We start from the raw sequence: 63437 nt of genomic DNA on the forward strand, positions 1-63437 counted from the left end.
ATATAAATTTAAATATTTTCAACTTACTATATATTTATATACACAATAAAAACGTTACAATAATAATATATGTATATATGTATATTTAGATATACCTATATATAAATAATTATATATATCAAGTAAAAATTTTTGTTCACATTTATTGTTATTTAATTACAAAATTAACAGAGCCTAAAAAATATATTATGAATTATAGTAATTATAATTATACAATACTATTATTATTAATTTGTTTTCAAGAAAATATGTTAATTTCGATCTGTTAATTAAGCTTTCTAATACTGAGTATAATAAAAGTATTTAAGTAGAACAAAGTTTAAATGAAAATTTGTCTATCATTTGATATGTGTAAATATTAAAAAGCTGTTAAAAAGGCAGATAATAAATTTATTTACATAATAATGAATGAGCTATAGATTCCCATCATGAAAAGAATTAGTACTGTTACTGCGTGCTAAACTAAGCATACTCCCAGATAAGCTATCTTGTTCCAAAGTTGATGCCTCAGAAATTGCTAGAGCACTAGAATTAATAATTGAAATATTAATAAAAATAACACAACATTCAATAGTAACTAAATAAAAAGTAACTCACCTAAATCCGAAGTGAGCTGATTCTTCATCAAACTGTTCTAGTTCTCTTTCTTGTTTTTCACGGAGAAGACGAATCCGTTCTCCACGCTCTTGAAGAAATTGGGAGGTTTCCATTTCCATCTGAAAAAAGTGGAACAATAGCAGTTTTAATATATAAATATTTATAAAAATTATAATTAATGAATAATAAATTGAGAAATAATAAGATAACCAAGTGACTTTCACAATTATGCAAAAGTAGATGTTAGATATTTGTTTGAAGAGGACACCATATACACATGTGTTGACATACAATACAATATCATTAGTAAACCAATTTTATGTTTTTAGCTTTAATATTAGAGTAAACTGACCTATTATCAAAATTAAAAATAAGAAGATTATTCACTATCACCATTTTTTAATGAGATTTCAATTTTTAAGTTATAATTATTTAAAATACTATAATTTAAAAAAGCTTATGACTTGCTTAAAAATGATGGAAACAACACATGCAAATGCAACATCCTTTAAATAATTAATATTTATAAAAGCATGATCTAAAATTAGACATACAAGTAGAATTTGTCTAAAAATTTATAAATTTTATTACTATTTCATTTTGTACAATTGTTTATTTTTTTATTTTTTTCACACATAAAGTTATAATACTACGTAATAAATAAATACTAAATTACATATATATATTTGTTAAAATTATTTTTTTTTAAATTTTGATATAACCAACATTTTTCTCTAACAACTAATTTTACTCTTATATCAATATACATCCTCAGCCCAGTTCATCTTAACAATACAGTTGATATAAATTTACATTTTTTGGGGAGTAGTATTATATACATAAGTATAGCGTTCAACCATTCACTAACCTTTCATGGCCATATTGAAAATTCTACATGTAAAGTTCTGAAAATGCTTGATTTCATTAAAAGAATATCATTCGCATTTAAAATATATAATTCTCTGTAAACATATTGTGCGTTATATTTGTTCGCTCCCCTTTAGAGTATGGTGTTGTGATTTGGGTACACTCACATTGTGAAATTCCTGCCATTTAAATTTTTGAATTATGCATCTTTCATCTTGAACGCCCTATAGCACTATACACCGGTATTAAATTGTCTATACTTATATATATATATATATTGAATAATAGAAGAATCTAAGTTCATTTAATATTTTTATATAAACTTTATAGGATGCTTTGGAGATATAAGCTTAAGTCAATTTAAGGTATCTAGGGCAAACTCATAAACACTTTTTCTATTCAATAACTCAATGTGTGCAACAAATTCTTTATATAATTAACGCATTCTGTTATTGATAAAATTAGATAAAGGGACCCAACTTACTCATTTCTACTATAAATATGCTTATGCTTTTAATTACATTTATTTTTATTAATTGTATTTACTTTATATGAATATTGTATATTTTACAATGAATAAGAAAGGTCTATCATGTAAATACAAAATAAGTAAATCTAAAAATATAAATTTCTATCAATATTTAAAAATTAGATATTTTTAAAGACATTAGTAATAATTTTAATTACTGAATTCAATAATAGTTGTTAACATTAACAATGGATTGCTTAATATATAAAGGTGTAAACATCAAATAATTATGAGGAAATAAACAACAATATTTAAAATTCAAAGAGTTGCATTACCTATAAATTTAATGAGTATAACATTTTAGAAGATAAATTTCATAACTCTTCTACTTTACTAAAAAATTAATTAAGTGTAATTATATACTTCTGAGGGATTAAGATGTATTTTGGAGAAATATATATTTGAGATTAATTAAAATCAATTCATGAAATTCAAAAAATGTAAATTATATTAAATATCAAGAACTGAAAAAATAAATACTAATTTAAGTTTAAATTAAATGATTAAATAAGAACATAACTTTACTTTTAGTAATTTGGCAAAACCAAAAAAATAATAATAATACCTTTTGTTCTAACAATGATCTTCGAACTGAAATGCGATCTTCCAATTCTTTTTTTTCACGATTTCTTTGAGCATCAGCTTGCATCTTGTTTTTAGACTGATAGGCTATTAATATTTCAAGTTCATATCTTAAACGCTCTTTAAGAACATGACACTCTACTTCTTGCGATTCATCAAGTCGTATCTATAAAATATTTATGTAAAATTAACTATGAGTAAAAATAACATTACATTTAATATCATTATAACGTACGGATTGTTTTTGTAACATCTCAGCAATACTTTGTTCGTATTGTTCTCCAAGCAATGCTAACTTTCTTCTTTGCTCTTCTTTTAATTTCTTTATTACAGATTTCTGTTCATCTTTGGTAGTAGTGGCCAGTACTTGAGCTTTTAATACTTTGTACTGTCTAGTTTGAGTTTTACAAGTTTCTCTAAACTGTTTCCGAATTTGCATTTCTTTTTGCTAAATAAAATAATAGTTAAATACTTATAGGTTAATATATATATATATGAAAATAAAATAGGTAAAATAATTAAATAGGATAAGGTAACATTTTTTAACTTGAAGTGACAGTATGATTTTAGCAAGATTAGATTTTTTTTTATAAAATAAGTATGTACATAATAATTAATATAAATTTGTTTATAAAATATAAAAAGTACATAATTTTAATGTTTATATTTTTTTCCCTCCAATGAACTAAGTTTAATTTTTTAACTTTAGTAAAAATAACTATTTCTCACTTTAAGACTCTTAGGTTGCTGTCTTAACTGCATTGCATGTCTTTTACGTAAATCACGATGAGCACGCGTTGAATAATCATGTTGATGTTGTAACTCAGTTTCATGTTGTCTTGTGACTTGATCACCGCGTAAAGCATGAACAGCTCGTTGTTGCCTTGTTTCAAGATTTCTAGTATCTTCGTGATGTCGTAATAACATGGAATGAGCTGTTTCTAGCTGTTGTTGCCTTTTACCAAGTTCCTAAGAAAAAAAATTCTCATAATAACATAATATATTTACGAATGATTTATTTTTAATGAATAAAAATATTTTCTAATGTTTTCTTCATTTAAATTTGTATACATATTCTTTGAAATGCTGTATAATAAATTATTAAAATGAAGTGTTAAACCATAATTAAATATTCACTTATTAGAATTTGTTTAAAGAACTACTATAACCATGAATGTAGAAATTTGTAGATACTGATAATATAAATATATTTTAATCTTTTATATAGAACAAAAAACCATTAATTTTTAATGGCTCTGTAAATATTAATAAAATCCAGGTATATATGTATATATATATATATATAAAATAACATACTTCTCTTAATAATCCCTGTTCAAACAAATGGAATTGATTCAGCCTTTTTCTACGGAATTTTCTAATTTCAAGTTCCAAATAGTCTTTTTGACCTCGAACAAGTCTGAATTCCTCTTGAGCTTCCATTTGTTTAAGATTATCTTTTTGATTTCTACGTATTAAAATCAAAATAATTGTTTAAACATTATAACATAATAATAATATAATATGTATATTAACTGTAAAGCAAGATCTCTTTGACGTTTAGGCGTGGATTCATCCAAAGATAATTCACGTTTCCATCGCTCTTTATTGGTCTTATATTCTTTTTTTTTTTGAGTATCAAATGCTTTGCGATCAGCTTCTTGTCGATTGGTTATTTCTTTCATAATTTTCTTTTCAGCAGCAACATTTTGTTTCATCTAAATTTCACAATTTCACAATAAATAATCTAGAGATTTAATTAAATTACATTATAAATTGAGAAAGGCAAGGTTAAATTTATTCAATATCTACTAATAAGTTAATTAAGTGACAAAGCATATTAAAATTATTTTATATTTGTTTTCAATTTATAAATACCTTTTTTTCTAATTCTTGTTGATGTTTGATTTGAAGTTTTTCTAGTTCTTTGCTAAATTGTTGCAATAATGTTTCATACTCTTTATCTAAAAGCTGTTTATGACTTTCCATTTCAAGTTTACACTTGTCTTCAAGCTAAAACAAAGTAATAATTTATTTATGAAAATATAAATTAATTATATATTATCAATAATATAGTGTTTTAACACCATTACTTTTAATAATGCGCCTTGATGTTCTCTTCTCATTCGTTTATACCCTGACATTTGTTCATGCATTTCTTCCTGCATATGTTCTTTTTGTTGTTTTGTGACTATTGATGTTGTTCGAATTGTTGCAAAGTTATTGGCACCTCCAGTAGCCACATGATCATTAGATACAATAGAATTAGAATTGTTATTTGGAAGCTGAAATAATATAAAGCAATCGATTATTAAAATTATCTATACATAAATTATACTTTTTTATACACTACATTTAAATTCATATTTCTTGAATACTTAAAAAAAAACCATAGTTTACTAATTTGTTTTATTTATGAGAAATAATAAAACTGTATACATATCTTTCAATTATATTAAATATTTTACAAAAAAATATTTGAAAACTCATCTAAAGGAAAATTTTTTAGTATTGACTAATGTTGATTGATTAAGATAAAAAATTTAAATTTCAAATAAATATTCTAATGATAAAGTTTTATATATATATATATATGTGTGTGTGTGTGTGTGTGCGAGTATTAATTAATCAATTTATAATTTTTTCTGTGTAATATAATGCATAAACAAAATTAATATTTTTACCATTTATGTACATTATTTTATAAACATTGTATATACTACAATATTATGAGGAAATAAATCAAGTAAAATAAATAATTAAATGTCCATATATGATCATGAATTATAGATTTATAAGGTGTTTGTGCAAAGCATTTAAATAATAGTAATATATTAATAATACTTTATGACGATTTCTAGCAGGTGGATAATGGTCATTTGTGCTCATATTGGTTATTTCATTCATGTTCGGTGTACTATTGGTCGAACTACTGTGAGAAGAAGCACTGACACCAATTGACTGTATTGAATGCTCAGAAGTGATACTATTACTTTTACTGCTCTCGCCTCCTGTTTGTTCATCAGCCGTGTCTGGCATTAATTACAAATTATAAATACAAACATAATTTGATGTTTCATTTTTCAAAGTGAAACAACAAATTAATTTATAATAGATATACTTACCATCAGTGTCACCGACAGTGCTTTCAGTTTCATAAGAGTCTACCATAAGAATTTTCTTCATTTTTCTGTAATTAAGGTTATCTAAATCACGTACAGCAGCTTTTGTTCTTTGAATAAGATCAATTAAAACATGAGGTGATCTTGAACGGACTAATAACTGATGCTAAAAAATAAAATAAATAGAGTTTAATAATTTAAAATATTTATTATATTAAATTTATATCTATTATATACTAACTGTTAACAGTTTAGTTGATGATGGGCGTTCACAAGGATTTTTTTGTAAACACAGTTCAACAAAGTGACGAAATGTATCTGTCCATTCAGATGACTGTAAAGTAGGAGTATCATTCTGTGCAATATGATACAGAGCACTCATTGCATTCATATTAAAATATGGAGGTTTTCTTTCGGCTAAAAAAATATATTTAAAAATTATAGACACATCGATATTCTTTGTAAATACATGTTTATACACACATTAAATTAGTTAAGAATAACTAAATTATTAAACATTATTATATAGAATAATTTAATACATAAAGTCAGTCATTAAATCATACACATTTTTGAACATGGATAATTAATATTTTTACCTAATTCAATACATGTTATACCCAATGACCAAACATCAACTTTTCCATCATATTGCCCTTCATCCATAGCCAATATAACTTCAGGTGCCATCCAATATGGAGTGCCAACAAAACTGTTAGCTGGACATTTTGTACTGGCAGAACCAAAATCAGCTAAATTAAATAAATATAACTTTCCATTAGTGAAGAAATTAGGAAAAAATAAATAAAGAATATTACCAAGTTTAACTGTGCCATTTTCTGTTAATAAGATGTTTCCTGCTTTTACATCTCTGTGTATACGACCTAAGGAATGAAGATAATTAAGACCTTTTAAAACACCATCACAAATAGCAGCAATTTCTTCTTCCATAAGAGGTCTCTTATGCACTTCTATAATATCTGAGGCAGAGCCCAAACAGTATTCCATTACCAACTAAAAATGAAAATTATTACATTCCTTCATTTTGCTAATATAAAACATTAAATTAATACCCAAGCAGTGTGATCTCGTAAAAAACACCCTTTGTATTCTATTGTATTTGGATGACTAAGATGCCTTAGAAACCTTATTTCTTTCAATATATCTTGCCATTTTTCCATACTTTGTTTGCCTAGGTAAGACATCTTTTTTATGGCAACTATCTCCTTTGTTAATAAACATCTTGCATAATATACAGCACCAAAACTTCCGTGCCCAATCTCTCGTAAGTCCTCAAATATTTTATCTGGGTCGTCTTTATCAAAAAGTTCTGCTATTTCTGGATCTTTTAAACTTCCAGGCCTTGGAATCGCTGGCATTTTTAATGATGTATTATCAACACTTTCTTCATATACTAATGTATGATAAAAATTTTAAGTATAATATAGTATCTGGAACAATATAAACAATAAAAAATAAGTTTTGATTGGAAAATATTAAAAAAATGTACTAAATATTTTAATTTTTCCACAACATATTCTAATAGGTTTTCTTGAATTATTATAGTAAATCATTATTTTTATACAGTTAGATGGATAGTAATAAGATTAAGATTTTTTCATTAACAAAAAATTAATATTATACAACTTATTTTTTAATGAAAAAAATGTACCAGTCAATATTACATTGACAATGGTGGATTTAATGCTAAACTATAACCTCAAATATAAATACATTCAAGCATTAATACTAAAAAACCTATAAGGCTTTGAGATATAATGTGATATATTTGTTATGAATTTATAAGCTATAAGGTATTCTTAAGAATAATAATTACAATGGAGTCACCCATCGTCTGAAGATAAATGTGACTTGATTAACAATTAATACTGTACAGGACAGTATGTTACAGACTACTGATAGTAAATTGATGTTCATACATAGCATAATATAGAATATACTCATGAATATGGCATGTGTTTCTGTCACTTAAATTAATTATTTATTCATGATGTCATTGCTATATAGTGACAATTGTACATGACTTCAATAAAAGTAAATTATTTTACTTTAACTAATATCATCTACTATAAACCTTTAAAATATTATTTTAATTAAAGTATTTTAAACGATCTAACATTAGATTCTTTGATATTTAATATTATATATATATATATATATAAAAATAATGTAGACAAAAATAATAAAAGTTATAATAAAGAAAGTAAATCTATATAAATCAAATAAAAATATAATTAATTACCAAAAAAATATTCGTAAAATAATTATACATACCTACCAAAAAAACATTACATTTATTTAAAATATTCATATTTTCTGCGCAACAGGATCATCTTATTTACAATTATTTAAAATCATTAAAATTTGTTTTAATTTACAAAAACAATATTTAAGAAAATAATTTTACTATTATAACTAGATACCTGAATATGACTAGTATAAATATTGAAAAATATATTTAACTGATTGATCATTAACAACCATAAAATATTTGTATGATAAAAATTGTATGTTCCTACAGTGGTTATTTTTTATAAATTTATTATAATAATAATAAAATATTTGATGTCTAACACACAAATATAATTCAAATTAGTACAAAGGTGCAATGCAATATCAACTGATAAATTATGTTATTTTTTTTTATCTTTTACTTTAAATCCATATTTTACAACACACAATAGACACTGTGACATGACTAATGTTTTATACTTATTCTATAATGAATAAATGAAATTACATTGATTTATAACATAATAACAATTCATAAGTAAAATATAAATCAATATTGAGCATTTGTGAACTGCAACAATAATACTTTAGAAAAACATAATGATAGTCAAACCATCAATAGATGTCAGATAAATCAGTTAAATTCCTACAATCAGATTTGAAATACAATTAACAGTTGACCAACGCACAGACAAATGTATGCTATATGTTGGTCGACCATGTCATCAGTTATAAGCATCACACATTTATTTCATACAGAAAATACAATATCAGGTAGGTATCCACTGCAACTACAGAAAACAATTTACCCTAAACATATTGAAGTGGTATAACTCAAATGAAAAGAAGATACATTTAGGTATGAGCACGTACTTGCAACGTTCTCCAAAGTGGTCTTAAACGCTTTATCTTCTTCGTTATTGTCATCCTAAGATCGATAACACACAACGCCGCAGTCGCGGACTAGATAACGACGACACGGCCAGACCTTATAGTTTTACTTCGAGATGGTCGCAGACGATGTTTTGTTGTTCGAAATACTAATTTTATTATGATAATTATTGCATTTTAGTTTTAACTGCAGTAGTGATCTGTATGGACGTCCTATTCCGTCCAAAACGAATTCGTCATCCGTCTTCAACAGTACACGTATAATAAAATATACTGCATGCGTACTGGGGCAGAGACACTGACTTACATACGCACGCACACATACAGAGATAAGGTGTCGATAAACAGTCTGAAAAAGTAATTAAAATTACAGTGAACAAAAAAAAAAAACAAAAAAAATGAAAGGAGTGAAAATTTTATTAATAAAATGGAACAGTGAACACGATCGATCCCGACTTTTTCGTCAATGAGTGTAAAAGCAGTGTAGCCAACCCAATCTCGGAACCGTCAAGATTTTACCGTCTACCGAGATTTAAGACAATTTAACACTAAAAAAGTAATTACTAATATTCATAATTATTATGTGTATTTAATATTTTTTATAAATATTATAATTATATTATAATTACGTGTTGTCATACCTTGATACAGAGTTTCATACAATAATATCTTACGGAATGATGGATTTATGTTTGATACCTTAATACCAAGGTATATACCTGTTCTTCCTAAAATAATTTTTACAAAATTTGATATGTCAGTTAAAAGAAGTGAACATTAGTCGAATGAAAAACGTACTGTAAATTAAAACAAAATGTACATAATTTATGTATGAAAATCGTTAATACTTTTCTATTCGTACAGTGTCATTATATGTTTGGTATAACCCAAAGATCTGTTAAATAAATATATGATATTTAACATACACAATCGATACGGTTACTACAACGAAAAAAGAGCTACAATTTTTTTAGTAATATATTTACAGATATCTATAATGTATGTAATGTATATTTCAGGATGACGAATTATTACGATAATCCACCTACGTATATGAGATACTGTTGATAAATGTATGATACATGCTTTAGCAATGCGTGCGCTGTGTATCTTTCATTCGTTAATAGTATCCTATACTCAGAGGCGTATAAATTGCCTAAGTGGAAAATTATGAGGGTGGTACCCCTTGCTTAACCTAACCTATAAATTGAAATTAAAATATGCACTAACAAATTTTAGAAGACTACGAAATCTCCACATGCGTTAAAATGTTTCAACTTTTACACTTGAAACCAATGTACCATTGCTCTCGAAAAAATTATTTTGAATAAAATACGTTGGATAGATCAGTTTTTACTTCTAAAAATGGTTATATAAGTAATATAAGTGGAACTTTTAATATTCTAGCTTCTACAACTACCAAAAAAGACATTTTAAATTTAAAAAATCGACAATTTCAAGTGCCTATCCATTAACAGCAAAAAATGTTAATAAAGTATTTCAAAATTATGAAATGTTTTTACTGAACAACCAATACCGAAAAATTTAATGGAAATTCAATGAAGTATCAGATTCCATTAAAATTTCATTTTTTAACATTTAAATTTCGCCAATATATATATATATATATTTATATATTTTTGCTGACTAGAAAATTTTATGAACAATTTAATTTTCAAACTTTAAAAATAAAAATTTTAAATTTTATAAATTAATGAATACAAACATATAGCCAGTTTATTAATACTATATATAATGAAATAACATAATTCTTGTATAAAAATAGAATATCAACATTTTCTGAATTTTGAACTTAGAATGTAATTCACATTTTAAAACGCAATTAAAACTATTTAATTTACATTATTTAAAATTTTCTTCTTCGTTATCTGCACATTGATAACTATTGATGCTATTTTTTTCTTCAATATTTTTTCTTTCAAATCGTTTTCGTCTTTTTTCTTTCCTCTGACGTTTGATTTCTTGTTCTACTTTATCAGGGTCTTTACCTTCGTTAATTAATTTTTTTCTTTTGTTAATTAAACGCCGTTCATCAAAATCTGTTTCATCTAGTTTGATTTGTGCTTCTCTTTTTGTAACATGTACTTGAGTTAAAATCTTGGCAACATGAAGTCCTAATAAAGAATTCATAATTATTTTAGTTGGTACAAGTATCTAAATATTTTAAACAAAATTCAAATTGCCGTAACTTTAAATTTAAATAACTACTTAAAGAAACCTTAAAAAGTTTCATGAATATTTTTTTTAAATATAATTTAAATTTTTTCTTTGAATAAGTACTATAATTATTAGTATACTTATACCAGATAATCTTCCGATATTGAATGTAAGTAAAAATATAGGAAAAATTAGAGTAAGTTTAATAACAATACTAATTTGTTTATATTTAAATTTTAATTACATAACAATTACTGTTAAACTTTGTAAGCAAATTATAAAATAGGTTGGATGATATTAAAAAAAAATTATCATAAGTTATTAAGAATATAATAATTGTAAATATGATTATATGATAAATATTGAAATTGAATATTTATTTTTATATAAGTTTAATAAAAAATAAATATTTTAATGGTAAGATATAACATTAATAAATTAACTGGATTTAATATTTTTATTATGATGATACAATAAGGTATCAATGGTGTAATATTTAACAAAATGTTCCAAGAATAATAATTATAATTAAATAAAATGAATAGTTATTTATTATTATGTATTTATAAAAATTAATTTACAAGTATTTTTTTAATACTTTTATCTTTTGAATTACATATTATTGTACATTTAATAAAACACATCATTGGGATGTTTTTTAAAAATAAATTAAAATATTCTATTATATATATTAAAACTATAAATAGATTTTAAATTTAAAAAATCTAGTTATTTTGATCAAGACCTAAATTTTTTACTTGCATCAATAAAAAAATATAAAAAAATAATTAAAAACTTTAAAGTACCTAAAAAATCTTTGAAATTAATTTTTTTTGTATAGATTTTATATTTAATACACACCTGAAACATCATATTCTTTTAATCGAATATTTATTTTATTTTCAATTGCTTGAACTATCTTTATATCATGTTGGGTAACAATTGATACGGCAAGACCTTGTCTTCCTGCTCTTGCAGTTCTTCCAACTCTATGCACATAATCAGTAGCATTATTGGGAATTATGTGGTTAATAACCAATGATACTGCAGGAATATCAAGACCACGACTAGCAACATCAGTAGCAATTAATATTTTGGAAACATGAGATTTGAACTTAGCTAGACTGGCTAATCTTTCTCTCTGAGATATCATGGCATGAAGTTCTACTGTATTAAATCCAACTTCATTTAAAGTCATATGTAACAACTGACAGTTTCTAAATATGATTTTAACAAAACAAAGAATTATTAAAATATTTTTTCATTTTGTAAATAAAACGAGACACCTGAGCCTGATTATCTATTTATCTAATGTTTAATTAAAACCTGAATTTATGTACACAAAGATATTTTAATTATTAGGCCCAACTTTTACCAAAAGAGAAAAACTCCTCGGAACAAATTCCATTTACACTGACAAAATAAAATAGAATATTGTAAAATAAACAAGTATTAATTAGGCTTTTATATTTGTTTTAACACCAGATGTCAGGATGAGTTCTGCCAAAGACGATGTTGTTCTAAAATTTTTTAGCCACTTTTGGTTATAAATATTAGTTTAATAATAGTGAAATAAACAGCAATAAAAAATGTATTATTTTAATTTTTTTTTTTTTTTTGGAGGAGGTGTTTCTGTACCTTCTCGAGGTCTCCCCTGTAATTAGTGCTTTTCCAAGTCTTGTTCTCAACGTTATTAAACTGCGAATCACATTATGGAGGCACGAAACGAAACAGCAACAACCCGACAGCCAAACGTCGAAGGACCTTCTGGCTTCATCGGCAAAAACAGCCCTTTTAAGGGCTACCCCTTCCATCATCCTCTCAACACTGACATACGCAAATCATATGCGGGCATGAAATAAAATAAAACAAAAAATCACAAAAAAATTTACAAACGAAAAAAAAAATTAATACAAATAAAGACAGAACGATAGTGAAAAATGATAGTAACAGTAGTATGTTTGATATAGACTCACAGAGAAACACAAGAATAGTACAGATAAATGTCGAAGGCTTAACAAGAGCAAAAGCGGAAATATTAGGGAAAATTTTTAAAGATGCTGATGTTTTGACATTACAAGAAACCCACATTCCAGAGGGAGAAACGAAATGATTAATGATAATTGGTTTTAAGATGATCGACTATATAGGGCACAATAAACACGGCATCGCTACTTATGTGAACCAAAATATAAATTAACAACTTGTGGAAAAAGTAGAAGGAAACGAGCCTACGATTGAAATACGTATAAGGGAAATCACAATTTTTAACGTCTATAAACCACCTTCAAGCAACTGGAGTAATTCTGTGCTCCCAAGTTGCCAACATCCTGGCGTTTACATCGGCGATTTCAACTCGCATAGCACCGAATGAGGATAACACCATGGAAGACGAAGACGGTGAGATGCTCGTTAATTGGTCACATCTTAATCACACGCACCTACTAAATGATGCCAAACAAGAAGGCACTTTTAAATCAGGCAGATGGGGAACATATACTAACCCAGACTTGTGTTTTGTCACAAGCGACAAGTCAAACCAACCCCTACAAACCAAACGTACAATACAGAACCTGTTCCCAAAAAGTCAACATCGGCCGGTTATAGTAGACATAGGCATAAATCTCCCCAAGATTAATAAACCAGAAATATCTCGATGGAACCTCCGCAAGGCAAACTGGGACAAATATACTAAATACGAGGGAGAAAATATTAACCGAATCAATCCAACAACCATAAATTATACAACGTTCATAAAACTTATTAAAACAGTGGCCACTAGAGCTATACCCAGAGGGCACAGGAAAAACTATTTACCATGCTGGACAAAGGAGTGCGAGAGATTACTTAACGAATATAAACAAAATAATAGCGAAGCCTCGGCTAATCGATCAATAAATCTCCTTGATGAAGAAAGGAGAAAGAGGTGGGAGTCATACGTAGAAGAACTAGACTTCACGCACTCAATTATGAAAAGCTGGGATCTCTTAAGAAAGCTAGAGGCAGCTCACCCAGTCCGGAAAGAAGATTAGATTACACCAAATGAAATTTCAAGGATATTATTCAAGGCCTCTAATATAAAGCCAGAAGTCAGAAAATCGCTTATAAATGAAATCTCAGCACGCAACGAATCAACACCTTTACTCAACGAATTCACAAAGAATGACATAGAAGCAGCGCTAAAAGCTGTTAAAAACGGCAAAGCAGAAGGAGCCAATGGTATTTTTCCGGAATTTATTAAAAACTTAGGCCCCAAAGGAAAAACTTGGTCAGCAAAGCTGTCAACAAGCGTAGCCAATACGTGTGGATCTCCTAAAACTGAGGCGAGAGCTAAAGTGATAGCCATACTAAAACCGGGTAAGCCAGCAAATGATGCCCGTAACTACAGATCAATTTCACTGCTATCGACGGTATATAAGGTATTTGAGAGACTTATCCTTCAAAGGCTACAACCTATAATAGAAAAGAAACTGCCAATAAAACAGGCTGGTTTTAAGAAGGATAGGAACTGCTGCGACCAAGTAGCCTCACTACGTTTGTAGAAAATGATTTTCATTGTAAAAAAAAGTCTGGCGCAGTTTTCCTTGATCTATCCTTGGCATATGATACAGTGTGGAAGAGAGGTCTAATACTCAAGATAGCCAAAATAGTAAGATGTAGAAAGACACTCCGATTATTGGAAAGTATGCTATCAAATAGAAAATTTAAAGTATTCCTGAATGGTGAAGCTAGCAAATACAGATACCTTCAAAACGGACTGCCCCAAGGCTTAGTGTTCTCGTCAGTACTTTTCAATGAGTATACCGCTGACATAGTACAAACAACAGCAAGAAAATTATTCAAGTATATGAAATAAATAAAATCCGTACAAAAAATAATACAAAAAAATTATATCTACGATCGATACGAAAATAATGAGTTTTGAGTCGTATATTATTCATAAAAATATAAATGAAATCATTTTGAAAAAAATATTTATAAATTACTAGGGCTTATTATTATAAGGAAGTTTTTTTTAAAAAAATCTAGTCAAGACAGATTTTTATAATATACTCAACTGTTTTGTAAAGAGCAAATGACAAAACGATAAGTCTTAATTTTATAGGAGATATGTTACACTCGGGAATGGGTGTGATGGGATATTGTTTCCTGGATTTTTGTGGTGAATTTCTGGTGATCCACCAAGAAATACTGCACATATATTTGAAAAACCCTCCTTATTAGACTTAGCATCTTGTAATTTCATAACCCATATTTTTCATTATCTTTTGAGGTCACTTTATGAAACAGTTCCCAACCTTTTTTCTCCCTAAGCTTAATATTTTTTTTTAGACTTTACTCCTTATTATAACTTTTAAACTTTTTAACACATAACTACTCTAAAAATGTTTAAATTAAAAATAACAACAATCTAATATAAAGTAATAATGTATATATTTTACTTGAATATAAAAATTTTACATCAAAATATATATAAAATCCTAGATCTTATTTTGAGTTAAATAGCTCTTTAAAATCAGGTTTAAATAATGCAAGATATAATCTTAAATGTGAAGTTGCATTCAGTTTCTTTTTATACTTATTATTATATACATATAGTATTCTATAATCTACCAGGTGCATACACAAGAGAAGGTGATAGGGGTACTACCCTGTCCTCTGAAATTTAGGATAATTATTAAATATATTTTTAAGTAAAAGTAGTTTATAGATTACATAAGTATGAAAATGTACAACCTAAAACCACTTAAAATATTTTCTGTGATTGCACCTGTAATCTACATTCTATACTCTATTTTCTATAAGATAAGTTGATGATAAAGTTTTAATAAAATGTGTAGCATTTTTCTAAAACTAATTGTTTTAAATATAACAAATTCAATATTTTCCAACATAACCTATTTTTTTTTTTGTAGGTTAGGAACCGCTACTTTAATGAATAATATTACAAAATTAGTCATTATGTAGCATTATTCTATCTTTCATATAAAGTACACCAGAGAGTTATGGGGTATATTCATACCAAGGGTATGAAGCCCAATCTAAATCCTAAGAATCTAGTAATTCTTTAAATAATGTTTATATTTACTTGCATGTATCAGTGAATATCATAATTAATCCTTTCTCATCTTTTTCACGAAAATTTCTAACTATTTCAACTAAATATCCATCTTTTACATTATATGGGCAAAGCACATAAAATTGTTCCAATTCATCGACTGTTTTTACTTCTGCAGTTGATTCGAATACAAATGTATAAAAACAATGAATTAAATAATCAATTATACACTATAATATAAAATAATAGTATTTATCCAATATATAAAAATGATGATTGTATAGGTTTATTTAATAGCATAATTAACTATAGAAAACTAGAGTACACAGTGTTACAGATACTTTATGCAAGCATAAAATTTCTTTGTTTATAGCCGAATCACTTTTAATATCAAATACAACTTTGCAATATGACTGAGGAAGAAAAATATAATGACATCAATGGTCAATCATCATATGCATAATATCATGTGACATATTATAGTCTTATTGCGAGTACCTTAACATCTAAGCATTATCAAGTATGGTTTTGTGTGTCATCTCTGTCTGTCGTTTAAGTCATTAATGTTAGTTAGGTGTATACATTTAATTACTAAATGTTATACTTTAAACTTTGATTTAATATAAAATGTATTACTATTATTATTATATAATTATTATCTTATTATTAAAATTTTTTCTCTCAAGATAACTACATTTTTAAAATTTTAGTATCATTTTTTAGTATAATATATTGTAAATTTAATAATATTATTCATATATATTATTGTGAACAAAAGGGATTTTATCCATTTAGAATTAAATAAATAAATAAATAGACCAGTGTTTTAATTAATAATCATTACTGTACTCTTTTAATAAATATATATTTTACGAGATTGTTGAGCCCTTAGAGTCCCAAATCAGAACTTTAAATATTAATTGGGAAACTAAAGAGTACTAAGTGCAGATATAGTGTAGCAAGATAGTCTATTTTAAGAATTATACTAGATAATTTTATTATTGAATATTTGCTACTGTTTCATGAATATTAAATACTCATGATATAATAAAAAACAGAGAAAAACATTCAGAAAATATAAAATGATTGTCCTATTTTTCTAGTAAACTTTGAACGGTTAGATTTTTCCACTTTTGAAATTTAATGAATGAGATTGATTCAAAACCATGAAGTAATTAATCTTATTAATCTTATTTAAAAGATTAAACTAGTATTATTTTTTTATAAAAACTACATTTCTCTATTATTAAAAAAAAACATTATAAATTCTATCTTAAAAATTAGTTTAATTTGAATGTAGTTGAAAAAAAAAGGAAAAGCTAAAAATTTTTAATTTGCATAAAAATTAAATTATAAAGACATCCAAAATAACTTGTTACAAAGGTACATAGATAGATAACATTAATTTATAAAATGCGGTTGTAAATAACTTTTCATTTGTATTTATAGTGTAACGACTGTTACATATTATTAATGTCTACTCATATAATATGGATATTACTAAGTAGACATCACGTTAATTTGCATGTGTACGACATTACATTAAGTCGTGGCAGTTTTGCCACGACGTTCTTCCGATGTAGCTGAATTCCATATTGTCTTGATGTAGTCCATAGTCCGTAAGTCATATTTATATATATATATATTAAATAATAATAACTAAACTAAATCAATCTACATTTATTTGTAATATTAAGATCTTTCCTTTTATGCTCCCAAGTTACGGTATAATATATTCACAAGGACTAGATAATATTCTCTGAATATTATATATTAAACTGGTCATCCCTGACCACATTATATATTAGTGGAGGCACTGTAACCATGGAATTACAAATATTTGGGATCGGTTTAGATTTTTATTAAATAGTAGTTGTTAACTTATTTTTTATATGTGTATTTTCAATAAAAATTAAATTTAGAGAAGTTAAGAGAGTTTTTTGGCGAAAATTTATGAGATTTAAGTATTGAAGATAATAGTTTAGGGAAATATTGTGAATTTATAATTTTTTTATTACCAGAAAAACAACATTGAGATTGATAGATTTAATTTATTACATTTATATCATTGTTGTATTGATAATTATAGACTAAACAATTAAAGAATAAAAAATATACCTATTAAGAATAGGGTAATATAATTTTTTTTTTGTCCTTGCGAGTAAAAATAATTAATATTTCAATAAATAATGGTACTAAATGGTACTAAACACATTTTATATTAAACGTAATTCAAATAATCAAATTACAAAAGTAAATTAAATTAATTTATCATACTTAGATGCAAATTTTGGTCCCAAAATAAATTAACAAAATTTAATAAGTCTGTTACGACAAATCGAAGAGGTCGATTTAGGAAATTATTTTTCAAATTCAAGGTTTGGAAAGTTACCATTTTCTGCTAAACTTATACAAAAATTTGCACTGTGTACCCTATATGTGATAGAAAGTTTAGAAAAAGAAGATTTCAACCAATTACCAGTGGAAAAGAAATTCAAATTTATAATTTCTAATAAAACTGTAGGGTGGATAAATTTATTGAATAAAACTGAATAAGTGGGTTTCCTAAAATTTTGTAACACACATAGTGAAATTACATCTACAATTGTAGAGTTAAGAAATCTAGCAAAAACAACAATAAAAATTTTTTAGAAACAATCAAGACCTTGATGATAGCCTTAACGAGACAAATTTAATATTTACAGATGATAGTTTCCCAATTAATTTAAATAATAATGGAAATAATTTGGCAAACATAACTTTTGTAGAAAACACCGAAACGGATAACGTAGATACTCTAAGTATAGGAAAAAAATCAATGATTGAAAGAAATCCTAAAATAATAATTAGTAAAAACAAGTATAACATAGAATCAAAAATGTTATTTAAAATGTTACATCAGCCACAGCCATTTTCAGACGATTTAGATCAAGATGTAGAATCATTTTTTGTTAACTATAAATTGGTTGCTATTATAAATGAGTGAGGTGATCAAGAAAAGATTATTTTGTTACCAATTTATTTAAAGTCCACAGCAAAAAAATTTAATTATTAATTCATACATTATATGTATTTTTATAATATTATAAAATCATTTATATTTTTAGAAAAATTTAAAATCCTCCCATAAAAATTTAAAAATATGCCACTGGTAATATTTATATATTATATAAATACACACATATATATGAATTACCACCAATAATGTAATAGTTCATGAATAATGTAAATTATATTTTTATATCTAATAAATGTTCAGTATATAGAATCAATTATTTCTTAGTATATTAGTTTTTAGCATTTCATACTCTATATCTAAAACATTTTAGTATTTAAATAAATACATTCCCAAATTCATTTTTTTTTTTTATTATATATTTATCATAGTTGAAATTACATTATCAAATGTAGTTTTTATTGTTTCAGTATCCATCTTCAAAGATGTAGAATACAATAATATAAAATAATCATTGATGTATAAGAATACCAAATAATAAAATTATATAGGTAGTGTTATAAAGTTTACTGTAGGTAGATTTACAACAGTCTATACTAATATAAAAGAAAAATAAATCTAGATTAATGGTATCAATCTATATATAATTATATATATTATTTAGATAATCGTGGTGTAGCTAAATTAGGTAAATACAAATTTAAACTTTAAATTCTAAAAAATCTTAAATTTATATCAACAAATACTAGAGTTGAAAATATTGCTATTACTGGAGTTATTTCCTAAGAACCATAGATAAAAAAAAGATAACTTATACATTTGGCTTATAAATGTAATTTTTGAGTAAAAATCTCATAATATTTAAATTTACTGGAATGATTGCAATTTACTAAATGATGAATTTTGATAGTTATATATAAATATATATTGTATAATGTTAAAAACAATTTCATAAACAAATTATTTTTTTCATAACCTTTAAGTACAAAACATATTAAAAGTATTATAATTATTAAAAAGTATTGAATATACTCACATTTTTTTTTGTAATTTTTTTAACTTTCTCAAGAGTATCAGTCATAGTTGCACTAAATAATAGAGTTTGTCGTTCTTTTGGAAGAGCATTAAAAATTGTTGTAATTTGTTTATCAAATCGACCTCCTAACAACCTATCTGCTTCATCTAATACTAAAAATTGTATACGTTTTAATGAAAATGTATTACAGCTTTCCAAATGATCTGCTAGTCTATATAAATAATAAAACAAATAAAAGTATTGAATTTAAAATTAAAATGTATTAAATATATAGAAATAAATACCTTCCTGGTGTTGCAACAACAATGTGAGGTTTATTTGATAACTCTCTTGCTTGAACTATCATTTCCATTCCACCTGTAACTACACAATGTCTGAGATTTTTAGATTTTCCAATCACAGCAAATTGATCAGCAATCTATATAAGTAAATCAATAAATAATCAATAAAGAGAGGTGGTCCAGATCTAAAATGAGAAAATGAATTTACTTGGTAGGCCAATTCTCTAGTAGGTGTCAGTACAAGTGCAAATATTCCATAAGGTTCTTCCCACAATTTTTGAAGAATTGGTAAAGCAAATGCCAATGTTTTACCGCTTCCTGTTTTTGCACAACCAATACAATCAATTCCATCTAATATTTTTGGTATACAATTTATTTGAATTTCAGTCGGTGACCTCACACCTGATTTTGTGAAAAAAATAGATAGGATAAATTAAATAAACACTAGATTCAAAAATAAAAATATTATAATTTTTATATAGTATGTTAAGCAGAAACTTACCGACAGCATCAAGCTGATCACATAGGTATTTTGATAGTTTCAAATTTTGAAAATTCATAATAATTAATTTAAAAGTAAGATAAACAAAAAAAAGCACATGCTAAAAAGTGATCGTGAGCAACACAACACAACTCAATGTTAAGCTGTGATAAAACCTTTATATGATAACATCAGAAATTATATGAAATTATATCATGAATATAGATACTATAATCGTGTCTGTATAGTCTTCATATATGTGATAATATACCATAGATAACTACTTATATAAATATAATCATGATTCTATATATTTATTATTTTTATATTAATAGTTTTTATAATTGAGGCTCTTTTGTTACTAATAACTAATTTGTGCCACTGTTTTCTAATAAATAATGTGAAATACTGAAGATTAAAATATCTATGTGATCAAAACTTCTATTATAGAATTTAATATAATAATTTCAAACAAGTTAAATATAATGCATTATTAAAATATATTAAGTTATTTAATACAATATACATAAGACTTATGTTCCAATTATAATAATAAATTATTTTAAACATTTTAAACCAAATATTGCTTAATAAATTAACACAGGTTTCTGTAAAATGTATATTAAACTTAATTTAAATGCAAAATATTGTCAAACCATACTATCATCTGCTTGTAAGTTGTTTATTACTTATTAATCTTAAGTGAAGCAATTTCAGTTTCATCTGTTATTTAGATAAAATGCCCATGTATCAATATTTAACATCTAGACATTTACTCATCAAGAGTTCCAATGGTATAAAAGAAAGTTGTCTAAAAAAATTCTTCAAGAAATCTTTACAAATAGCTTCAATTACGTTTGGTGTATCATTGTTAACATTTGGAGGATACTTACTTGGTTTGATATTTTTTAACTTGTACCTGTAATATAGTATTAATTTAAAATTGCAAAAATTAAAATTATATGTACTTTGTTAGAATATTTTGTAATAAAATAATATACTTCAATACTTATTATTGAGTAATTTACTACTTATCTTGCTGAATATTATTAATAATTCATTAAGTTATATTATATATTTAATTTACAAATAGATGAAAACTTAGCTTAGAGTATTATTATATTTATAAAGTAAGACAGGTTTCAAATTAAAAATTTATCATTAGATTTTTATAAAATTAATAAAATTGCAACTGAATATAAAAATATAAAATAAAATCGCAATTCAACAATATTTTTTCATATTTAGTCACAATTTTATTAACTTTGTATATAACTGATGATGAATTTTTAATTTAAAACAGGTCATATTTTGCAATTATAATACTCCAAGCTGTTATTTATTTATTTATTTATTTCTATATTTAAACTATTAGATTCTTCATTTATTTATTAATTTACGAATATTAGCTATTTAATAATTTTTGATTTTAATTTAATATTTATTATTTTATTATGTATTTAATATATTTACTAAATGATACTTTTATATTAAATTTTAGTGATTGAAGATGAAGAATTAATTATAAATGAAAATAAAGATATTCCCTTTATTTTTAAAATATATGAATGGATATGTTTTAGAATTGAATTTTACCACAAAGTTAGCTATTATTACTAATTTTATTTAACAATTTAATGTTACTGAGACTGACTGTACTTTTAAAAATGTATTAATACTTATTTTTGAAATATGTATCATTTAGATGTTAACAATTCCAGCAACTAATAAGCTGTTACCAGATCCATTACCAGATTATTATGATAAACCTCATTATACGCTTGTGTTTGAAATGACAGATCTTCTTGTACATCCTGAGTGGAGTGTAAGTTAATAGAACTCGTGAATTATTATGTACATTTATTGTTAATTATATTAATTTTCAGTATAGTACAGGTTGGAGATTCAAAAAGAGGCCAAATGTTGATTATTTTCTGGAAAGAGTTGGGAAGATTTTTGAAGTAGTTGTCTATACAGCAGAAAATGGTTACGTATGTTAGTTTTTCTAAAACTATTAATCAATAACCATCTATTAATAATGATTATATTTAATAGAATATATTTAATTAACATAATATTTAATATATTTATTTTAGATTGCTTCTCCAATATTGGATGAAATTGATCCTAAAGGTTGGATTCAATATCGGTTATCACGCCAATGTACTGAATTTCGAAATGGTCAATTAATAAAAAATATGGAAAGAATCAATCGTGATTTAGCAAAAGTCATTGTAATAGATTGGAATTCAAGCTGGACACAAAGTCAACCTGATAATACTTTAATAATACCTAGATGGAATGGTGATGATAATGATAATTCTCTTATTGATCTGGCAGACTTTTTAAAAGGTTTGGTTATTTATATTATCTTGAATGTTCTATTGAATTTTTAAACACATATATTTAAATTTGAATGTATAATGTTGATCAAACTAACAAAAAATATTAATAATATTCCATATTTTAAGCTGTATTTTCAAATGAAAAAAAAGATGTTAGAGAAATTTTAAAAGAATATAAGCAATATGATGATCCTATTAATGCATTCCGAGAAAATCAAAGAATATTAAAGGTAATAATTGAATTGTTTTTTTTTTATAAATATTAATTGAAATGTATAGTTAGTTACATATGTTATTAGAGTTCTATAATCAATCATATCTATCAATATTCAAAGGTAGGCATTAACTAGTTAAAAAGTTAATTTATTTTTAACTTTTTAACTTAAATAGTTTAATTGGCAGTTGAAATAACTTAGTTTTTCAGATTTGATTTAAAAATGTGATATAAAAATATTTAATTATCTAGTTAAAAAATTTTGAAATTTGTTTGTTTATACGTAAATATTAGTATAAAAATTAAATAATCATGTAAAGTAAAAAGATCACATACAAAGTACACCAGATGTCATATTAGATTTTGTAGGTTGGAGGCACACCTTTGGGTATTGGGTTCTGGCCGTGGATACAGAATGTTATGCATAAAGAATTTTAACTATAAATATAAATAAATACGGTAGTGAGTGGCCCTTTGATGTACAATGACATAGTATTTTTCAAATACTTCGGCGCCACTGTTGTTAAATATGATAAAATTTCAATAAAATTGTTATTATAATTTAGGAAACTAGATCTTTTTAAATAAAACAGTCACTTTATATGCAATCTATATACTAATTAAAAAAAATAGATTAACTTTTTTTAAACTGAGTTAAGTTTTTTTTTAGTTAAACTTTTTTCTTATTAACTTTTAACTTATCGATCTTGTGTTCTCTTAACTTAACTTGAGTTAATTATTTTTACTAACTTTCCCACCTTTGTCAATACCTATAAATATCTATAAATCAAATCAAACTAATACACAATCTAACATATACTGAAAAAATGTAATAAGTTAATTCATAAATTAAATATACATATTAAATTGTTAATTGTATTATAACATGTATTTTAAATAAATTTAGTGTACATTTGAATGACTAAAATAGTAATCATAACATGAATACTGACTTAATTTTCTTGATTATTAAATTATTGTTTTAGAAAGAAAATAAGAAAGGAGAAGAAAACATTGAAGAAGAAATAATTAAAACACAAACTATTGAAAATAACAGTAAATCATGGTTTTCATGGATACCATGGTTTTATTAAATCCTATTCATTTTCATCAAATTTTTAACTAATTACTCATAAAGTCTATTTTTATCTTCCCTTCTTATTATTAAAAATAAAAATAAAATAATATATAGTTCAATTGTTAACCTATCAGACTATGATGAACATAAGTAAATACAGATACATTAAAAACATGTTTTTTTAATATATTATAGTCAAAGTTTTTTTTTTAAAGTTTAGATTAACTGTGATTTTTAATTTTAAACTTATAAATAATGATATTTATTCCAAAAATATAAAATAATTTAAATCTATTATTTTTATTAAAACTAAATAACACAATTCCATAGCTTTTTTGTAAACTCCCTACTTGATTTACTTGAAAATTGCATTATTATCATTTTTTTGGTATGAATGTCTTATTGTTAGGAGTCTTGCTGAAATTGTGTTCAAAATGTAATAATGTTTACAGATGTTACATTCATTATCATCAATTAAATCGTTATTAAAAATATTATTTGTATTGTGTGTATTTTTATGCCAATACATGAATACTTATAATTTTATTAATATTGTAATTATCAATTTTGAATGATTAATCAATTCAGAAAAAAAATACTATCTTATTGTAGAGAACTAATTAAAGTTTTTATATTTTAATTAATTAAATCAAAAATGTATAATAAGTTGCTCTTCATATTTGAATATGATTTAACTTTAAAATCGCCACTGATAACTTATATTACAATATTTAGAGTTTTTTCCTGTGTTAAAATTATTTTTATTTAGCACATAAGACTTTTTGCTTTGATTTGAATTTTTAAGGTTGCAAATGAAGACTATTATATATATATATTTCTATCAAATGTATGACATTATTCTTCTTCGCCTTTCTCCCAACTATTTGGGGTTGGCGACCCATGTTCTAAACTACCACTCGTCTTGATTCTCCTCATCCCTTATGCACATACCAACAGCCCTCATATCATTCATAACCATCTCTGTTTTGGTCTTCCTCTTACTCTTTTTCTTTCAACGTTCATTTTCATAACAACTCGTACTACATTTTTTTCCTTTCGTCTCTTCATATCTTCAAATCATCTCAGGCTATTTTCTCTCATCTTGTCCACTATAGTTGCTTCATATTATGATATGACATTATGACATTCCTAGTAATTGTTTTTAAAACTTAATTATAGTTATTTATATTTAAATATCTAAATATTGTATATAAACTAATAATACCTCAATATTTTACATGGAAAACTGTACTTATATACATTCTTAACCAAGTAAATAGGTAAAATATCAAAATACACAAATAGTTTTCTTGTTCGCAAATCATTAAGACCTGTAAATGTTATGTGTAAGGTAACCAATTTATTTAAATTGTAAGGACTATACTAAAGACTAAGAAGGCAAGAAACTGAAGAAACATTATATTTTCTTTATTAAGATCATTATTTATTATAATTAATAAATATATTTAAAATTACATTTTATAAAATATAACAATTTAAAAACTGCAAGATTTTTAATTGTAATTCTCCAAATATAATTTATTAAAATGTATTATTAAGCTAAGGGTTTAGCAGCTAAGTCACTAAGTACCTTCTACATTTTTAAATGAACTGCAAATAAAATGTATTCTATGAACAGAAATAATTCAAGCCTAGTATTTTAGTATTTATTTTTATAATGTTAGTATGATGTATCTTGATTACATCTTAATGCGCCGTTTATTAATATTAGTTATTTATATATTCATTCATTAACCAACACGTTTGAAGGCTGACAAATGAAGGTTGTTATTAATTTAAAAAAAAAGTAGGAATAGTATATAAACGCACGCACACATATATGTGGTGTTGGTAAGGAGGGTTTTAGGGTTCAATCCCCCTCCCATTGTCAAAATCCCAGCTAGTGGATAAACAGGCAATAATAAAAATAATTATTACTTATTGGTAATATATATAAATATTCCAAATTCCCTCTCCATAAATAATCGTTATGCCCTTGATATCTAGAAATAAAACAAGACAAACGTCACAAAAAATTTAATTAAATATAACTATAGATTTAAATCAACGCTATTAGCAAGACTAAATGCTTACATTCTATAGTTTTATACACGAATTACATAGGTTGATTTTTGTCTATAAAAAATTGAGTGATGAATAATATATGTATAAATCTAATATCTATAGAACTTCTGTATATTAAGCACATATAATATTCTCTGATTTATGGTGACTTATACGCATGACAGTCAAATAATATTTATCAATTTACTTAAAGATACGTACAGACCAAACAACATTTTTTTGCCAACATGTTGCTAACAAGTATTCCAACAACCAGTAACAAGTTGATAGTTACTCATTAACATTAGGCGGCATAATATCAAAGAAATTTCTTAAGTAGGTGTTCTAAATAGTAAACACAGATAGGTACTTGTTGGCAATATTCAGTGACGGTGCTAGAGTTTGCGAGGCCTTGGGAAAAATTAATTTTTGAGTCTTATGTATAATTTTATGAATAAAATATTTTAAGTTCAGTTAAATCTGAGCATAGTTAACTTAAACTATTTCAGAACCACGGGGCCATAATATAATTTAAGGCGCGGGGCCCTGAGCAACTGCCCCTATTGCCCCCACCCTCGAGCCGTCTCTGGAAATATTATTAGTTTGCTGCCAACAAAATGTTATTTGGTCTATCATATCTTAAAAAACTCATTAATATGATTTGGTCCTAAGGTAGTTTAGACCAGTGATTCCCAAAGTGTGTTCCACACAACCTAAGGTTTCCGTGGGGCAATCTTAAGGGTTCCGCGAGATGTACCTGAATATTGGGAATAGTAACTCTAGTAAACAACAATCATGAACCACCTTTAAAACATTTTTTTGGATTATTGGTTTTTTAATAATAAAAATAAATGCAAATACAAATAATTACAGAATTGGTGTTAAGTTGGAGTTAGAGACGTTAGGGTTCCACGAAACAAAAAATATTTCTTAAGGGTTCGGTGGTCGTAAAAGTTTGGGAACCGCTGGTTTAGACTACAGCTACTGATGTAAGTCTTTTTAGTATTCATTATTTGTAAGATTACAAACATAATTTTTTCATATTATTTATGGTTATTAATTACTTGCAGCTTATAGCATCTACCAATTATCTTTTTTTTTTTACGTCAATTTAGATATTTCACAATTTTGTATTGTATCCACTTTTTTTTTAAGTTTGTCGTGTTTTTATACTGCATCAACTTGATACACATATATCTATTTTATATATATTGACTATTATCATAGAATAGTATGTATATATTGTATTGAATAATTGTGGGTTTCTAGTCCGTTCTAAATTATAATAGCTATGTGTTACTCAAAATAATTTATTTATATAGTACTAACCTATGTTTTACATTACGCTGTATAAAAATACTATAAATTACCTTATTTTTTATCAATATAAAATTGGTCTAAAGTTTAGTTAATTATTTTAGACTCTAAACTGGTCCATAAAATCGTGGTCTAAACGGGTTGCAGTTTTATTATTAGCCCAAACGTGTTACTTCAATAGTATGCGGAACCCGGTGCGACCGCACTACCACCCCCATAGAGCCTACTGAATACTTGGATAAAAATACAGTAAAACTAGCTTTAGACACTTTCCTGTATAAGACTCGATTTTCAGTGTTGGTCTGGCCTACCCGGATACCCGGAAATCGCCGTGGGCCTTGAGATTTATTTTTTAACAGAACCAAGGGTGGATTCACAATTAGAGAGTGGGTCAGGCTATTTCAAGAGACCACTTATTAGAGCTGAAAATGGATTATAAATGTATTCCTTATAAGTAACAAAAAAACATAATTGTCATATAATATTTGTTTTTTAAGTTTATTCATAATTATCATTGTAAACATTTATCTTATTTGATGAAATCTTACATGGGGTCTGGCATAGAAATGTTTGTATTACTATACAATTAAACCAGTGTCGTCATTTGGGGGAGGGGGGAGAAAACTGGGTAATTTTTTAGTTAGTTTTAACTTTAACTTATAGTCACGCTTAAAAAATATAAGAAGTCTTCAAGAGGCCAATTTTGTTAATAAATATTAATTATGGGTCAACTGACCTCCTGAACCTCTCTTTAATCCGCTCTAGGATCAAAGTAACCTCGTTCACATGAAAAATCATAGTATTTATCTTCCTGAATCAAATTAAAATTATGTTATTCTTATCTTAATCTAGAAATATTGTTAATATGATTTAATAGTTCTAGGTATAACCGCTAAAGTTTATACATTTTTGTTCTCTTGTTCAAAAATCGAACAAATATAAGTACTTTGAAAAATTGAAATAAGTGTTGTTAACGGTCACATACACGAACACAATGATGATTCAATAATATTGGCTTTTTAAAAATATAAAAACAAAAATAAATTAATATTTGTAATAGAGTTCAAGTTTAGCGAGAAAAAACATTTTTAGTAGGTATTTATTGAATTCCACTCCAATATTATGTTGTTTAGGGGCCCATTGTAAAGACTGGAACCTATAGGTTTTTTCGGTTCCGGTTTCGGTTTTGGTTGTTCAACTATTTTTTTAAGGGTTCTAGAACCGTTTAATTTCGGTTAATTCTGATTATTAAAGATTTATTAAAAAATAATATGAAATTATTTATTTATTCTTGTTTAAATTGTAATTGTTTCATTTCATGAAAATAGAAGGTATTATGAATAGTTAAATCAATAATTATAATTATATTAAATATATATATTATATCAGTCTATTATATTTCTTTGAGTTGGATTATTTTATTTCAACTCATAGTGGGAATTTTTAAAATATTTTGTAATAGGCATTGAGAAATAGGTATTATGATTTGATGAAATAAATATCTTTAATTTAAAATTTAATTTTAATTAGGAATCAAAGTTAATACTTGCTACTGTTCTAGCTACAAATTGTGATTAAACATTAATTATATTTAATACTTAATAGACAAGACAGATGATATACTCATTGTAAATTGTAATATATTAATAAACAAACGAAAATAATAATAATAATATTATAAATTTAATTGTTATATACATTACACTATTATAGTTTACAACACAAAATAATATAAACATAAAAAGATTTAACTTTTATTTTTATGAACCGACAAATGGACAAACAAAATAGTCATTACCATAATTTTACTAGTCTAAATCCGTGTTTCTTAACCAGTGTGTTGCGACACACTAGTGTGTTATGTATTACTGTGGAGTGTGTCACAAGGGCGTCCATCTTCAGAAATCTAAGGAGGACATAGTGTTTTATAATAAAATTTACCTTTATATTAAATTGTCATAGGTAAAGTTATATATATTAATATTATTTTATTAAGTACATGCATTGTTGTTAAACCTATAAAATTATTATTCATAAAATAGATATATAAAATGAAATTTTATAAAAAATGAAAATATATAAAATGATAATTAATACAACTTTAAAAATGTAATATAAACATTGTGCTTTATTATTTAGAAATAATTAATTTTAGTAACTAAAACAATAATTCCAAATTGAGTTTATTTTTGGAAAATTCATTAATAACATTGTCAACTAAATTTATATCTTGAATTTACACGTATAAATATAAAATTAGGAGACAGCATTTCCACTACATGGTCTTAATATTTAAAGTACCAAAAAGCCAAGGGGGGGACATGTCCCCCTCTTGCCCCCCCCCCCCCCAATGGACACCCATGGTGTGTCACCAAAATATTATTAATTAAAACTATAAGCTTTCAAAGTATGAACGTATATTATTACAGAATTATGATGAAATGATAAAAGCCGCATATAAAAAAAAAATTATAATGATATTCTTATTAATTCTTATTTATTAAAAATATCAAAAATATAACATTAAAATCTAAATTTTGTATGTCACAAAATGATTAATTTCGGATTTACTTCAAATCGAATATACATGAATAATAAGAATTGATAATTTTGTTTTATTTTCAACATCATACATGTTTGAATTAGCATATTTGATATTGGAAATAACAAAAAGCAAAAAGATATTAAGAGTAAATTACGCGAAAGTTTGTCAACCATTTGTCCATGAATCGAAGACCTTTGTAGGCCTGGATATTTATGAACTAATACTGTTTTTCATAATACTTTCTTTGAACTTTTTAAATTTTAATTAAGTAAATTAGTACTTTATTTTTTAAGTTTTAATTTTTTAAATAAGATTTCATTAATTATTTCAAGTGTGTCGCCATTTTTATAAATCTAAATTAGGATGTCGTCATACAAAAAAGATCGAGAACCACTAATTTAAATAACTGACCTAAATTAACCCTTTTATAATTAAGGTTACGGTTACGGTTTTTCATTTTTGGAAATAAAGGTGCCGGTTTCAGTTACGGTTCCTAATTTTAAAGGTTAACCGGTTCCAGTACCGATTCTTTTCGGTTACGGTTCTGGTCCCTGGTCCATTGTAAATTTTTTTGCCGGAGGCTCAATCATGAACCAGACCGACACTGGCTGTTTTCCGTCGGTCCCTAGACATTTCTTATACTAGGATCAGTGGCGGTTTTTGAGAAGTCACAAGGGGGAGGGCGAAAATATTATGCATATACTTACAATTTGCATACATATCCCATTAATTTTTTCCTATTGTTTGATACATGGGAAGTAATTTTAATTTCTATAAACTTTATACCACAATGGCATAACATAAAAATATTCAAACATTTTTGTAAACAGTAAACAGTTTTGACATAAAATTATCGCCAAAACGATTTTTAGTAAACGATTTGTTCATTCATATTTTTAATTTTTACACGGTTCAAGAGGGGGAGGCGATTTATCTATTACCTCCCCCCCCCCCCGTAAAATTGCCACTGACTAAGATACACCTAGGACACTTTTTACGCTATAAAAAGTACCTATTGAGACGCTCGATTTTTCTCTAGTTGGATAAGACGCTTTTTTGTTCAGCAGATTACGATAAAATGCAGTAATTGTGTGAAAATAAAAATAGAAATTTTACTTGTTTACGTATACTTATTGTATTTATCATTTTATTTTATCGTACCACCTACAGTATCTTAACGAGTATATATATATTTCATTGTATTACGAGGGTTAAGACGATCAAGAAGAAAATCCAGGTAATTCAGTATCGCTCTTATAATTACTGCTTATTTGCAACACCTATCAGAAATTCGAAAAGTATTATCCTCTGTAAAAAATGCCGAAGAAATGTTCGGTTTTGTCAACAGAATCAAACAATTTCTTGCTAAAACGCATTGTTAGAAATTTAAGCAAACAAAAATAGAAATTTTTTTTATATGCAATAAAATAGAAAATAATACATATGTATATTGATAAATGTATTTATGTATTTCCTTTTTTAATTAAATTTAATAGCAAAAAAATTATAAGTAATTACAATTTATAAATGTTTTACCTGTTAAATTACGTACAATAATAAAAAAGTAAACTCGATATTTCAATCGCTTATTTTTAATTGTACGCTGAATACCATTGGTTGCATCATTGAATAATACTTGTCGGAGCTAATATTTCTTAAAATCCCTTCTTATTGCACGTCTAGAGTATAGGAGAGATCATTATGTCAAATATCAAGTTCATACATTTTGTAATTTTTGAGATATAGCGTAAAAATCCTTTTTAGTGAGGTCTCTACATCACAATACAACTCACCAAATTTAACTTATAGCTTTAGCGTTTCTGGATAGGCGATTTATTCATATTTACTTACTTTTGTTTTTACCTATTTTTTATTATCTCCTTAAGGACTGAATTTTGGAAAATAATTTCTTATTGTACCTACATCTAAAGTGTAAATGGAACCACTATGTCAAGCTTCAAGTTCATACGATGTTTCGTTTTTGGGATGTAGCGATGATCAGTGAGTGGTATTTGCTGTATATATATAGATTACGGCAGAGCCGTTCCTGGACCTTATTTGGGAGGGAGGCGAAAGGAAAATCGTCTATATTTAAACAATATTTTTTAGAAAAATATACAATATTTTTTAGAAAAATATACAATATTTTTTAGAAAAATATACAATATTTTTTAGAAAAATAATAATAATTGCTAGGGTTAAATGACTGTAAGGAGGGGGGAAATAAGGAAAAACACAATAACTATTACTATACCAATAATTTTCGAAATACTTCACACCAATCAAATTTGTTAAATCCAGGGGAGAGATTGCCCCTTCGCTCCCCCTGAAATATGCCCTCGGAATTACGGTGCCTTTATACAGTTGTCGCCTTTATCCTCGTTTAAAAATTACTTGCAACAAGGACAAATAAACCAAATAATATATAATTATTTTTTACGTAATAATATTGGTGAACATGAGGTAATCGTTTTAGTTAATGCACAGGTTCGGTGCCACTGGAGTGGGGATTGGGTGTGGAAGTTTTACACTTTTATTATTGTTATCACGTTTATCCGTGTTATATCCGTGCATTTTGGTAACTTATGAGCCTAGAGAGTGGTTGTCGCGTCGTCGTCATGCTGCTGATAACGTAAACAATTTCACGCGCATAATAAATTAATAGGTAGTAGTGAAAATAATATTTGGTTCCGCCGTCGGATTTTACGCGGCGTTTTCAGTATTAATATTTTTTTATTCGATTCGAATTAGTTTTTCAAATTATTTATGTGCGTCGTCGCCGGGAGAAATTTTCGTTCGTCGGCCTCGTAATGCCGATTTAGTTGTGATTTTTTTCTGTTCTTTTGTTGCCCGTTTTTTTTTCACGTATATAATTTTAAGTGTTAGCTTGTAATTATTTTCATATGTACACAAACGTACACTCTACTAGCCAAATACCTTAACAAATGATAGTTTAATGACATGACTAACGATAATTGGACTCATGTTAGCGATAAAAAGAGATATGGAATCGGTAAGTTGTTTTATTTTCAGTCTTACATTTTACTGAACATCCCTGTCACCCCTGGCTGAATTATGAAATGATTGTTATTGTTAATTTGTAATTTACTCAAACCTATGTTGAAATTATTTTTATTCCGAAATGAGTAACTAGTTATGAATAATTTTCTCTACTATATCTTTCATTTGTATGCAAGATACTGCAGAATTTATGGTGGTTATACATGTCATAGTATTATAACTTAAGTTGATTTTTCATCATAAATCTTCAATGTATTAATTGATTAAATTATCTTTTATTAATATAAATTAAGGCTTAGTTCATTTTTATTATTTTATTTTTATGTAGTAATCTAATTATTTATTGCAACTAAATGGATAAATGTTTATAATATTGAAGATCTAGAATATTTATTTTTATATATTTTTAACTATATTTAAAATTATAGTTTATATTTAATTAATATACTTTATTTACTTGGCATAAAATTAATTTATTTTATTTAAATTGTCATGATATAAAGATTAAAAATAATGAGTAAAAATTGAGTTGTAATGTTAAGATATTAATTTCTAATTTGTAGGTAGGTAATAAACAAACTAGTTAATCAAAACTGTATTTGTCAATGTCAAATAAAATAATTATAATATTTGTTTAGTAAATAGTTTTTATAATAATCATATATCATATCTATAAGAAGTCATTGAACATTATAGGAATTTATAATGTTAATATATTTTTTTCTCTTTTAATTCTATATAAATTATCTAAATACATTTTATAAAATATAATTTAAGTTTCTTTAAGATTTAAACATAATTTTTTTTTGGTAATTATCTATTGTGTTTATTATTGATTTTTGTAAGTAGTATTGTTAAATAATTTTGTTAATATTATAAACGTTCATGAAATGTATTGATAATTATGTTCTTTTCTTTTATAAAACTGTATCTAATTTTGTTTGGAGTGTTGAATAACAAAAAAAAAAAAAATTCAACTACTCCCATCATTACTAGGTACAGGATGAGCTTGTTAGTAAATTTCAATGAAATCTAGTAGTTCTAATTGAGTGTTCTAAAACAACACCATGGCTGTAAAAAGGGGAACAAGGCTTACTCTTATATATTATATAGTATACAATATTAGTTGCAAGTTCCATTTTGTTTATTAATATAATTAAATAAATTATAAACTGAATTGAGTTACTATTGTTTTGGTTTGCAGCCATTCATAACTATCTACAAATTGGACCATATCGAATCAAGCTGTTGGCCGGTGAATGTGTACACGTTCTTGAAGAATGTGCTGAATGGTACTATGGATTTTCATTTAAAAACAAATCAACTCACGGGATATTTCCAAAAAAATTTGTACACATTATGGATAATGTTATTGAAAAATTTGGGTTGGTGAAATTTTAATATTTAAATGGAAACCAATTGATCACTATTTTTTTTTAGACCAGCCGAGTTGACAGTATTAAAACAACCGCAGATTGTGCATGAACTAACAAGTGTTATCAGAGAATGGGGTGCCATATGGAAACAACTATACATAGTAATAGCTTATAATATACATACAAACAAATGTAATTTATATGTATTTTTTTTTCAGTCTCACAACTCAAATTTTAAAAATGTAGAAAATAAAATTTATGAGTTAATGAATTTTAGAAGCAAAATTTTATCTGGCACACTTCCGGTAGATGAGTTAAAAGAAATACAAAGACTGGCAACATCTACTATAGATGTTGGAAACAAGTATGTTTAAAATTAAAAAATCCTAGTTATATGTTTTTGAAAGTTATTTTAAAGCAAAATTATATAATGATATTTATGAGATAAATGACTCGCTTATGATGTCATTTATGCTACAATGACTTAATATAACATTTATTTTGTGTTATTAGTAATTAAAATTAGTATTAGTATTACAATTATTACTCATATAGTTTGTATATTTATTTAGATTATTGTTACTGGACATGGTGGTAAGGGATGAACAGGGTAATATTTTAAATCCATTACATACACCTACTATTCAGCTATACAAACACCATGAAATTGCCACTGAGCGCATTCAAAATTCTCATGTAATATTTGTATTAATTATGTGATTTATTTTTATTATTGATATATATATATATTTATTTTTAGGCTGCTGGAATGTATAAAAATGCAACTAAACAAATCAATTATTTGTATAACTATACTGTATATTTATCTGTACACAATTTTATTTGTAAAATAATGGATGATGCTGAACTACTATTTACGTTGTATGATGTAAAAAGTGGTAAATCATTTTCTGAAAATTTTGTTGTGCGATGGGCAACTAGTAAAATGGACCAAGGATGGTCTCAGACTGACATTTTTCATAATTTCAGAGCCCTTTTCACAGTAATATTTTTAATAAAATTATCTTATTAAGTTATTCATTATTTCTTATTTTTAGGATTTAGGAACTAGAGATTTAGCTCGGGAAAAAGTATATTTAGTATGTTATATAATAAGAATCGGTGGTATGGATAGCGATAGTAATAATAAGAAGAATGTAGCAACAACTCAAATTCGCAGACCATGGGGTGTTGCTGCTATGGATTTAACTTTATATTTTACTCAAAAATTGGAAAGCGATGAAGATAAACATCATTTTATGCCATTTTTATCGTAAAAATATTATTTTATTTTATGTAAAATTGTAAATTGTATTTATTTTATTTTATTATTTTATTTAGATGTGAAAAAGATAATCTAGAAAATACCTTGAAAAGATACTTGAATCTCAAAGACTATTCTCCTAAAGAGCACAAAGGTCAAGGACTATCCATAAGTTTTAAATTACTTCATGGAGATATTAAACAAGTATTCAAATCATTATTAATTTTTCATAAATTATTATTGTGGTTAATATATTTATAGATGCATAAAAAAAGGAATTTAAGTTATCAAATTATATAATGAGTTTTTGGATAAAAAAAATACATAAAAAAGTCTTTACATTTATCTTATCACACCTCTAGAATAGAAACAGTAATTACTGAGAAAATGCAATTAAAAATTTTAAGAATTTTCACCAACTGTCTGACAATATATCATTTTTTGGATATTTTGACTTTTTAATCAGTTATCATTAATCTTTGTTTTCTATTTTCATAGGAGTTTAAGCAATTCCCTTATATTCAACACCACAAAAAAAAAAAAAAAAAAAAATAAATAAAATAAATCAACTTTAATAATAAACAATCTTAAAGAGAAAAACAAATATATTTTATATTTTTACCATATTCTACTTTAAATTAATCCTGAAATAAGATAGGAAAATAGAGATGAGCGCAAATAATAGATATTTATCTTGCAATTTCAGCAGTGGTACCAACTTAAAATCGACATTTCTTGAGTTATACCATTTGTATTATAGGGGTGCGATATGATGTAGTTAAACTCTATAAACTTATATAATAAACTTATTATTTGAATGTACAATTTTTAACAAATTATAATTTAATTAATGTTTCATATTTCAATCATGTCACAACCAATTTTTTTTTTTTTTAATTGCATCATGTATAATAATAAAATGTAATAAGCTTCCCTGTAAGTTTTATAAAATACAATTAATATTATTTTCATTTCAAGAAAAATTACAAATGTGTTTAATTTTTAAAATTTATTTGATATGTAATATATTTTATTATGACCCTTCTTGGTTTTAAAACTATTAGTTATCTAAATTTTAATTTGAAAATAATTATTTTTATCCAAAGTTTGTTTTGGTCTTTTGAAAATATATACTACATTTTTCCTAAAATTAAACTTTTCATTCACAACTATGAAATATTCTGTAAAATTATCTAATCTATGTATGTATTTATATTTGATAGGTCCGCGAGGAATACCCTCATTTAGTTCTATGTAATGTTGCTCTAGTAAGAAAAATGGGATTTCCAGAAGTAATATTACCAGGTGATGTAAGAAATAATTTATACTTAACATTGGTAAATGGTGAATTTTCTAAAGGAAGTATGTCATCGGATAAAAATATTCAAGTTACAGTTACAGCATGTAATGAAAAAGGGGTTAAATTACAAGTAAGTTTTAGTTTTTGTTGTATATTTTATAAATAATTAATTAATTAGTATTTTATACAAATTTTAGGGTGTAATTATGCTGGGTGGCAATTCAGAACCTCTTTCTGAATTTAATTCTGTTGTATATTATCATGAAGATAAACCTCGGTGGTATGAAGTTGTAAAATTAGCTATACCTATAGAGGACTTTAAAGGTAGTCACTTAAAGTTCTTATTCAAACATAGATCATCCAATGAAACCAAAGATAAAAACGAAAAGCCATTTGCATTATCATTTGTTAAATTAATGCAAGATAATGGTACTACTTTGAGAGACACATTACATGAACTCTTAGTTTATAAAGTAAATTATTTAGTGTAATCTTTGTTTTTCATAGATTAAATATTTAAAATAAAATTTGTTTTATTATAGATTGATCATAAAAAATTTGATTCCATGGACATAGCTTATTTAGGTCTTGCTTCTAGAAAAAGTGAGCTAACTGAAATCAACAATCGTATATCAGTACCAGGTCTATCTTTAGCTAATAAAGATGTGTTTATAATACAATCAAATATATGTTCAACAAAATTAACCCAAAATGGTATGTTAAATAAATTAAAAGTTAGAAATATTTCTTATTGTAGTTTTGAGATTTTGATGTCCGATCAGAGAAAAATAGTTTTTGGTTAAAGTGGGAATTAAATAAAAAAAAAAAAAGAAAAAAGAAAAATACCTAAAGAGTTGTTATTTGAGGTTATTATAAAAATTGTTATTTTCCAATTATCTGGTTTTCAAAACAATAGTTAAAAAATATTGTTATTTTACTTTAAAATGTTCTAGCATCTGTTATTATATTACACTAAGATCTGCTTTGATTTTTTTTTTTTTTAATACTATTTATTAATTATTAAAAAATATTTTTGTTGTAAATTTAAATAAAAAATATAAAGATTCAATTTAATTGAAATCAAGTTTTTTATTGGATACTTTTATTTTAACATTTTCAGTTGATCTCTTGGGTTTGTTAAATTGGACAAGTCATCCTGATAAGCTACATGAAAGTTTATCTGCTTTGATGAAAGTTGATGGTGAAGAAGTTGTTAAGTTTTTACAAGATGTTTTAGATGCATTATTCAACATTCTCATGCATAATTCAGATTCGGATCTCTTTGATAATATGGTGTTTGAATGTTTGGTTAGTACATATTTTTAAGTACCATTTTTTTTATTTATAATAATAAAAATGAATGTGAATTGGTTTAGTTGTATATTATTGGGTTAGTTTCTGATAGAAAATATCAGCACTTCCAACCAGTTCTAGATTTATATATCAAAGAAAGTTTTTCCGCTACACTTGCCTATAAGTGAGTTAAAATATATTTGAAAAAATATATATTGTATTTATTATTTAATGTATTATATCTTATGTTTTAGTAAATTAATAGTAGTTTTAAAGTGCTATTTGAGCAATTTAGACCATACTAACAAAGATCTTCTTTTAAATATAATGAAATCATTCAAGTATATCATGAAATTTATTGCCAGATCTCGATTTCTATTTTCTCAGTAAGTATTTTTTAGGTTTAACCAATATATGAAAATTAGTTGATAAGATTTTTAATGTCTAATATTTGTTTATAGACTGTATGAAGGTAAAGGACAACAAACTTTTGAAATATCAATGTATGAAATGTTGAAATTAGTATCAAATTTAATGTGTAGTAATTCTGATGCAACATTATTTTTACAAGGAGCATGCCTTAAATATTTACCACATTCTATTCCTGATATAATGACTGTATTTAGTAATACACAATTAAGGTATAATTTTTTCATATTAATATAAATTTTCTAGGACTCAATGTATCTACATATTTATTTATATAAAATATTTAAAGCTGATTTAAGATTTTCTTGTCATGATCTTTATATTTTCAATTAATTTTTTATTGCTTTTACTATCAGAGATATTATAATATGAAAATTGTAATAAAATGCTGAAGAGTAAAGATTGGGAGAAAAGGATATATTGATAGTAGGGATGAAAAACCCAAAGACATGGAGAGGCTTATCTATCCGTGAAGACAAGGAGAAATTTTGGGAAATTAGAGGTAGTTAAATCTAAAAAGAGAGATTTAACTAGAATATTGGGGATCAAAACTAAGGTTTTGGCGGAATGACCAAGGAAATTGGGAGTTACAATATTTAGTTAGGTACAATATTTGGAAATTAGAGCAGGGAAGGGTGTACCATTTATTTGAGAGCGAAGGTTAGATTAGTGAGCTAAAGTTAGAAAGATAGAAAGTGATGAAGTGATTGAGGCTAAATCGGTGAGAAATGTAGAGACACATTTTCAGGAATTTTTGATTCTTGAAAAAAATCGTTGAAGAGTGAATTGGGAACATAATTGTTTGAGGATAAATTTATTTGCGAGACAATAGGAGAATATAAAATATTATTTGTATAATATATAATGATTTTATATTTATTTAAATATTACATTTTTATATTAATACTTTAATAATAAATATTTTCATATTATATATAATATATTTATTTATAATATTTACTTGCATTCTCGAAGGAAAAAAAAGGTAATTTTTATCATATAGCATTAAAGTAATTTGCTACCCCTGATATATACATTAAATAATATGGGGTGAAGGCAGCTACCTTAAGGAAGTTTCAGAAAGATTTTGTGCATACTGCTGTGCCAGAGGGAAAGGGGAGGTTAAGAAATGGTGAGAAAAGAGAGATGTGATAAAGTTGCAGAACAAATGCGCAATGAATAAACTTATAAAGAGAAATAAGAGTTGATCTATGAACTAAATCCAATGCTTCTTTGATGTCAATGAAAATGGAAGCAGGGATTGTTTTGTCGAAAAATGATTGTTATACTTTTCTTACAGTGAAGAAAGGCAATTCATGGTGCTGAGATTTCTGCTAAATTCAAAATGATAGTCTGTTATGAAATTGTTCTTTTCAAGGTATTAATCGATGTGATTTTTTGAAATATACTCTACATAAGGTGGATGGTAGGGTTATAGAATGATATACAGTAGGAATGGTGTTGGCTTTTGGAATAGAAATGATGTGATAGTGGAGCCAGGTTTTGAGGACTATGTCACTAAGTCAGTGGTGACCAAACTATGGTCCACGGGCTACTTTCGGCCCACCATCATTTAATATCTGGTCCGTGAAAATATTCTATATTACAACACTTATTTGTGTAATTATAATATTTTACATTTACGTAAAAAAAAAAAAAATTGTAAAATTAAAAAATACATTTTTATGACCCGCGGTAAAAAAAATTGTTTTTTTATGATCCGAGGTAAAAAAAAGTTTGGCTACCACTGCACTAATCCATAAGGAGTTGAGAATTATCAGTAGGGTATTAAGGCCCTTTTCTCATAAGCATGTTGATCAAAATCTGATCTAAACATGTAAATGAAGAAGAGTTAGAAGATAAAGCCATTATTAACTCTATTATTTTGATGAAGGGGGAAATAAGGAGATGATATCTAGGGTTAATATGAGGTTGAATAGGAGAAATAGGAGGATTGATATCTTGTAGGGATTATAAGGAGGTGCAAACTTTTTACTGGAGAAAAATTAGATTTTTAGTTTTTAGGGAGGAAATGGGTGAAACCTATCTTTTGAACTTTTAGCAGCAGTCTAAAGATATTTTAGGTGGTAAGAGGCATTGAGTGTGAAACAGAAAGATTGCCAAGAATGGTTTGGTATTTTTGAATATACATTGAGTTGAGGCGCATGTTTTTTAATAAGAAAAGAAGTCAATTATTGATTTGAAAGATTTGAATTTTCTGAAGGCTGATGAGTGAGTAACTGAAGCTGCCGTGCATGAAGGATTTTGTTACACAGGAGAAGGACAATTTTGGAGTAGTTTTTCATAGATATGACAGTGCATTTTTGAAAATGGTAGAAATCAATGAAAAATAATTATCAGTTGGGAAGGGAGAAAAATAAATATGTTGTGAAGCGATTGAGATGAGGGGCCATTCTACCTTATGTATATTAAAGTGATGTGGAGATTTGTGATTCATGTTGGATTAATTTCTTTTTAGTTTAGTTAGTACTAATCCAAAATTACTAACTTTTTAGATGCTGAAATAAAAATAATTTTAAATAATTTTAATTTTGTTTTTTTAACTTAAAAATAAAAAATTGTATGTATTCTAACATTTAAACGTGTAATTATAAGTATATAAGTTCATTAAGTCCTAGTTGTATTTATGAAATGTTTTGTATTTTATAAATATTTCTTTGTTTAAGTTTGTTACTAGTGGAACTTATAGGTAATTTGCCTCCATCAAGACTGGTGAAACAAAAATTGGTTACCATGAGTGATATAGTTCATAGTCAACTTTTTTTAAGTGCTGATTGTCGGTCTATATTACTTCCATCAATACTTGCTAGAATTAAAGAACTTCTAGCATCTTCTGAAGAGGTATGTGTTTTATATAAAAATATTTATTGTATTTTATATTTAAAAATATATGCAAGTATTTTACAAAAAATTAATTTTTTTTTTTTTGACTTATTTTTTCATATATACTTAGTTATTTGAAAATATTTGCTTATATTTTGTTGCATCTTGTTTAATGCAACTTGCATGCTTGTGTTTTGAATAAAATATATGGCACAGAAAATTTTAACCTACAATACATTTTTATTATTATAGTGTCTAGACAGTTTTTTAGTTATTTTATTATACACAAAAAGTATACAATTTTATAAATTTTCTAGATACTACATTTTTATAAATATTTTTATTCTAACAAAAATCAATTGTTTTATGTTTATGGATTTAAAATGGAATGAATTGTGCGCAACTAAACATGTGTATTAACCTAATATAATTGTATAAATATTTTAACATATTTTCAGTGTTATGAGAGTTTACCTTGTGGTTACTTGTTGGCCTACCACTCACAGCACATTGGCAATTTTATTTGTTTTGTGTGCTTTATTGGAATATAATTCATGTTTTTAAATATTAAAATATTAATTAAAATGACTGATTGAATTTAAAATTATATAGTTTTTAACTTAATTCATATTTTGAGCCATTATTTATTTTAATATTATGGATAAATGGGTATTATCATCTATAAATAATTTTTTTGTACTCTTTAAATATGTTTCATTCTTCTTAAATTTATAATTAATTAGGTAATGTAATTTGTTGCTGGAATATAACTCTTATACAATGTACAAATATATATATTATCGAAAAACCAATTTTTAATTATTTTATCTTGTGCAATATGTCATTATATTATTATTTATATTAAATCATGTATTTTGAAATATGATTTATATAATTAATTGAGTTATACTTGTACATACATATTAAAGCATTTACTTACTTTTATATTTTGATTTTAAACATTTAAAATTTAAGTGGTATTTTTTTTTTTAAGTATTTACATTTTATAAAAGGTATTGCTTTATAAAAAGTATAAAATCTCAGATTTTGAATGACATTAATTTATTATTTATATTAATAAATATCTGAATGCCAGTTTTTAACATTTTTTTTTTTTAAGAAACAAAGAAATTTTAAAAGTATAATGCATGTTAAATATGGGATTAAAAAAAAAAAAAATGAATATTGATTTATACTAACATTGCTACAAGAGTAATAACTTTGGATTGGTTTTCATTAACAAACTAATTAACTGAACGATTTTTTTTTTACTATTTATTTGTATAGGTAATTTTGGTATTAATTGTTTATTTTATTTAAAAATAATTAAAAACATGCATCCCCTTTATAGATTATACTTAATAAAATTAATTTCATTTAAATTGTTAATTTAAAATATTTTGTTAAAGAATAATTATTTAAAAAAGTATTGCTTAGAAATTTGTTCTTTTTATAATTTTTTCATTTTACACAGTTTGACATAAAAATATTAATGTAATAAAAAATTACTCATAAAATAATTTGAACATTTTCATATTATATAATACATAATATATATTATATTATATTATATTTAAGATATATATTATATATCTTAGAAATAAGGTTTTCTTTAATTTATTTACATATTATTTTTATACTTTTTCTGTTTGCTATTAATATTGCTACTTTTTATCTTATTCAAAATTTATTTATTATAGATCTCTATCTACCTAATCGTGTATTTATAATAAAAAATATCTATCTTATTTAATTTAATTTTAAAAGTACAATTAATTAAATTTGTATTGAATAATATAATGACGGTTCATATTTATAATAATTGTGCAGTATTTTATATCATTTTATATTAATCCCATACTATAATATATGTACCATTTTAAATTTGTCCATTGACTACAGCAAATTTGTAATTGACAGTTTCTATAGTGTTCTATGTATAATAGTATAGTATTTTTAGTCATATTTCCCAAGCTTGTTTTTGCATTATATTTTCAAAATAAAAGTATCAATAAATAATACAATAGTTTATTAGAGTAAATAGAGTAATTTGTCATCTTTTATAAAAATTTTTTTATAAATTAGTTTTATTAATTATTAATTATAAATTATTAATTATTTGGACTTAATCTTAAGGGTACTCATTAATATCTAAGCTTAATTTCAGTTAAAATTATTATAAATTATTTTCAATTATTTAAATGTTAATAGATATTCTTATTTTTTATATAAAAATAAGATATTGATTAATATAATAAAGTATATTAAAATAAATTAAATACTAAAAAATATGTTAACAGGATTCAGTTTAATATGTATAATATATATATATATATATATTTTTTTTCATAAATATTCAGTTTTTAAATTTAGTTTTTAATAAATTGTAATTAATTGTAATAACATAAATATTTTTAGTGATTATATTCTTTGAGATAAACAACTTTTAATTAAAATCCTATCCATAAATCATTTTTAATTTGAATTCAACATTATTATTTATGTCATTTTTAATAACAATATTCATCATTACTAAAACATGAATTTATTTTCATCTATTTGTAGAACAAATAGTTTAATATTTTAAGTCTTTACCTATATGAAGTATAAAAAAAAAAAAAGAAAAAAATCTTCGTTAGGTGATGTTTAGTGGTGTTTATCCAGGCAAAAACTAGCATCGAGTTTCGAAACAAAACAAAATCGGTTGCAAAAATTGCTAAAGTGCTGGGAGAAAATGGCCGCAAGTTACTCGACTCTCCTGACATGAGTGATCAAGTATGTTAATTAATAATTTTAATTATATATTTTTATTTTCAACAAATGATTGTTTACTTTGAAATTTAATAATAGTAAACTATCATAAAGTATAGACGTAGAATAAAATTTATTTTTAGATAAAGAAATAAAAGAATATTTTTAAATTACAAAATTAATCTAATTATATTAAGATTATTAGGCTACAATATGTTAATATATTTATTAGAAAATTAAGTTAAAATTGTATTTTAACAACACTTATAAAATAATTTATTTTAATACTTTCATTGTGTATTAGATATATAGCAAAAGAGGTTGTTAGTGAAACCAAGAATAGTACACCTGTAAACAAGGAAATGTGATGGTGGAATGAGGAGATTTAGAGAGTAGAAGTAAGTAAGAAAAAGTAATTTAAGTTATGGCAGAAAAGCAGGAAGAGAAAAGATTGGATATAGTATAAAATGTATGTAAAATGGTGAAAAGTTTGGTAAGCAAAATGGAATTTAATAGATATGATGAGTTTTATGAAAGACTAGAAATATGGGAATGAAATAATGAAATTATACTATCTAAGGTTAGAGAAAAGTAATTTAGGGACTTAAAAAATGTTTGGTGTATAAAAAATGAGGATATAAGAAGGTGTTAACAAATTATGAAGATGTGAAAAATAAATGAGAAGAATATTTTGAGAAATTCATGAATGAAGAGTATCTAAAAGAAGCTTTAGAGGGTATTTCATGGAATTGAGAATTAATTGATTTAGTTAGTGATGGGAAGTAAAGGTTGGGGTGAAGGCGATGAAAAATAAAAAAACGGTAAGACTAGATGAAGTGCCTGTAGAAGTGTGGAGAATTTTAGGGGATGTAAGCATTGGATGGTTGAAAGATCTTTTTAATAAGGTATTAATGGAGGGAAAAATGCCAGAAGATAGGAGAAAGTTTTATTATACCAATGTTTAAAGGCAAAGGAGACATACAGGAATATAGGAACTTTAAAGAAATAAAGCTGATGAGTAATAGTATGAAGATTTGGGAAAACCTTACAGAAAAGAGAATAAAAAGTGAGTTACCAATATTAGAAAATCAGTTTGGTTTTATGTCAGGAAAATCAAAAACGGATCCATTATTTTATGTTTGACAACTAATAATGAATTTAGAAAAAGAAGAAATAATTATGCATGGTATTTATAGATTTAGAAAATGTGTTTGATAAAGTGCCAAGAGACATTTTAAATGGGCATTAATGAGAAAAGAGGTCTTAAAAATATTTATAAATTTGATTTAGGATATGTATGAAGTCTCGAGGGCTAGTGTCAAGAGTTTGTGTGGAGTAGCAGAAGATTTGGTGCCAATTTGGTATGCGCTCTACCGGTTTTGGCGTTCTACACTTGGTCTACATTCGGTACGCGCGCGGATATTGGACTGCAATTATCTGCCTCGGTTTTATATAATACGTTGGGTATTTCATTCAACTGTTAATGGTGTTGATAATCTCTAATTATCTGCAAATACAAAAGCTCAAACTCAAAACATTGATAGATCATGGTTGGACGCGAAAATTAAATTATTGAAGAAAATAAGGGGTGTTCCTCTTAATCATTTGCATTTTCATCTTGATCACTATTGCTGGCAACTTTACCGTCAAGGCAGTCCGAATCTTTTTCTCGCAATATTAGAATACATTCAGGTCGTGAATAGAGATCGTTTTTGATATAACTCAGTCAAAATCACATATACCGCCTCAAACACATTTCGGTAAAGTGCAAACCGAATCATTAAATAACAATATAAAATATAAAATAACTGACTCAAACAATTGTCTGTAAAGAATCATCAATAAAATAATATAAAAAAGTATAAAATAAAACTCAGCCAAAACGATATATGTAAATTGTAGAGTACATATCGAATTAGCACCGAAGATTTTAACGTAGGAGTTGGTGTGCATCAGGGGCTTTAGCCCTTATTTGTTTTCTGTGTTAATGGGTGTAGTTACAAAAAAGATACAAGGTGAGATATCATGATGTATGATGTTTACTGATGTTATAGTTTTGGTATTACTATACATTTCTGATTTGTTAAAAAAAATTATTTTAATTTTTTAATTTACAGTTTTAATTCGTAAATATGATAAAATTAATAAAATTCAACTAAAAATTAAAATTAATAAAATCTACTTCTAAAATAATGATAGTTTTATTCACATAATTACTTAGTTTAACTTAAGCAGTAAATAATATTTCTCAAACGAGATGAAATTTTAACAAATTATGCATAAACATTTAAGAATTCATAAAAAAATATAGAATACAATTGATAATAAATTCATAAGTATGTTTAAATATTTTAATAGAATTTGTACTACAATAAAACAATAGGTATCAATTAAAAAATATCAACAAATCGACAAAATTCTTGCCTCTTTTCTTTGAAGAGATGCTTTATCATATTTTTATTTTTAACAAATCAAATAGTTATTTGCATTTTTTTAATTTTGTGTTTTTTTATTCAGTTATTATGGACTAAACATTTTGTTTGTTATAAGCTGCTTTCTATTTTTTTGAAATCATTAATTTATAATTTTTAAATTTTTGAAACTATCCATTTTAGGTTGAAATGTGTGTAAAATTGTTAGGCGATATTATGGATCTGTTATATGTAGCTGACTCAGGATCAACATTCCGTGATATAACTGAAATTATGCTTACTATCATGCGTACAGTGATTCAAACTACTATAGCTATGGACCGAGAAGGACATCTTTTGGTAAAAGATCATAATTTCAGTTATACTCAGTATAATATAATATAATTTTTAATATTAGTATTAAAATTATTTTGTGTTACTCTAAAGGGCTATCTTGTATCCATTATGATATCAATGTTACGTCAAATGACCGCCGAACACTTTGACATTTATATCAAACACTTTCCGACCAAAATTGATTTATTAGATTTCCTTATGGAAATTCTACTAGTTTTCAAGGATCTCATATCTCGTCCAGTATTTCCTAGAGACTGGTGTGAGATGATTATGCTTCAAAACAGGTATGAAATCATCATCATATTATCAAATAACCCACTGTTTTTTCCTACATGTATCTAAACTGTATATTTATTATTGTTTAAAGTGTGATACTTAAGTCATTGAGGTATTTTTCCCACACTATTCGTGACTACTTTTTCATTGATTTTGAACAACAAGCATGGAACAATTTCTTCCATTGTGCCGTCACTTTCTTGACTCAACCATCACTTCAGCTAGAACAATTTTCATCCAATAAACGTTGGCGGATCATCAGTCGGTATAAAGATATGCGTAGGGAAACTGGATTTGAGATTCGTAGCATGTGGTTTAATTTAGGTAAGTGTTGTTTATAAATTAAAATTATGTAATAACAAATATAATTCTAAATTAAAATTTTTAATTGAATTTACATTATTTTTTAGGACAATACAAAGTACATTTCGTACCTAGTCTGGTGGGATCTTTTCTAGAAATGACTTTAACACCAGAAATTGAATTACGTAAAGCCACTATACCCATATTTTTTGATATGATGCAATGCGAGTTTTATTCATGTTCTGATGGTCACTCAAATAAACGAGATTCTAGTAACATTAAAGCCAAATTCAGTGATGTAAGTCTGTTGTATACAATTTAAGGTTCACCCTTAGTTAAGATACTTATAAATAAAAAATTCTAAATGAATTAATAAATTTATATGATATTCAACAGTTTGAAAATGAAATGATTGCTAAGCTTGATCATTTAGTGGAAGGTGGTAAAGGAGACGAACAGTTCAAAGAACTTTTCAAATCTATTATGTTAATGCAATGTGAAAATCATTCTACAATGAGAGAACAAGTAATATTTATTTTTGAAGTATACCATTAAAATTTAAAATTATTTTTCATTTAGTAACAATAATGATAAATAATCAGTTCTAAATTGATAATTATATTCACAATATAAGCTTATAATACTATTAAAAATAGTTCAAATATCATGTTATAGCTATTTCCCTAAAATGCTTAATAGATTTTCAATTTTATGTAAGTTTTAAAAATTATTGTTTAATTTTTTTAGAATAAATTTTATAGTTTACAATATAATTAGTAAATTCTAAGTTCTAAAGTAAAAATTTGATTGCATTTTAGGGTATTCGTTTTGTTAAAATAGTCTCTGGTCTTCTGGAGCGTTTACTTGAATACCGGACAGTTATAAATGATGAAAACAAAGAAAATAGGATGAACTGTACTGTAAACTTATTGGTAAGATACTTATAAATTTGATTAATGTTTATAGAATGCTAATTAACATATTTTGTTTCATATAGAATTTTTATATGGACATTAAGCGACAAGAAATGTACATCAGATATGTAAATAAACTTTGTTCCCTGCATTTAGAATGTGATGATTTCGCTGAAGCTGCATACACTCTTAGATTACATAGTGAATTACTTTCATGGTCAAATGATCCATTACCACCATTATTACGCTCTCCATTGAGGTATCCTATATGTGATACTCATAGACAATTAAAAGAGGCTTTATACCACGACATTATCGATTATTTTGATAAAGGAAAAGTATGAAAGTGTACATTTTTAATAATTTTTAAGAAACTTAAATGTATTTAAAATTTTCAGATGTGGGAATGTGCTGTAAGCATGTGCAAAGAGCTTGTGAGACAATGTGAAAGTGAGACTTATGATTACATCCAACTTAGTTCATTACTACAACGGATGTCAAACTTTTATGATAATATAATAAAACAGCTCAGACCTGAACCTGAGTATTTCAGGGTTGCATATTATGGCAAGGGGTTTCCATCATTTTTACAAAACAAAGTCTTTATATATAGAGGCAAAGAATATGAGCGCTTAAGTGATTTCTCAAACCGAACTCTAAATCAATTTCCAAACGCAACTTTAATGCAAAAATTATCAAAACCTGGGACAGAAATTACTGAATCTTCTAATCAATGTATCCTTTTAAAAAATGAACATTTTGTGATGACTGCTTATATTAATATTATTATTAGGGCTCATAATTTAAAGCTTTAAAAAAAGTAGTTATAAGCTCTATAATATGGTCTTAAAAATATTTATATAAGTGCTTAAATATGCACTAAAAATACAAAAATATGCAAAAATAAATATAACATGAAAAATAAACAATTTTCATTTATTATTAAAAAAAAATATTTTCACTTATTATTAAAAAAAAAAAAAATGTATCATGTATAAAAAAAAAATTTTAAACTTTTATTATTAAAATTCTGATCACGTCTCTATATGATATAAATAAATATACAATTTAAACCAAAAGAAGAAGAATTAATTAGTTAACATGAATTAATTACAAATATAAAAATTAATAATTTTACAGTTACTTGTTATTATTAAGAAAAAATGTTTTAAACGCTACTGAACTGAAAAAGACTTAAAAAGGAAAATAGAAAAAAAGCAAAATAGCACTTATACTTTGAAATATGCAAAAATATGCAACATAAAATTTTATATTTAACTTAGTTATCTAAAACAAATGTATAGCTCACATAGATATTTCTAAAACCTCTAAAAAAATTGCTATAAGTTATGAGCCCTGATTATTATGTTTAAAATTATTTATTACATGATATTATATATAAATAATAGGTTTGAAAAATGAAAAAGAATAATATATATTATTAAAATTGAACATTTGTATTTATATACTTCTGTAAATTCCCTTAACTTATTTATTATAATGCAGTTATCCAAATTAATAATGTAGAACCAGTAATGGATGATCGCAAAGAACATTTATTAAGAAAACCTATTAGCAAACAAATACTTAGACATTATAGGTAAACTGTAGAAATAATACATGAATGAATAAATAAATCTTAATTAATTTTAATAATTAAATATGTATATAAATATATATTAATATTTCATAAATATGAATTATTTAAAAATTAATATTTTGTATTACTTTTAGAGTAAATGATGTAAAGAGATTTAAGTTTTCAAGACCATTTTATCGGACGGATCCAAAAGTAAATTCAAATGATGATAATGAATTTGCTAACTTATGGATTGAACGTACAGTATTGGATACAACATATTCTTTACCAGGTATCTTACGATGGTTTCCAGTTAAGCATTCTGATACATATGAAATAAGTCCTCTTAAAAATGCTATTGAGACTATGGAAGAAACAAATAAGTAATTTATACTAAAGTATTGCTGAGTCTAGTATATCACTAATTATATTTTATTAAAGGTATCTTAGAGAATTGATAATAGCCCATCAAAATGATTCTACACTGCCACTGAATCCTTTGACTATGAAATTAAATGGCATATTAGATGCGGCTGTGATGGGTGGAGTGACCAAATATGAAAAAGCATTTTTCACTTCTGAGTATTCAGTGAACCACCAAGAAGATGAACAACTTATTGAGATACTTAAAGATTTAGTGGCTTCTCAAATACCATTATTGGATATTGGTGTGAAAGTACACAGTGCACGAGCTCCACCTTCCTTAACTCCTTTACAATTAAGATTTGAAGACTGTTTTGAAAAAATGAAACTTCACATTGAAGAAAATTATGGCAAAAAGGTAATTAAAAATATAAAACATAATAAGTATATGACATTGAGTTTATGTTTATTATACATTTTAGACGTGTGATATTAAATTTGATATAATAAAAATGAGAAGACATACAACTGTAGGAAGTCGTTTTAATGAAAAAAGATATTCAGGTTCAAGTATTGGGTCCTCTGAGTAAGTAATTTATATCAGTTTAGAATGAAATCCATTAATAATTGTCAGTTTAATTTTTAGAGGACAAAATGGTATAACTAAGTCAACTCTCATGGCTACGACTTCTTTGTCTTCTAGTCTAGCCATTTTCACTGGGCCTGTACTAGTATCAGGATCAAATAAATTTGGTACTATTGGAGCACTTACTAGGAAAGACAAAAAAGAAAAAAAAAGACGTAATAGAACTGTATCGAAAATCCAATCAACAACAAATGACAGGGATTCAAGTATTTCTAACAATTCTAGCAATAGCCAATGGTACACTATGTCTGATGCAGATACCATTTCCTTAAATTCTATGAACAATAATCTAAGTGTGTTTTCTTCTCAAACACCCGTTATTGAATTACGGCAAGAGGTATGATTGTAATTGAATAAAAATATTCTATTGTAAAAATAAATAAACAACTTTTTTCTATAAAAATATAGTTGACACCCAAAAGACCACTACGTTCAGAAGTGGAAAAAGAGAGACGGTTAAGTCGACCAAATAGTGGTCAATATCAGTTTTCAAAGTTACCATCTATGAATAGTCTTAATAGAGATTCTTTGGGTGAGTAGATTCAGTTTTATTTTAATATCTACTTGAGGATTTTATTATTTAATTCTCTATATTATATCTTTTTATCATTATAGTCGCAACAGATTCAACAGCAAGTGATGATGACACTCCTCCACCTCTACCTGCAAAAACCAGGGAATCCGATTATTCAAATCTCTCAGATAAAGACAGTATAGGCCTTCCAGATTATTCTAGTCCTGTTATTGTTAACAGCGTTGCAGTTCGTAGTCTTATTTTATTATACATTTGATGCATAAGAAATATGAATAATTCAATTTTTTTTTCTTTGCATGTTTAGTCATTACCATTGTTTAATTCTCAAGAAGACATCAGACCACCAACACCTCCTCCAAAGAAACCCCCAATGAAAGAACCTATTTAGATATAGTATACAATAGATTTTTTTTTTTATAAAAAAAAATCTGGTGACCCATGTAAAATTATTTTTAATGATATTTTAATTGAAATTATGAGATTTATTTAATAAAACGTTAGTATGTAATATATAAAATATTTAAATAAATTATTTTAGCAGACTGCAAACAAAGATAAATGATATATTTTTAATAAATTATTAATTAATCTGTATTAAATTGAACCTCTGTTTTTTTATTATTATTGGGAAAACCTTTATTTCCCCCGTTTGTACTGTAAACTAAATGGTGCAATATTTATAATTATATTGTATTTTAATTTTGTTAAAAAAAAAAAATTGTTAATCTCTATATTATTGTTTTAAATTATTTTTTTTTTATTTTTTTTTTTTAATGAATAGAGTATTTTATTTGTATTGAAAAGTATTTTCTTATTATATTATTGCATACTATGTGAATTTAGTAGTAGAAATTATGTTTATTTTACAGTTTTTATCTTTTATTAGAAACATTTTTAATATCTGATTTAGTGGTCAACTCCTTTTGCCTTTTTTTTTTTTTTTTTGTAATTTTATCGAATAATATTTATTTAATATTTAAAGAAAAATTAAAATTGCTCAAAATAACCCATTTACAAAACATATATCAATTAAAACACAGTTACCATTTTGATAAAATAGTTAATAATTAATATACACATATTACATTCTTTGTGCTTTGTATATCAAATGATTATTGCTTTTTTTTTTTATTGTTTTTGATATTTTATTGTATCATATGAGATGAGCATACATTTACCTTTTGTATTTTTCCGATTAAAACAATTGTATTATTATTCTTATAATTCATCAATGTCCTTATAATATTTAACACAATACTGCTTTTTTGTATTAAATGTGATAAGTTAACTTATTGTTTTCATCTTCAATTTTTTTTCAAATTGAATTATTTTTATATTTAATACCAGTATTGATAAAAAAAAATGTCTATCTATGATTGAGTGTAGGTGTGTAGGTATGTGTGTGTGTATGTGTGTGTGTGTGTGTGTGTGTGTGTGTGTGTGTGTGTGTGTGCGCGCGCGCGCGCGCGCGTGTGTATTTTATACTTAAATATTGTGTAGTAACTATTTTTTAAAACAATGTTATTTCTATTGTATAAACTACCTAATACTATTATAATCTTCATAATTTAGTCATTCAGTTTTACCAAAGGAATAAATGTTTTAAGTATGATTAAAAAGTGTATGTTTAATTTTTATTTGTTGTTTCAGTTTCCTATATTATGTTAATATTATTAACATTAATATATTTTTATCCTTTCTGATTCATAACTACTCAGTTGTTCCTTAGCAGACTTAAAGTGTAGTTTAATGCCTTTGTGCATACAATTAGTATTATATTAACACCTAGATATTTAAAACAACTAACTTGTTGAAAGGAAATATTGCCAATTTCCAAATATTTGATGTTCTCTTTATTTTTTGTATTCCTCAACAGGAATAGGTATGTGGTCTTTTCTTGATTAAATGCTTACATTTGCTTACTCATGTTCATTAGACTATATATTATATTATAATTATATATTATTTGCATCACATCTTGTCTAGTACTTGTGTCTTGATATTGTTTCCTGTGAGTATTAAGTGATATTATATGTTTATATAGGGGCTCTAGCGGCCCCCCAAGCCCGTACCGTATTTATAAAAAAAATGTATAATGTTAACAAAAAGTGCTTATTATAATATGGACAATATATAATACAATATTATACGACACGCACAAGTATGTGGATAGACCTATAGAGGTATGACGGTGTATACAATGTACCTGCTATTTATATTATGAAGAACCAATAAGGCTATAAATAAACTATACTAATATAAAATTTACTATGGTACGGTACTATGATATTATTATTTTATAATGTTCAACACATGAATTGTGTAGCACACATTTCTGTACGGACTAAATCTTTGTTTTCTTTTTGTTATAAGATTTTTTAAAATTATAACTTGCCTCCTCCCCCCTAACCAAGGCTTTGGAACCGCTCCTGTATTTATGTATATATATATATATATATATATATATATATATATATATATATATATAGCTATTTTACATTTAAACTATACTCAATAAATCATTAATAAATACATTGTTATTAAATAAATAAATCTTTAAGAAATATTCATAGGTACATACATACATTTCGAACGCAACTATTTGTACAATTTTTTTCATAAAATCAATAAGATATTCATAGAAATATTGTAAAATCATACTGAAATTATATGTTGTATTATATGGACATGTACCGCAAAATTGTAGTAGGTAGTTCTTTAATAATAGTATACGAGTATACTATAAACTAAACAATACGTTCATTGACGCAGGTATATTTTATTATTATTATTTAGTACCCAAGGTAATCCAACAATGTAAGGTGAAGGGATTATTTTAGAACGGTCGGTTATGGCTTACACTTCCGAAGACAGTAAGTGGGCTCATATTATCAGATGGGAATTAAACAGGCACATTGAATATTATAACTTAAAAGGTTGCCAAGTGTCTACTGTGTGGAGGAGGAAAGGGGTTAATTTGCTGCCGTCAATTCAAACATTATTACCATTTAGATATATTAATTATATTTTATGGATGATATGATGAACTTTCACGTACATATGAATTTGGGACGTTTTATACTTCAACGTTATATTTATCACAATATTCTACTTTATATTTATTTTTTGTAGTTTTTGGCTCGATTCTTTATTATGATTTGGTCAAGTTCTACTGGTCTATAAACAAATATTTAAAATAATTCACTTTTGGTTCATCCAATCAGAAATCATACGCATAGGCGCAACTAGAGCCCAAATATTGGGGGGTACTAAAATTACATAGCTCACACTAACCCCAAGTATCATATCTCAATTTAATCATTAAATGTACCATAAGAAAACACATACATTAATATTTTAATTTAGAAAAATTAACAAGCATAAATTGTAACATACCTATTTATTTCAATATATATATTTTATTCAAGTCATACAATAATAAGAAATACACTAATTAAAAAAATATTAGATATACAATATACATCATATAATATCTAAACTAGTATTATCTTGCGATTACTAGTGGAATATTTTTCAAGTATTTTTTGACGATGTAATTAACTAATAGTCATGATCAATTCATCTTTCTGATAAAAATATCAAATAAAACTAAATCAAACTACATGAAATAAGAATAACGCTATTTTTTCACACAATTTTTCAATTACTAATTTTTTAACTGGGAGTGCTAAATTTGAGCCTTGGGATGATATAGCACCCCCAAGCACCCCCCTAGTTGAGTCTATGATCATACGTACCTACCACTATATTTATATCCCTGATATTCGATAATTATGTATTTTAATTTTTAAATCAGCATTTGTTTATAAATGTATATTTTTTAATTCTAATTTTCATAACACTGAAAAAAAATCAGTATTTTTCTCGGCTAATATAAAGCACTGAACGAAATATTTGATTGTTTTATCATCAACGATATATTACACTAATGGAAAATGTTTTTTGTATTGGTTTCACTGCATATTATATACCTATAATTAAAAACCCAATACTGAACGAACACTATTTTAAACTAAAACCATTAAAAGTGTATGCATGACGGGTGGGACGACGAACAAGTCAATTTATCTCTATTATTCCCCACCATTCACCATGTCGTTACGCCATTTAAACATCAAATTAATATGGTTGGATAGTAAAGGGTTTGATCAATATTGGATTTTAATTTTTCATTAAAAAATAATATTTAGTAGGTACAAGAACTCATAACACTTAAATATGCTTTTATATTTTATACATACATTTCATTGGGCTCATGTAAAATACATTCCATTAGTCTCAGGTTTAAATTTACCAATAAAAATATTTGATTATATTAAATAAAATTTCAACGTTTAAAAATAATTAAATTAAGTAAAATTTGTTTACACGAAATTTTCGTTATATTACTGATTAATTAAAAAAAAAAATTCTATATAAAACAAAAGATAAATAATATAATATAGATAATATAGAATATAGAATATAGATAATAATATCATCGATAATAAATATATAGTGTTAATTTTTTTATAATTTTATCATGATAAAGTATATGATTTATTAGATCGCATTAAAGAAATGAGACAATAGTGTTTACTCAAATTCCCTTAAACAAGAGAAATGATAAATATGAGCTGACCCAATTTTACCTTAGAGTTTAGTAGGGGTTTTAGATTATAAGCTGTGACGGCTTATGAATTATTAATTAATTTGTGTTTATAAAAGAAAAAAAGCTCCTGAGAGATAATTCAAAAAATATGACTAGAAAATATTTATTTAAAATTCTCTATTACTTGTATATATTAATAAATATGAATATTAATAATAGAAACAGAATGCGTAAATAAGACGAAATTAGTTGTACAATATGGCTGTTACCACGCACGAGTAAGTACCAGCTAATAATAATACAATAATATTAAACAATTTATTTTCAAATACTTAATATTTGATACTATAATATAGATTTATATGGAAATTAAATGCAATACAATTATCGTTCGTATCAATTTTACAATTATTATTTTATATTCCACTTATTCAACGAAATGAATACTTCAATATTTTACTGTTTGAAGGGAACACAAAATTAGTAACAAAAATTAATTTAAGAAAAAATCGAAACACCAAATTTATAACAACGTAAAAAATAATTTAAAATCAAAACTGTTATTCCAGCTATTGTCATCCATTCGACATTAATATTTTATTTAAATTGTCAGCTGTGTTAATAGGTTCGCCAAAATACATTTCAATATCAACACGTTTTAAAGAATCTGTCTGTTCCATGCACAAAAGGTAAATTGCATCTTGGTTTTTTCATAGGATTTAATGTTAATCAATGGTGAATGCCAGATGGGTTGTTTCTATAAGACACATTTTCCGCTTCAGCTACACATCATTTACAATGCATAGTTGGACTGGATTTATTTCAATCTATTTCGAATTTCGACATGTGATTAATGTTACTACGGATTCGTGGATGCTATATTTTTTGTCTAGTGTCTAGATAAACAAATGTAAACAATTAATAATAAATATGAACAGTTTATGTGGTGAACATTTTATAGATAATAAGAATAAGTAAAAAAAAAAAGGAATAATACTATGTCTTAAATGAAGTGTATTAAAATAGTTAGGCTGTAGTTATATTTATAGTTTAGGCTGAATTTAGTATTGTGAGTATAAATATTATACTATTTTATTATCTTTAGGCCTTAGGCTTTAACCATGATTAAATCATCAACAATAAAAAAATTCCAAAGTGTGGGTGATCCATCCATCCTCTCTCCTTTTCGACATTGCCTATTTTAATTATATTGTTAACAGTGGCATAAAAAAACAATCTTTGACCTCTAATATTATTATTTTAGATTACAATCGTATGTTTTTTTTTATTAGAAAATGAACTCTGATTAAATACTTTTTTTATTCTTTTTTTAATCGATAGCATTGAGAGAAGTACCTGCAAAATACTACCTTAAATATGAATTAGTATACAAGTCCATATAAATTAGATTTTTTTTTTATTACTATACGATTTACACAATATAGGTATACTAAATAGCACAATAAGTATATCTATGTGAAGAATGAAATTACGTGTAGAACGCTTGATTAAGAAGTTACTTACATTATAGTAACACTTAACATGGAGAAAAAAAACGTGAAAGAGATTAGGTAAGAAGGGGAGGAAGAAGTAGTAGACTAGTATTATAACTGATTTATAGCAATCCATGTATCATCTCCTTTTCAATCTTCTTCGAGGACTTTAGGGTAACGTCAGTGTGTTTAGTTTTTGGACCAGTGGATTTTCATGACTTTTTAGTCGTTTTTAGTACCTTGTTCTAGCATTTCGTTTTTCAAAAATTTAATTAAATATTTCTTCTGGTTCTAAGTGATAACTGAATTTTAAATTTTTCGGGCTTTGATGATGACTATTACAATGATTGGGTAAGTTTTGTTAGATAATTAATTGCCTCGTTGATATCAAAGTTAGACTTAACATTTCATTTTTTCATCTTTTCATTCCCTACGTTATAGAAATGTTAACGATAAGTTAGAGAGGAGAATAATTTAAGTGTTTCAGTTCGAACAGATGGAGTTGTAGAAATAGAAAGTAAAACAAAGGAAAAATAATCCGAATTTAAATCTAAAATATTAATTGACCGGAAACTTAGTAGTAAATATGTTCCTATGTCAGGGTTCTTTTTGAGAGATGTTGGCCAATAGGTGGGTATTGGAGGCGATAAGATTTTGAAGTGTTTTTCTGTAGCTAGTTTGTGAAGAACAATGCCGCGAGGGTGTTAACATGGAAACCCCTACTCTGGTGTTGGGCATTGTAATCTTCAACAATAATAAAATTGTTTTTAATTATATTAAAATTATTAGTGAGAATTTCTTTAGTGATATTGTAACGAGAAAGGGAATAGATTGCATCGACAGTTATTGGGGCGTGGTTTAATTTAATTTGAATGAAACAAAATTGTATATGATTAAAGGCAATAATTAGGAAGGATTTGGAAATAAAGATGAAAAGTGAAATAAATAATAAGTTTGATTAATAAACAACACCATCACTCACGGTATTATCCGTGTGGTTCGACTTTATTAGTTTGAATCTGGGAATATTTATTTAAGAATATTTAGTGAAATGGATTTTAATGATGATTGCTAAATCTATACGTTTGTTGAACACAACGTTTTGTAATTTACTAACGTGATTTTTGAGACCATTTGCATCAAATAGCAAAATTAGAAGTGAATACTTGTTGTAAAGTTATTCATTTTTCTTGTCTAATAGACTTGAGATTATTTTAGTTACTAAAGAGATAAGCGGGTTGTTTATTAAAGATTTAAATTCGTTTAGAAAACTAGAATAACATTAAATCTGGTGTTGAAGGAGATGAGTTATTAGATATTGGAGGAAGTAAATTATGTAAAAAAGTCTAGCTGGAAGCAGTTTCAGCTTAAGTTTGATATGAGATTGAAAAGATTTAAGTAAGAGTTTAACATGATGAGTGACTATTATGTACATTATACTGATAAGTATTTTTTCTACCAACAATATTTGTTATTATAAGTGTTGAGTTTCTTAGGACGCTGTAATTCTTTGTTAGATTGTGCACTCTTTGTAGCTCATCGGATGATTTTTATGACGAAGTGCGCAGCGTGGGGGTTCATCACGAGATTTCAGACAGGTGATAAAAAAATAAAAGTGATAGTAATTTCCACAACGCATACGAGATGAGTATCCACAGTAGACTGTGTAACTATAGTCCAGACAATTAGTATATTGAGAAATAGTTTTAGGCTTGTGAGGTTCTTCGATCTTTATTTTTGTATGAAGTAGAGGGTTAAGACGAAATATTTCATTTGAGTGGGACTTGGTTCTAGTTCAACAAAAACAGAGGTAACTTATTTTTATTAACTCTGTAGAGAACCTGTGATACTTGTGTAACCTTAAATATATATATTTTAAGCTCATTTTTTGTTAACTTGACTGGTGTAGAAGGATTACGGATTATTACGGATTACAATACGATTCGGTTTATCTTCTTTGAGTTGGAATGTGTGGAATTTTGCTTTTTATTTTCTTAGAAACTTGACTAATGCTCAGTATACTTCCGGATTGGCTGTTTGAATTTTTAAGTGATTTGGCGCAGACTTGCAATAAGAATTGTCCACGCCAATCCACTCACAAAATTCTGTGCATACGCCAGGAAAGTCATCTGCACCTCCAACAAACATAGTAGGGGGAGTTTTGACAGTTTATTTAACGTCAGGTTCAAGAGTGGCGTTCTGTGATTCAATAAAGTGAAGTTCTGGTTGCTATTTTTTATTAGGCACTTACTAAGAACTTCAAAGCTATTTTTAAAGAAAATAAATTTTTATTTTTGTGTGAACGCTCTTGGGGAGACGCTGGAGATTCGGAATTGGAACAAGAGGGATTTAAGTGATTTTTTTCTTTTGTGTAGTCCAGTTACTATTTAGTGCGTAGTTGGACGAAATAGCATTAAAGTTTATGTAATTTGAATTTACATTTGTATTTATTTTAAGTTTTTGGATTGCGAGTTTGTTTATCTGTGTATTAGTATTAACGAGGTTTTTGTTTGTGTTTATAGACAATTTGGTGGAAATAGGTGATTAGATTAGCCGGCTGTCAATGGCGGATCTTAGATAAGAAAACAGCAATCAAAGTGTATTGTGTTACGTAACTTAGCACCAGGGCTTAAAGTATGGGGGAGGGGTGGCGCATAGGGCTCTGTCCCCTTACCTCTCACAAAACTTATAAGTCTCACTTATAAGCATCTCCTTTAACAATAATCAAAGTTTACTGAAACTTTTAACTGTTTGTTAAAAATAATGGTACACAACAAAACAGTGAACAAATTAGCTTTGTAATTTATCTGATGTCATTACGTGTTAAATAGTATTCTATAAACAAAATTAATATTAAATATAAATTATAAATTATATAGTAATATATACTTTTTTTTACATTTTTTATTTTATTAAAAGATATTTACAATGTTTATTTAAAATAATAAGTAAATTACAAGTTTATACATTTTTACAACATATGAATGGTGGAAATTGTTCACTAACAATACCTCATAGTATATATATATATACGAGTATATCTATTTATAATTAATTATTTAGTAATTGTATGGGACTATATGGAACGTTGAGAATGATGTATGTATTATAGTCTCTTCTGCCCTGTTTGGTCACTTTAAACCCTGATTAACACCAATTACAATATTAAAAATAACAAATATTTTAAAGTTAAAAAACCAATATAAAATAAACAATTAAATAAAGTAGTGACAAGGATGACCAAGTACTACATTTATTTTACCTTTATTGAATGTTGTTTGTACTAATACACTAATAAACATGAACGGAATATAACTATACACATGTACATATGTATCGGACGAAAGCCGGCGCAGAACTGATAAATTATATAGTTTTTACTCTTTTAAAAATAACAATAAAAATGTATAACTTTTATTATTTTTCCTCGTGGAGATCGTTCTTACATGCATGTACTTGTATACATTCTTGATAATAAAATAACCTTGTATATAGGATTTATTAAAAATAATTATAATTTAATATTCCCTTTTATAGAATTTAATTTTTTGAAATTAACTACTGATTGTTTATTTGTTTTATAATATATTTTACTCACTTAAATGTAAATTTGACGATTTTTGAAAACAACAAAATTTTAAATTTCGTTTGCGTAACACGCGTATATACCCAATGTCGCAACTAACACCAGGATAAACAGGAAAAATATCCGTAAAAGGGTCTAAATAATACCTTTGAGTGGCTCATTTTTACATTTGGCTAGATAGTAAACAAAAATTGTGTAAATTGAAAAAATGTATATTATAAAATAGTTGATAAATTATAATGACCAATATTATTTTATTACTATATTTTTTATAATTAATAAATATTATAAAAAATGTAATATGTAAGTGATGATAAAACTGAAAAAAAAATAGTGAATATGGTAACATTGAATACTTCCCATTTATCTGTTGAATATGAGTGGACCTTATTCAATGGACCTTCATTAAATTAAATGCTTATTATGTATTAAACTCTTTATGCATGACCTCAACTCGGTTATTTGTGGTATAGAAAAATCAACACAAGTGGCTTCCATTTTTTTTCAACCATACTAAGCGCTTTAGTGAGGGCCGAGAGAGCACTGAAGATGATCAGCGCCCAGGTCACCCTGTCACTGTTTTAACTCCGGAAACAGTGACCAAAATCAACCAAATTGTGCGTGAAGATCGTCAAAAAAGCATCCGAATGATTTCCGAGGCTGTAAACACCGATAAAGAAACGGTTAGAAAAATTTTACATGAGGAATTACACATGAAAAAAGTCTGTGCGGAGTTGGTGCCAAAAAACCTGACTTCTGACCAAAAGCTCTTGCGTCAACAGGTCTGCTCAGATTTACTTGAAAGGTTAGAAGAAGATCCCGGACTGATGAAAAACATTATTACTTGCAACGAAACGTGGATTTTTCAATACGATAATGAAACAAAGCAGCATTCGATGCATTGGAAGACGCCTGAATCGCCCAGAATCAAAAAAGCAAGGATGTCCAAATCAAAATTCAAGGCAATGTTGATCGTTTTTTTTTGACGTTAACGGTATTGTGATGACTGAATGGGTTCCAGAGGGTCAGACTATCAACCAGACTGACTATTTATCAGTTTAAGCAACACTGCGAGAACGAATTCGAAGAAACGGCCCGAGTTCTGGAAGAACAACTCGTGGATTTTGCACCAGGACAACGCACTTGCCCATAACGTGCTATCTGTGAAGCCGGTAAGCGCATTCCAGTGCTCGAACATGCGCCATATTCACTAGATTTGGCACTGTGCGACTTTTTTTTGTTTCCAAAAATAAAATCTGCTTTGAAAGGGACCCGATTTGAGTCGATGGAAGCGGTAAAGCAAAAAACGGCAGAGCTCCTAAAGGCCCTTACCAAAGAAGACTTCCAGCATTGTTTCAATCAATGAAAAAAACGTATTGAAAGGTGTATGGCAAGGGGAGGGGAGTACATTGATGGGGAGAATTCGAATGTAGAATAATTTTTATAATAAAACCATTTTTCGTAACCAGTCTCGTTATTTAATAGCCAGACCTCGTATATTGAAGTTATCATATGTTTAACGTACTTACATTTATTATGTAATAAGTTAGATGGAGAACATATGATGGCTGTTTTAATTAAAAAACAAATTTGATTTCTTACTTATATTGTGTATACGGGAGAGAGTATTGCGTCCTTTACATGGTGTTTCAAAACTTTTGCAGGTACAAAATATTGACCTCCATAAAA

The 63437-nt window shown here is 26.0% G+C and overlaps 4 protein-coding genes across 8 annotated transcripts; 2 read left to right on the forward strand and 2 right to left on the reverse strand.

Moving 5' to 3' along the window:
- Positions 1–232: 232 nt before the first annotated feature.
- On the reverse strand, positions 233–9284 carry LOC112679977 (serine/threonine-protein kinase Tao). 3 transcript variants are annotated; one of them, XM_025549934.1, is made up of 16 exons: positions 8824–9284; positions 6771–7148; positions 6516–6711; positions 6297–6449; positions 5939–6114; positions 5701–5863; positions 5420–5586; positions 4669–4860; positions 4454–4588; positions 4112–4293; positions 3893–4043; positions 3305–3544; positions 2811–3023; positions 2559–2741; positions 598–716; positions 233–525 (listed from the first exon to the last, which is right to left on the reverse strand). In XM_025549934.1, exons 2-16 carry the CDS (start codon positions 7074–7076, stop codon positions 414–416), a joined length of 2688 nt encoding a protein of 895 aa, XP_025405719.1. In that variant the 5' UTR covers positions 7077–7148; positions 8824–9284; the 3' UTR covers positions 233–413. The 3 variants fall into 3 exon arrangements, with proteins under 3 accessions (XP_025405719.1, XP_025405718.1, XP_025405717.1); XM_025549932.1 differs by having other exon boundaries at positions 414–525; positions 5420–5607; XM_025549933.1 differs by lacking the exon at positions 8824–9284 and having other exon boundaries at positions 5420–5607; positions 6771–7076.
- A 1288-nt stretch (positions 9285–10572) lies between these two features.
- On the reverse strand, positions 10573–20990 carry LOC112679960 (probable ATP-dependent RNA helicase DDX49). Its single transcript, XM_025549914.1, has 7 exons — positions 20854–20990; positions 20560–20753; positions 20355–20488; positions 20073–20281; positions 16109–16277; positions 11881–12236; positions 10573–10976 (listed from the first exon to the last, which is right to left on the reverse strand). Exons 1-7 carry the CDS (start codon positions 20909–20911, stop codon positions 10705–10707), a joined length of 1392 nt encoding a protein of 463 aa, XP_025405699.1. The 5' UTR covers positions 20912–20990; the 3' UTR covers positions 10573–10704.
- A 417-nt stretch (positions 20991–21407) lies between these two features.
- On the forward strand, positions 21408–24648 carry LOC112679975 (mitochondrial import inner membrane translocase subunit TIM50-C-like). The gene is made up of 8 exons (XM_025549929.1): positions 21408–21505; positions 21567–21728; positions 22334–22434; positions 22538–22657; positions 22719–22823; positions 22929–23184; positions 23304–23407; positions 24378–24648. Exons 1-8 carry the CDS (start codon positions 21448–21450, stop codon positions 24483–24485), a joined length of 1014 nt encoding a protein of 337 aa, XP_025405714.1. The 5' UTR covers positions 21408–21447; the 3' UTR covers positions 24486–24648.
- An 8321-nt stretch (positions 24649–32969) lies between these two features.
- Positions 32970–52531, forward strand: LOC112679951 (dedicator of cytokinesis protein 1). Of its 3 annotated transcripts, none has more exons than XM_025549902.1 (33): positions 32970–33408; positions 34621–34801; positions 34857–34953; positions 35011–35156; positions 35365–35488; positions 35553–35795; positions 35851–36065; positions 36134–36260; positions 37280–37486; positions 37554–37829; positions 37899–38070; positions 38477–38664; positions 38733–38833; positions 38904–39035; positions 39111–39290; positions 41766–41940; positions 44587–44697; positions 47289–47444; positions 47532–47725; positions 47809–48041; positions 48128–48318; positions 48417–48545; positions 48839–48952; positions 49018–49272; positions 49333–49669; positions 50441–50534; positions 50669–50896; positions 50955–51294; positions 51359–51462; positions 51511–51859; positions 51931–52054; positions 52138–52283; positions 52362–52531. In XM_025549902.1, the coding sequence occupies exons 1-33, from the start codon at positions 33357–33359 to the stop codon at positions 52443–52445; spliced, it is 5805 nt and encodes a 1934-aa protein (XP_025405687.1). In that variant the 5' UTR covers positions 32970–33356; the 3' UTR covers positions 52446–52531. The 3 variants fall into 3 exon arrangements, with proteins under 3 accessions (XP_025405687.1, XP_025405689.1, XP_025405688.1); XM_025549903.1 differs by having other exon boundaries at positions 33357–33408; positions 51523–51859; positions 52362–52445; XM_025549904.1 differs by lacking the exon at positions 44587–44697.
- The last annotated feature ends 10906 nt before the right edge of the window (positions 52532–63437 follow it).

The sequence above is a fragment of the Sipha flava genome, unplaced genomic scaffold (assembly GCF_003268045.1).
Source record: "Sipha flava isolate LNK unplaced genomic scaffold, YSA_version1 171_pilon_pilon, whole genome shotgun sequence".
Lineage (NCBI taxonomy): Eukaryota > Metazoa > Arthropoda > Insecta > Hemiptera > Aphididae > Sipha > Sipha flava.

Excerpts from the sequence above, each read along its gene's own strand:
- LOC112679977 (XM_025549933.1), bottom strand. The coding sequence starts at position 7,076 with ATGCCAGCGATTCCAAGGCCTGGAAGTTTAAAAGATCCAGAAATAGCA. Across the intron at positions 6,450-6,515 it reads AAATGGCACAGTTAAACTTG|CTGATTTTGGTTCTGCCAGT; the intron begins GTAATATTCTTT and ends TATTTAATTTAG. Across the intron at positions 3,545-3,892 it reads AACAGGGATTATTAAGAGAA|GAACTTGGTAAAAGGCAACA; the intron begins GTATGTTATTTT and ends TTTTTTTCTTAG.
- LOC112679960 (XM_025549914.1), bottom strand. The coding sequence starts at position 20,911 with ATGAATTTTCAAAATTTGAAACTATCAAAATACCTATGTGATCAGCTT. Across the intron at positions 20,489-20,559 it reads CTAGAGAATTGGCCTACCAA|ATTGCTGATCAATTTGCTGT; the intron begins GTAAATTCATTT and ends TTACTTATATAG. Across the intron at positions 10,977-11,880 it reads AAAAGAATATGATGTTTCAG|GACTTCATGTTGCCAAGATT; the intron begins GTGTGTATTAAA and ends ATTCTTTATTAG.
- LOC112679975 (XM_025549929.1), top strand. The coding sequence starts at position 21,448 with ATGTATATTAAACTTAATTTAAATGCAAAATATTGTCAAACCATACTA. Across the intron at positions 21,729-22,333 it reads ATTTGGAGGATACTTACTTG|TGATTGAAGATGAAGAATTA; the intron begins GTTTGATATTTT and ends ATTAAATTTTAG. Across the intron at positions 23,185-23,303 it reads TCTGGCAGACTTTTTAAAAG|CTGTATTTTCAAATGAAAAA; the intron begins GTTTGGTTATTT and ends CCATATTTTAAG.
- LOC112679951 (XM_025549902.1), top strand. The coding sequence starts at position 33,357 with ATGACTAACGATAATTGGACTCATGTTAGCGATAAAAAGAGATATGGA. Across the intron at positions 51,860-51,930 it reads TTATTGAATTACGGCAAGAG|TTGACACCCAAAAGACCACT; the intron begins GTATGATTGTAA and ends ATAAAAATATAG. Across the intron at positions 52,284-52,361 it reads TTATTGTTAACAGCGTTGCA|TCATTACCATTGTTTAATTC; the intron begins GTTCGTAGTCTT and ends TTGCATGTTTAG.